General features: G+C 29.8%; 3 protein-coding genes and 1 long non-coding RNA gene across 5 annotated transcripts; 2 read left to right on the forward strand and 2 right to left on the reverse strand.

The window, feature by feature from the left end:
* The first annotated feature begins 8178 nt into the window (after nucleotides 1-8178).
* LOC109805010 (malate dehydrogenase, cytoplasmic) lies at nucleotides 8179-12234 on the forward strand. Its single transcript, XM_020366937.3, has 7 exons — nucleotides 8179-8334; nucleotides 9299-9457; nucleotides 9592-9767; nucleotides 10329-10606; nucleotides 10698-10833; nucleotides 10939-11050; nucleotides 11901-12234. The coding sequence occupies exons 1-7, from the start codon at nucleotides 8292-8294 to the stop codon at nucleotides 11993-11995; spliced, it is 999 nt and encodes a 332-aa protein (XP_020222526.1). The 5' UTR covers nucleotides 8179-8291; the 3' UTR covers nucleotides 11996-12234.
* A 144-nt stretch (nucleotides 12235-12378) lies between these two features.
* LOC114917101 (uncharacterized) lies at nucleotides 12379-16616 on the forward strand. Of its 2 annotated transcripts, XM_083059499.1 has the most exons (5): nucleotides 12379-14409; nucleotides 14494-14615; nucleotides 14685-14786; nucleotides 14860-14931; nucleotides 15007-16616. In XM_083059499.1, the coding sequence occupies exons 1-5, from the start codon at nucleotides 14016-14018 to the stop codon at nucleotides 15025-15027; spliced, it is 711 nt and encodes a 236-aa protein (XP_082915625.1). In that variant the 5' UTR covers nucleotides 12379-14015; the 3' UTR covers nucleotides 15028-16616. The 2 variants fall into 2 exon arrangements, with proteins under 2 accessions (XP_082915625.1, XP_082915624.1); XM_083059498.1 differs by having other exon boundaries at nucleotides 14494-14786.
* Nucleotides 16617-24491: 7875 nt separating this feature from the next.
* LOC145949728 (uncharacterized) lies at nucleotides 24492-39539 on the reverse strand. Its single transcript, XR_014428156.1, has 3 exons — nucleotides 39024-39539; nucleotides 36525-36621; nucleotides 24492-24737 (listed from the first exon to the last, which is right to left on the reverse strand). It is a non-coding gene; the product is annotated as an uncharacterized LOC145949728 (long non-coding RNA).
* A 14964-nt stretch (nucleotides 39540-54503) lies between these two features.
* On the reverse strand, nucleotides 54504-57335 carry LOC109804756 (transcription factor MYB14). The gene is made up of 3 exons (XM_020366597.3): nucleotides 56957-57335; nucleotides 56384-56513; nucleotides 54504-55426 (listed from the first exon to the last, which is right to left on the reverse strand). Exons 1-3 carry the CDS (start codon nucleotides 57087-57089, stop codon nucleotides 54886-54888), a joined length of 804 nt encoding a protein of 267 aa, XP_020222186.1. The 5' UTR covers nucleotides 57090-57335; the 3' UTR covers nucleotides 54504-54885.
* Nucleotides 57336-59014: the final 1679 nt, after the last annotated feature.

The raw sequence follows: 59014 nt of genomic DNA on the forward strand, positions 1-59014 counted from the left end.
ACCCCTGTTTTTTTTGTACTCAAAAACCCTCTTTAAATCTGTTTCGAATTCAAATTAATTCAAAACTCTCTCCATTTTTACTTCAAACTAAAACGAACGAAACCCCTGGTTCCCTTTTCTATCTCAAAATCTATTTCAAAACCTAACCCTAAGCCCCATTCATGGAAAGTCTTGGCAAAGAAAAGCGTGTAAAGCACATAGCCAACAGAGATTACCCTCGTCCTACTACTCAAGGTCAAGGTACATCTAAAAAGAAGAAACAAGAGTCCTCTCGTCCAGAACCTGAAGAAGAATATTCTCATTCGTGGTTCACAAGGAAGTCTCAAGAGGAAACTTTCAATGAGTCTTTTGCTTGCAAAGACATTGTGGCTCCAAAGGTACTCTACTCGTCTTGGCTTATAGAGCAAGGTTTTACATTTCCTACTCTGTTATCTTGTCAAGGAGTTAGCAAATTTGTTGGGTTAAGTGGACTGTACTACCCTGATCTTGTTAGGGTCTTTTACTCAAATTTGGGAAGAGATGAAAATGGTGCTTTGGTTTCAGAAGTTAAAGGAATAAAAGTTACTCTATCTGCTGATGTATTTTTGAAGATTGGTGGATTAACCAGAAATGGTATTAAACCTACCTTCAATGAATTAAAGATGAAAAATTTCTCAATAGATAAAGATACGTTTTTTATGAGTATGCTGAGGGATGTTTCAGCCTGGGAGGCTAATAAAGAATACAAAAGAAAAGAAAAGAGGAAAATTACATATAATGCTGGAGGTCTACGAATGGAAGATAGACTCCTACATTATGTAATTGTCTGGATTCTGGCAGCAAGGGGGAGCAATCACGCACAAATCAGTGAAGAAGATATGGCACTGCTCGCAGCTTTTAAGAACAACATTCAAGTTGATTGGGTATATGTGGTAGAAGACATAATGCTAAAGACAAGGAGGTTAATGGACTGCAAGTGTCCATATGCTGTGTTCATAAGCAAGGTATTGGTGTTCTATAAAGTTCCCTTAACTGGTGAAGCAAGAGAGGTCACCAGAGATGTTCATGATATCAAGGATAGAGCTCTGAAAATGATGAAGCTAGTGAAAACAGATGCTGGTTGGATAGCAAAGGAAGATGTTCCTACTGCTGAGACTACAGAGCCGTCTCAACCTGAAGTTCAAACTGAAGAAGAGGAAGGTGCTGAAGAGCCCAAGCCTCTTTCTACTTTTGAGCTATCTGTTCTGGCAAAGCTAGATGACATCAGAGAAACTCAGAGAAGAGATTATCAAGAGCTGAAGGCTTGTTTTGAATCTATATCTGAACGACTGGATGCGATGAACATACCCTACCCTGAAGAACTTTAGTTATGCATTACATTTTAGGCACTGCATTTTAATTTGTTCTGCATAAATACTTTGATTTATATTTCAGACTTAAAGTTTGTAATAGTTGTAGTATTTGTATGCTTCTGAACATTTTTAATGCTTATATGATGAAAGTCTTATTAAGTGCTTGTTGTTTTTGTTGCATAAGTATCATGTTATTTCTCTGTTTACTCTGTTTTTTTTGGTTTGGTTAAGCCAAACAGGGGGAGAAATTCATGAGAAACTGATTAAATGTTTATATGGTTGTTTATGTATTGTATAAGAAAGAAATGGAAATAGAACTGCATAATGCTTTGTATGGAAGTTTTTGTTCTAGACATATGCAGGTTCAAATTCAAGTTCAAATTTCAAACAAACAAGTGAAACAAAACAACATGATGATCGTGAAAGTCAACATGAAGAGTTTGGCTCATCAAAACCAAAAAGGGGGAGATTGTTGAAGATTGAAGAATCTACATCTGGAAGATGTTCCCTAGAAGTTTTAGTTTTGATGTTTTGCTCATGTTGCTTTTTATTTTAAGCCTATGTCAAAAGGATAATGTATTGTTTGTTTAAAAGATTAGGCTTGTATGTGTTTGTTTGTTATGTGTTAAAAATTAGTAATTAACATGAAGGTGAAAATATCATAATACTCATTTTTCTTATTTCATTCATTGTTGAGAACATGAAGTATTAATTTACTGAGTGTTTGAGACTTTAAATGAAAACTTGAAAACATCAGAAATTTTCTGAGTTAAGGAATAGATTACCTGAACTGGTAATAGATTACCTGACTCATGTTGAAAAACTGATTGATACTGGAATAATCGATTACCATGTGTGGTAATAGATTACCAAACTGATTCTGATGATTTCAAGAGGAAAAAGGATCGTGTTAATCGATTACCTCTTTAAAGTAATCGATTACCTCTGTTCAAAATGTGAGTTTTGTGTTATTTTGGCATCGTGTTAATCGATTACCATGTTAGGTAATAGATTAAAACAGGAGCTGAAACAATTAGTTCAGTTATTCTAACTCGTGGTAATAGATTACCATCACAGGTAATAGATTATCTCTGTTATGAATATAACTGAAATAACTGTTTCCTTGCACATGAAAATTGTCTTTAAATAAGATTAAAACTGAAGCTTTTAAAAAGAGAATTTTCACACACGGAAAGAAGAGAAATACTTACACGAACTAGAGAGATTTTTTTTAATACACATTACTGCAAAAGAGAAAAAGATTTTCTGAAAAAGAAAGAAAGAACATATCTGCTGAAAATCAACTTTTGGAAAAAGAAGTGTGCAAGATCAATTCAAGAAGATGAAGTTCATATAGAAAATTCATTCTAAACTGGTTTACATTGTTGAAGATCATATCTACACGAACAGGTGTACTCGTTTCTGATCTTTTGTTATTGTTTGAATGGTTTTAACTCTTGAGATTAGAGAATCTCTGGAAGAGTTGTGTAAAGAGAAATCTTGAGATAGGTTTTTCTCAAGTAGGATATTGTGGGATCAATATTCTTGGGTTATATGTTTCTTGTGGAGTCAAGAAATGGTTTGTTAATCTTGTAGGTGTCAAGATTTGCTTGTTAAATTCATTGATTGGATATTGCTTGTGCAGGGTGCATGTAAAGAATATCAATAGTGGATTTGACTGGATTTAGAGGTGTATCTAAATCTGAAACTGGATGTAGGCCTTTGGATGGCCGAACCAGTATATATCTTGGTGCATGATTTTCTTAACTCTTACACTCTTTACATTCTGTATAAGTTTCATGATTAATGTTGTATGAAGAAAAACATTATCTGCAGAAACTGAACTTTAAAGATTCTTGGTAATTGATAAATTCAATCTTTACATATCTTGTTATTCAAATCTTGTTGGATAAGCTGTGCATTTATAACTCTGAATTACCTTTTTTGTTTAAAGGTTTGTTTTAAATCAAGATTTGTTTGGTAAAGATTTAGAAAGCAAAGAAGAAAAGGAAAAATAACATAGAATCTATTCAACCCCCCCTTCTAGATTCTAACCGTAGGGACCAACATTATGCACTTTTATTGTAAAGTGTTTGAGCATTGTGGTGTGGATCTCACGAGTGAAAAAAAATTGTTCTATATTTGTCTAACAAGATTGGGAAAGCATCTCTTCATCACATGGGGATGAAGAATCAAGAAAATAGATGGGTTTTTAAGGGTGAAGTGCCTCAAACTCCTGATCTTATGGCTAATAAGGATGAAGTTGTTGGTGATGGGGAGATGCTAAAGAACAAGAAATAGAACGAGCTAGAGAAGTGGAATTGTAACTCAAACCATTTTCTTTGTTTGAGCAAGTATTGATTAACAAGATGGATATTATCATGGAAGTCAATAAGAAGCCCGAGTTAACATTTTTGGAATGTTTGACAAATTTGATGAACTTCAAGATGAGATCAACGAGATCAAACATCATTTGGGGATCGAGGACGATTCAGATTGAAGATCTTAGTTTAGGAATTTTTGTTTGTGTTGATGGCTTGTTCTTAGTTTAGTTTTTGGTTGATCTTTCTTATGTTATGTTTCATTTGTTGCTGCTTTGTAATAATTTTAATATTTTGGTGTTATGAACTATGTTTAAATTTGGATTAATGTACTGATTTTAAACTTTATATAACTTTGTTTGATATAATGAATGCTTTAGTTATTCTAAAAATTTTCATTGTTTACATTTTAAGTTTTACATTAAGTGTATGATGTTTACATATTGATTATATAATCTACAATGTATGGTATTTGTCTTAATTTTTGTATTATATATTATTTTTGATGATGTCCAAAAGGGGAGAGGTATGAAATTGTTTTGCAGGTTGTTATTACAAGTATTGAAGCAACAAAAGTACTATTTAGGATAAAAGTACAATTTGGTTTTAAATGGATTAACTAAAACAAGTGAAAGAAGGATTTATCATCATAAAAAAAAGGAAGTTTGTTGATCAAGCTCAAGATGAAGACATAACATATTTAGTTTTGATAATTACAAATAGTCGCTTGAAAGAGAAGAGTGAAATTGTATATTGTTGTGCTTAAGCTTTGTAACTTGTATGTTTTGTGCTTTGTAGGTAGCTTAGCTTTATATCTCTATCTAGATGATGATTAACAATGAAAAAAAAAGTTTTAAAAATGATTTGAAAAGAGAACTAGTATGAAAAATTGAGATATTAAGTATATTGCATGTGATATTATGATTGCAAAACTTCTAATATTAAAAATTAGAATGTTAATCAGGTTGATTAGGGACTAGATGTAGGTCACAAATGGATGTGACTTAACCAATATAAATTGGTTGTACATTTTTCTCGCTCTATCCCTACACTTGTATTTACATTCTTGCAAATCTGATTTAATGCTTGATGTTATGTGATATGAAACATGAACATTGCATATAAGACTAAATGAAAACGTGAATTCATTTGCATAGTCTCAACATCATATCCTATATACAGTTATATATCAATATACTTCTTTAGAAAGTTTTAGAAAATTTTTTCTAAACCAAGAAGATTCAGTAAGAAAATCTAATAACGAATTCACCCCTTTGGTTAAGCCATCTTTTCTAACAGTTAACAGTTCTGTGTCATCACACAAAGTTCTCCATCACACAAGCTTCTAGCATCGAAGAGGAAAGGAGGGAGATGTGTTCTATTCCATATGCAAGTGGAGTAGGGAGTATCATGTATGACATGTTTTATAATAGATTTGATTTGGCTTATGTTATTAGCATTGTTAGTCGATTTATGGTAAATTCGGGTTAAGCTCACTATGAGGCTTTGAAGTGGGTACTGAGGTATTTGAATGGTTCTAAAAAATCTGGTTTGAGGCATAAAAAGACAGTTTAAGATGGAAAAACTATTATAGGGTATGTTAATGCAAACTATGCAAGAAATGTGGATACCAAGAAATCTTTATTTGGGTATGTGTTCACTTTATTTGAAATTGCTATTAGTTGGAAAATAAATTTATAACCTATGGTAGCTTTGGCTACAACACAAGTAGAATACATTGCTCTTATTGAAAGAGTGAAGGAAACTTTATGGTTAAAAGGGATGATTGATGAATTGGGTATATTACAAAATTGTGTGATAGTTCATTATGATAGCCAAAATGCAATACACCTTACAAACCATCAAGTTTATCATGAGAGGACAAAACACATTGATATAAGACTTCACTTTATCATAGATGTGGTTAAATTTGGAGAAATTAAGATTGAGAAGATTGCATTTGAAAACAATCCTACTAATGTGTTTACGAAATCTCTTATGACATCCAAGTTCAAGCATTGCTTGAACTTGATCAACTTCGTTTGATGTTTGTTTTGAAGTGGGAGAGCAATACTATTGTCAAAAAGGTTCCTTTCTACAGATTTAGAGTAAAGGTGGAGAATTGTTGACTATGACTCAAAAATCTTTTGTATCATCTATATGCTTTGTAAAAGTTTTCTTGGCTTATAAGTTTAGTTTGATTCTATTCATCTAATGTGTTCAGACTATATATATAGTTTGTCTTCATTAGTTTGATAGGTTCAGTCTGTCCCATTTTATAAGACTTAGTCCTAGTTTCTTTGATCTCTCTCTCTCTCTCTCTCTCTCTATATATATATATATATATATATATATATATAGTTTGGGGATCCTTTCTAAGTGTGTGACACACATAAAGAAGTGCGAATAGCAAAGTGTTAAGTATTAGCATGGAGAGTTGGGAAAAAGATATGTAAAGAGAAATAGAGAACTGATTAGAGAAATTAAGTGATTTATGAGAAGAGCAATAACTGCTTTATTGTAAAAACTTGATCTTGTTTTTCAGATAGGAAAATTTGCTATCTCTTGTGGATGTAGGCCAAATTGTTTGAACCACATAGATCTTTTGTATTCTCTTATCTCAATCTTTTTCGTTTGTTATTGCATTTTTTTTGTGTTTACATTTTTCCGTTCTTGTTAGATTTTCTCATTCCTATTGTTCTTGTTTGTTTTCTTTTTTATTATAGAACCATTAATAGAGAAACTTGATTTAATTGGATCAAAAACTGGACATAATCTTGATGGTTGAAACAAATTGATATACATAAATTCCTCGGTTGATTCTTTGTTTTATCTATTCTTTTCTACTTATTACGCTACTATTTTATTATTCTACCAAAAAAAATGTGAATTTTTGAATCATGCTATTCGATCTCCCTTATAATATTTCTCTTTTCTCCGGATAATATATAGAAATATATACAAGAAAAATTTATTTGTGAGGTTATGAAATAGATTCTAAACTTTTTAAAAGTTAAAACTACCGTCCATGGTCCATTTATTCAATGTATGTGGCTGGCGATGCATCCCTGATACAAATTGGACGGTGACGTGGACCCCGTCTCAACGCATGCTCCGTGATCACTCAACGTTCTTAACGTCGTTAAGCATCTCGCCAGAATATCCTTCCTCTGTTTCATGTATATTCTTTTTTATGTCCAATAATAATGCTGTGGCTAATGCAATAACATAGTATGAATTATCAAAATCTTTTGTTACTGTACCAATCCTACTAAACTTTTCCTTATTTATTATTTCACAAGTCTTACTTTACTCTTCCTGTTTTAAAACAACACAGATATATTAACTCCATTTCTATTTATAAAATACAACTTATATAACAATAATTTATTCTTTTATATAAAACTCAATTTATATTATCTCATATATTAATTATACTTAAATAAAAATTTAATTATAATTTAAAAAAAAATATACACTTTAATTAGTTAAAGATTAGAAAGATGAGTATTAATTAAAAGGAAAAAATAATATGAAATATGTACTCTAATTTATTAGAAAATATATAAATATTAATTATGAAAGAGAAGAAATATAAGGATAATTTTTTAAAAAATATAAATAAAATAAAGTTATTATTATCAACTAAAATAATTACTTTTTCTTAATTTTATTAACTTAAGTAACTTAATCTTATATATTTGAACAATGTAATATTAGTTTGGACTTGTTTGTTTGACTTTTTTAAAAATTCTTTTTTTTTATACTTTTTTTAGCTGAGAGTCATAATTAAAACAATTTATAATGTTATGTAATTTGAAGAATAAAAATCCACATGAAATTCAATCAATAAAATAAAATATACTAGTTTGGACTCGTTTATTCTCATCGGATTGGATTGGTTCCACTTCTAAATTAATAAATTCACCTAAAAGAAATGCTATATTGATAATACTCATAAACCATTTTAGCTATTCTACTATAGGAAAATGAGTTTTGCATTTAATCGAGTTGACTTATTTCTATATATCAAAGTGTCAATCTAGAATTATTTAAGTTAATGGATATAAAATTGTTCTAATTTAATTAATAATTGAGTTCAAATTTTAGTGTATAATTAAGTTAAGTACTTAATTTTATTATTATTATTTATAATACTTTTATTTGATTCAAACATAATTTGATTTCTATTATTATTATAATATATATATATATATATATATATATATATATCATCTTTGAAATATAATTTGATACAGATTGAGTTTGATTTTTGAAAAAAAATAATTTTTTATAAAATTTTATTTATCTTTTCATCGAGTCAGATCGGTCTAAGTAAAGTCTTCACACATGGCACAACATAATATATGTTCTAACTTCCAAGTATTATTTGTAGTTAAATAAATTGTAAAGCCTACTTTGTATTATTTTTCTTTAACTATGTTATAGCTGGGTTTCTTTTTGCCGTTAAAGTTAAACCTACGAAAGCGGCGTCGTTTCATTGAGGTCATAGCGTGGCAACACTGTCTTCACACAAATAAATACCCAAGTCCACCTTCATTTCTTACACAGTCACTCTATCACTCTTTTTCTTCTGCGCCTCAAACAAGTTCCTTTGATTCATTCCATTTCTTCCAAAATGGCCAAAGAGCCAGTTCGCGTTCTCGTCACTGGTGCTGCAGGTATACCTCTCATAGCCATAATCTGTTCTTATCGTTCCTACTCTTTAGATTCATCACGATCGCTTGATTTTACCCTTTTGAGTTTTTGATGCGAGATCTGTGATCTGATCGTGTTTTTGAATTGGTTTGATGGTTTTAAATTCTGGGTCTGTGTCAAAATGGTGTCTTCGTTTGTGTTTGAATCTTGATCTGCTCGCTGCTCAGATCTGATCTGTGATGAACGCCGAAGATTCTTTATGTTTGTGTGTTGTGTTTGTTTTTGGTGTAGATTTGTTTACCAGTTGTTTGCTTTTTTTTTATTTTTTTTATTTTTTATGTCTAATGTAACTGTTTGCTAACTTTGGTTTTGTTATGATTATGGATAAATGGTAGTGTTTTATGTTGCATCGGGGAGTGAAAGTTGAAACTGATGTAGTCTTGGGTCATTTTCTTTTAGCTCTGTTTATCATTCGATGGCTCTTATTTGTTCTTTTTTCTGTAAATGTACGAGAAACATTTGACTATGTAACATAACTAGCATTCATTGGGGAAACTGGAAAGTTGTTTTACTATTATTGGAAGGATGGGATCCGATGCTTGTGTTGTGTGATTATTTATTTCTGTTCTTAGTAAGTGTTGTTGCAATGGTTCACTTTCATTGAACTGGAAATAAAAAGCCCTGTTCAATTTGAATTTTTCTAGTGGTGCGCTTTGTTTGTTTCATATGCAATTCCATTGGTTTTTTTTGTAACTTTTTAAAAATGGTGTTACTGTACTCCTTTTTACCCCTTTTATTTAGTTGATGTATGTATTATTATAAGTTTTTTTTATATTGATTTCATCAAACTTTACAATGTTTTCTGCGAGTGTAGTTTTATGGTGGATCGTTTGGTTGCTTCAAATTGAATACGGCCAGTATTTGGATGCATGACAATTTACTTCTCATCTTGTTATTGTGCTAACAAAATGTTTTTATCAATTGTAGGGCAAATTGGGTATGCTCTTGTCCCTATGATTGCTAGGGGAGTGATGTTGGGTCCTGACCAGCCTGTGATCCTCCACATGCTTGACATTCCCCCTGCAGCAGAGTCATTGAATGGGGTTAAAATGGAATTGGTGGATGCTGCATTCCCTCTTCTTAAAGGTTTGGCTAACCGTTGTTGAATGTTACATAACCATCATGGATAGCATTAGCAATCATAAACTTAACATGGGATTGTTTTCTGTTGCTTATATGATCAACAAGATTATTAAGTCATGTGAACCTTTTTGTTTCAGGTGTTGTTGCTACAACTGATGTGGCTGAGGCATGCACTGGGGTCAATATTGCGGTGATGGTTGGTGGATTCCCAAGAAAAGAAGGTATGGAGAGGAAAGATGTGATGTCTAAGAATGTCTCCATTTACAAGTCCCAGGCTTCTGCACTTGAAAAACACGCTGCTGCCAACTGCAAGGTAATCTCTTACATCTGAGTCTTCAGGCCTTTCTTAGTTAGCCTTTGTTTCTCCCATATTTTGTGTCAACTTTAACTCTTGTTTTTTTTGTTTTTTTTTGTTTTGTTTTGTTTTTTTTACTGATTTTGATGCTTGGGTCAAATTGCTTTTGACATGTTGGTTTACCTCTTAATTGAAAACTATTAATTTATTGGTTACTGTGATGTGGTGCTAGACATTAGACCAATAAAATATTAGTGGATATACTGAACTTATTTGTTGTTTGGAGCTGCAACCAATTTATATGTATCCCTGCAATTACGTCTAGTTATTATACTTGTTCATCAAACTTTGATCACCTTTAGTAGATGTAGATGCTAATTTTCAAATGAATTAGGCATTGTGGAAAAAGCTCCACCTAGTCCATATATATTATGTATGTAAGGTGAAGTCTTAGTGATTCCATCAGGATGGAATCTTAACTCTATTCATGAGATATGTACTGTATTTGTTTTTGAAAACTTGATTTCAGTTATATGTTTTTTTTTGGAATATTTATGAAAGACTCTGCATTATCTGCAGGTTCTGGTTGTTGCTAACCCAGCAAACACCAATGCATTGATCTTGAAGGAATTCGCTCCATCTATTCCCGAGAAGAACATTTCTTGTTTGACTAGATTGGATCACAATAGGGCACTGGGCCAAATTTCTGAAAGACTTAGTGTTCAGGTTTCTGATGTAAAGAATGTCATTATCTGGGGCAATCACTCATCAACTCAGTATCCCGATGTTAACCATGCAACTGTTGCAACCCCAGCTGGGGAGAAGCCGGTCCGCGCACTTGTAGCTGATGATGCCTGGTATGCCATGTGAATACTGTGAATTATGACTTTTAGCAAATCATATTATTTTATATTTATTGAGGCACTCTTGCAATTTTTCATTTTCAAGGTTGAATGGAGAATTCATAACTACTGTTCAACAACGTGGTGCTGCAATTATCAAAGCTAGAAAGCTTTCAAGTGCACTATCAGCTGCTAGTGCTGCTTGTGACCATATTAGAGATTGGGTTCTTGGAACTCCTCAGGTTGGTTAGGTTTTTGTTTGATTTTTATAATTCAGGTTCTGTATTTGTCTCCACTCTCCAGCTAAGCTTATTATTATTATTATTATTTTTTCATTGCAATTTTAGGGCACCTGGGTCTCAATGGGAGTATATTCTGATGGTTCTTACAATGTTCCAGCTGGATTGATCTATTCATTCCCTGTCACTTGTGCCAATGGGGAATGGAAAATAGTTCAAGGTAAGTGTTTTGTCACTTAGTGGTATATTAAATCTTTTTAAACATGAGCAGATTTTTTCTAGACCGATGACATTTAATTTATCCACATTAACAATCACCATCGTAGTAGTTAACGCCACCCATTGCTTTCATTGTAGTCGGTGATTGTTAAGAGGAGGGTTAGCAATACATATTCTAACACGCTACTTTTAAGACACTCTTCTATTAGTTAAAATTTATTGAAAATTAATACATCATGGGGAAGGCTTCTTAAATAAGAAGTGAGATCCATAATTTTGATTTTGCTTATGCTTATTTTTAAATGTTTTTTTTTATTAAACTAGTTTTAGTTAATTTATCATAATTACTCAAGATTTTTAGAAAAATAGAAAAAATAAAAAAGCTACCAACTATTCTTTTAGTGCATTTCTCATGAGCTAAGGGGCATATAGTATGCTAAAATAATTTTCATTCTAGGGAATCATGGTTCTTGGAAATATGATTCCTACCAATAGTTAATATCTGTTTGGTTAATCATAATATAAAAATAATACCTTGGAATCAAATTTTTTAACTTTATTAAATAAGAAAATAATAAAATGTAATGTTTTTATTGAGTTTATTTATTTATTTAGTTACTATGTTTCTTAGGAATATTTTTTTTAATAACAAATTAGACATGAGAAATTAACATTTTCAACTTTAGATTTCCTAGAAAGTAAAAATTGTGTACCAAACACCCTATCAAGTTAAAACTTAGAAAAAGGTTATATGATAACGGTATTTTTCCTCATCTTCAATTGCTCTCTATATAAAATTCTACATTGGTGAATGCATCTGATCTGACATAATTCCTCCAATTTTGATGCAGGACTTTCAATTGATGAGTTCTCAAGGAAAAAGTTGGACTCGACAGCAGATGAGCTTTCTGAGGAAAAGGCATTGGCTTACTCATGCCTCTCTTAGACACATTGCTTATAGGTTCCCATGTTTTGCCTATAGATTTAGCTTCAATTTTGAATAATGCTCCTTCTAGATACTATCAGTGGAGAGTCTGCTTTTCATTGGAATTTCTTGTATTGCAACATCTAATCCTTTTTAGGAGGATATTTGAGCTTACCGTTTTGGACCATGGGCCACATGTTAAATTGGACTAGTCCTAATATTATGTGCTTTAGTGCCCCATGCTTTTAGGGCTTGAACTATTTCGTGTGTTTATGATGGCTGTGTACAAGAATTTTGGTGTTTGTGGGAATGCACAAGCGTGCATACACATGCATCTATGCATTATGCCTTGTGATTGAGTGTTATGCACTTTGTATTGCGCAGCAAGGCCATCATCCATAATTTTGCACACCCTTCATGTTATATGGATTGACGGTTTAGCATTATCTTATTTTTCCTTTCTTCATATTGATTAAAGTTTAGGTTTTTAATGAAATATATATTAAGAGTTAAAGTATTTTTATTTTTGAATTTTTCTCACGAGACGAAATGTCCTAGGGTTATTTTGAGGGTAAATAATAATGGGGTATTTAAACAATGAGTCCTGAGGATACAAAGAGACCCGAAACCTTAATAAACCTAAATAAGAATAATTTTAAAAAATTAACGACATTTTATGCCAACACAAAACAGACTGTTATATAAGAATAATTAATAATAGTAAATAAAAGGATTAAAAAAGTTATAAATATAGAGACTAAAAAATTTTATTTTCAATTATAAAAATTATAAAGATTAAAAATGATTGGAAAATATAAATATAGTGACAAAATGTTTATATTAAATTATAGGATTAAAAGGTAAAGTGAAATGATAGGAATTTTAAAAAATATTTTAACTCTTATTTTAAATGTCAATTTGAAACGTATGGAGTATTTTTCAAAGAATTTTAATCAGTGTTAAAGGAAAATGTCAACACTTTTCAACTCATTGAAAAGGCAAGAGGGAGTTATAAACAAAGTTTAGATCACTTGCTGGACAGTTTGAGACGGAGTCTTTATAATTTATACTAAGGCTTTTTGACCCAAGTAATTAAAAAAAAAATAAAAATACACAAAATAAATTAAAAAAAAAACAATTTATCAAAATAGGTAATTTTTGACATGTCAGCGCTGACTGGGCATGAATGGCGCCTGGGGGTTGGGCGTTTTTTAGAAAACGCCTCCCCCCAGGCGCCATCCATGCTGAGGTGACATTGTGCAAAGAAAACGCCCAGGGGGGAGGCGCCATGCACACGTGGCACGTTTGTGTTGAAAACGCCCCACCCCCAGGCGCCATGTGTGCCTATGTGGCACGCACTGAACGCGCCTCCACCCTGGGCGCCATCCACTATCAGTTATCCCCTCCCCCCGGTAAGTGTGGGTAATTTTGTTTGCAAAACGCCTCAGGGACAGGCGCTATCAAATGACACTAAATAAGTGTATTGGGTTGCACGAGATTCATTTCCCCGGTTTCAGTTTGTGGTCCTAGTTTCTTATTTGGTGGTCCTGCAAGTAAGTAATGTATTTAAATTGTTATAAATTTATATTTAAATTTTTATAATATATTGTATGTTGTATGATTGATTATTTTGTTGAGTAGAGTGGTGTAAAAATTGAAGTATAAATTTTTTTTTAAATACGTACCCCAAACACGTAAGGTATAAAGTGGGAACGGGCCGTTCTGAGAAAGCACGTATTCAGAACGGGCCGTTCCAATTTTTAAAAACGTTGAAATGTGCTTCTCGCTAAGAACGGGCCGTTCTGAAATCAAAACGGGCCGTTCTAAAATCAGAACGGGCCGTTCTGAATGTCAGAACGGGCCGTTCCAGTGGGCAATTTTTTTTTTTAAATTAAAAAATATAAATAATTTTAATTTTTTAATTGATAATATGTAATTATTGCAATTTTAATAGTTGTGATATTATACTGAATATTTAAAATTTTAAAATTTGAGACATAATATTATTGGAAAATTTATTTTGAATTGTATTTGATTAGGAATGTCTCGTAGAGGTATTGATTACGTACCTGATAGTGATGACGAAGTAGACATTGTTCCATCAAATGAAGTATGGACAGATGAACAATTGTTGGCGTCAATGAGAAGTGCAATGGCAGCAAGACAGGCTGAAGAGGCTCGAGAACAGGAGCCATTGTCTCCGTTGTCACCCCCTACACCAAAACTTGGGGATGATGACGAAGAGACATCGAGTACACGTGACATTGGCCGTGTTATTCCTGGACCAGCTGGTTTGGTCCAAGCTACAATGAGGAACAGGGAAGCTGAAAATCCGTTGCCAACACAAGAGTTTTTGGCTGATCTTAATGGACCTGCGATGTTGGTGTTCAACTCTAACTCGTGGCGCTATGCTATGCATTATGTGAAATCTAGAGGTTTGTTTAGCATATTAAGTTTCATGTGTGTTAATTTAATGATGCAAATAATGTTAATTATATTTTGTATTTTTTTAACAATAGGTCTACCTGAAGTGACTCCATTGATTAATATCAACCACAATTTACTAAGAGTCCCAACAGTTGTTGCTTTTGTGAAGTCTATGACCCCAACTGGACAGGGAAATTATATTATTAATTTAAAGGTATGGTTAGTGAATTTGTTATACATTAAAAGAAAATGTTTTGTAATTAATTGTAAATATTTATTTCAGGACCCAATTGCAGCGATTGGTGCAAGCTTACATTACAAAGTTAAGCAACACCGACAATATGGGGAAGACATTGTTGTGGGGTGTGTGTTAATTCTGAAACAGGTAAAATTTGTTGTATAAAATGAAATTATATGTTATTTATGTGTTGAATTGAATGTGTTTGTTTTTTGTTTAGGTTGTTGTGTTTGCCCCCAGGCGTTTCCGTGATCCTTACTTCCTCAATATAACTAAAAATAATATAAAATGGGTGAGTAGTATTAGTTAAATAAAATTAATTTTGTAAGTAATATTGTTTAACAAATGTATGTTAAAATTTTTTCAGGTTATTCCGAAGGATATCTGATTTGATGAGAAAAAAGTATTTGTAATTTAGTTTTAGGTTTATTTTTAATTCGAATGGTTGTAATGTAAATTTTATTGTGGATTGTAATATTTAAATTTGGATAATATTGTTATTAAATATTCGTGAAAAAAAAAAGTTATTATTTATTAAATATTTATTGTGCACTTTAGTTATATGTATTTGTTGTTGTTGTTTTTTAATTTTGTAATGAAAAAAAAATTGTTAAATTATGCACTTCATATTATTTTATTATTTTAGGGTTTGTCCATCTACCTATAAATATAAGTGTGTGTGTGTGTGTGTTTGTTCTATAGATGTTCTGACACTTTCTCTTCAACTTAAGATAGACATATTGTAGTAGTGAGTTCGAAGAATGGGTTCAGCAACAGTGTTTGCTCTTGTGTTTCAAAATGTTCAGATATTTCAAACTCAGTACGGTCTTGATTATGCCATACAAATGCCATCTAGTGGGAGAGTTATCAAAGTTAACGAAGACATGACACTTGTTGATTTGTTGAATGAGGTACATAGGAGGTTGATCAAAGGGGATAACAAATGCATAAGTCAAGTTCATTATCGTTGTCCAGTTAGATATGAAGATGGAGGAAAGCAATATACTCCATATCCTTTAACCTGTGATGAAGATGTGGCATTCATGTTTCACAAATTTGCAGAAGACCCGAATGAATTACTACTGAATTTGTTTGTTACTTTAGAAGATCTTGAGCCTCCACAATTGCAGATGTGGAACATGGTCAATTCATTTGAAAGACAGCTAAACTTCATGTAGGTTACCGTATAAGTGTGGAGTCAATGTTTTGTTGTTTGTAGCGTTGTTTATTTTGTAAACAGTCAGTGTTTACTTTGTTAACTTCATGTTATTGTTGTCGTTGTTGTTAAACAATAGTTAAGTGTTTGTTGAAGTTTAAAAGTATTGTCTTAATTTGAATGTAGTAGTAAAGTGTTGAAGTATTAATAATATTTACGTTTGTGATTAACAAATGTGATAATATATTGGTTACAATGAAAAATAAAATTTGAAAATGTAAAGTATAAAGTAGGTTAAATGAACGGCCGTGATCGCACCGACAGAATCAACGGTCTAGATCATGTATTTTTAAAATCTGTAACTGTTCATGGGTCAGATGTGTTGTCTCCTAGTAGCAGGGGAAACGGACGGCCATGATCGCACCGACAGATTAAACGGTGTAGATCATATCGATTTGTAAGCTGTCACTGTTCATCGGTCAGATGTGTTGTCTCCTAGTAGCAGGGGAAACGAACAGCCCTGATCGCACCGACAGAATCAACGGTGTAGATCATCTGAAATTTAAATCGATCAGTGTTCATTGGTCATAGTTGTTGTCTCCTAGTAACAGGAGAAACGAACGGCCCTGATCGCACCGACAGAATCAACGGTGTAGATCATCTTGAATTTAAATACGTAACTGTTCATCGGTCAGATGTGTTGTCTCCTTGTAGCAGGGGAAACGAACGGCCCAGATCGCACCGACATAATCAACGGTGTAGATCATCTCGAAAGTAAATTCGTCACTGTTCATGGGTCAGATGTGTTGTCTCCTAGTAGTAGGGGAAATGAACGGCCGTGATCGCACCGACAAAATTAACGGTCTAGATCATGTATTTTTTTAAATCTGTAACTGTTCATGGGTCAGATGTGTTGTCTCCTAGTAGCAGGGGAAACGGACGGCCATGATCGCACCGACAGATTAAACGGTGTAGATCATATCGATTTGTAAGCCGTCACTGTTCATCGGTCAGATGTGTTGTCTCCTAGTAGCAGGGGAAACGAACAGCCCTGATCGCACCGACAGAATCAACGGTGTAGATCATCTGAAATTTAAATCGATCAGTGTTCATTGGTCAGAGTTGTTGTCTCCTAGTAACAGGAGAAACGAACGGCCCTGATCGCACCGAAAAAATCAACGGTGTAGATCATCTTGAATTTAAATACGTAACTGTTCATCGGTCAGATGTGTTGTCTCCTTGTAGCAGGGGAAACGAACGGCCCAGATCGCACCGACAGAATCAACGGTGTAGATCATCTCGAAAGTAAATTCGTCACTGTTCATGGGTCAGATGTGTTGTCTCCTAGTAGCAGGGGAAATGAACGGCCGTGATCGCATCGACAGAATTAACGGTGTAGATCATATCGATTTGTAATCCGTCACTGTTCACCTGTCAGATGTGTTGTCTCCTTGTAGCAGGGGAAACGAACGGCCCAGATCGCACCCACAGAATCAACGGTGTAGATCATGTATTTGTAGACAAATGCACTGTTCATGGGTCTATAAATATACGAATGCCATTGAAAATATTTCACCATCCAACTTTTTTGGCTTTAGTTTGTTTTGTTATGTGATTTGTTGCATAGCTGCTGTGTTTGTTATTTAGTATCTGTTAAATTTCGTTTAAATCATGTCTTTCATTTGTGTAGTGTATTACAATGGTACAATTAACCAAACTGCTGAGGGTTGTTCATTTGTGGGTAGTCATAAAACAATACGTATTAGTCGTGGTATTGATGTTGAATATTTAAAGAAAAAAAAATCATGCAAAGTTACATCTTAATGCTAATCAAATTATCTCCAACATACAATGTAGATATTTATGTTGTCTTGATCCTGTATCATATGAAAGTGTTGATGTATGTGATGATGAAGATCTTGAGTGTATGTTTGATAGCTTTGAGAGCCAATATAAAATGAATATGATTGAATTGTATGTTCATGTAGATGTCGTTGTGTCATCTTCAATTCATGTTAATGAAACTCAGGCAACCACTAGTCATCATGAATTTGAACAAACAACATCTTATCCGGTAACTAACATCCCTAATTTACAACCCAGAAATGTTCCAATGTCACCACCAATCAATCATCCTGACTCACACATTGATTTTAAGACAAACTTGAGTGACGATGATATCAATCTGGGACAAGGTGATGAAGCCGACAAATTGAATTCATCTAATACAGAGGATGAACAAGATGTCAATGCAAACAACAATGTCAGCGTGCAATCACCATTTGAAGTTGAACCTCCCCAGCCAACTGAATCAGGTTTATTTCAAGTTGTATTAGTTTGATAAATAATATGGATATTGACTTAACATTTTTTTCCCATGTAGGACCTTCAAATAATCCATTTTGGACAGGAACTCCACATTACAGTTATATTGACTGGAATCATCCAGATCAAGAGAGTTGGTATCGTGGTTTAGATGTCCCTAATTCTTGGAGAGTTGGCGACGAGCTATATATCGGCCTTCGTTTTCACACAAAAAATGATGTACAGATGGCTGTTAAACATTATTCTATGAATGCACATCAAATTTTTGTTGTTGTTGAGTCTGGCTAAAGGGTTTTCTCTGTCAAATGCCCTAATAACAATGAAGGTTGTCCTTGGAAACTAAGGGCAATTATGTCTAGTAAATTGAACAACAAATGAGTCATCAAGAAATGGGGCGGGACACACACATGTATTAACCCCATGCTATCTCAAGATCACAACAAATTGGACTCTGAGTTCATATGTTGTTGTATATTAGGTTAGTGCATATTGAACTATGGAGTTAAAACTTATCATATGACTTTTTCTAACATGGTTACCATATATTTGTAGGTATGGTTAGGGAAGATGCTTCCATTTCGATTTCTCTAATTCAAGAAAGAATTAGTGGACAATTCAACTATAAGGTGTCGTATCGGAAGGCATGGAAAGCCAAACAAAAGGCAATTGAGAGGGTTTATGGTGACTGGAGTGACTCATATGATCTTCTACCAAGGTGGTTGGATAGGATGGTTGAATGTTGTCCTGGGTCTGTGTATAAACTTGAAACCACTGAGTACGTGTCAAACAATATAGTGGATCCAAATTTCCATCAATTTCGTAGAGTCTTTTGGACATTTAAACCAGCATGTGATGCCTTCAACTACACTAAACCCATTATACAAATAGATGGGACATTTTTGTATGGAAAGTACCGAGGCACACTACTAATCGCTACGACACAAGATGGAAATGCTCGTGTGTTACCACTTGCATTTGCAATAGTAGAAGGAGAAACACTAAGCGATTGGTCATGGTTTTTGTCTAACATTCGTCGGTATGTTACGAGAAAACAAGGTATTTGTTTAATAAGTGATCGACACCAAAGCATAAAGTCAGCAGTGGCAAATGCCCAAGGGTGGCAACCACCTCAAGCATATCATGTATATAGCATTCGACACATCGCTAGCAACTTCAACCACCGATTCAAGAATACTAAACTTAAAGAAGAATTGATTAACATAGGTACTAAACACTTTATTGTTATTTATATGGTGTAATGTTTACTATAATTTTATAAATATTAATACATAAACTTCTTATATGGCAGGGTACACAACCAACAAGCATAGATTTGAAAGAAGGTTGGAAAGGTTCCGTGAGGTCAGCCCTGAAATTTGTCGTTGGATTGATGGCATTTCCCTTGAAAAATGGGCAATCGCACACGACGAAGAAGGACGTCGATATGGACACATGACAACAAATTTTTCCGAGGCAGTCAACAAAGTCCTTAAGGGTGCACGAAACTTGCCTATAACTGCGCTAGTTAAATGCACGTATGCTAGGTTGGTGGAGTATTTTATTCAAAGGTTAGGTCAGGCAAACGCTGACCTTACTCTGGGTAAACGTTACTGTCAGAAGTTAATGGATGCTATGGAAACAAATCAACAAGAAGCAACCTCTCATTTCGTTCGCAGGTATGATTATGAGTCTACAAGATTTGAAGTTGAAGAAATCTTCAATGCAGTCACACAACGAGGTGGGAAGGTTTTCAATGTTTTTCTAAATGAAAGAAAATGTGAGTGTGGTGCTTTTCAGGCGTATAGATATCCATGTTCACATGCAATAGCAGCCTGTGCACACGTTCGTATAGATCCATTAACTTTTGTTGATGCCGCATACACTAACGAATACATCAAAGCGGCATATTCAGGTCAATGGTTCCCACTTGGAAGTGAAGAAAATATTCAACCTACTAATGGACCTCGTATAGTTCCAGATGAGACAATGATACGTACAAAGGGACACCCAAAATCCACGCGCATTAGAAATGAAATGGATTGGACTGAATCCCAAAGGAGGCAACGATGTGGACATTGTAGGCGTGAAGGGCATAATAGAACCAATTGCCCTGTGCTGGTTGAAGATGTATTCAATAACGCATAACAAGTTTGTATGTTGCAGTGTATTTAAAGAATAAAATTCCTCCATAGTTATATCATATGTCAATTCTAGTTTAATTAAATTGTTCAGTTATACAATAAAATAATTACAACAAAGTTTACAGTAACTATTAAAACAAATACAAATTACTTCTTCAACGTATTCTCGTCTTTCTGGAGCGTGTAACCAGCGTGGTCCAGTGGCATATCAACTGTCAAAAAAATTTAATATTAGTAAAGTTAACATTTAGGTAAATAAATAAATATCAAACAATGAATTAAGTTTAAGTACTAACAACTTATTATTCAAATTACCTATTCATTTCTCCTCATGTGCTGCTCACGGGGACTTAGGATACATTGCCGTTGTCTATGGCGAGCACCACGATCTGGGTTCCTCCGAACTAACTCATCACCATCTCCCTCAGGACTTCCAGCTTCCGCTGCTAATGCTGTATTCAAATCATGCCCTAAACCTGGATGATGGGAAGACGAACCCCCACCATAATATAATTAAAATTTTCTATTTATATTTTTTTCTTACTTTAAAATAATTAAAATTCAAAACATACCTGATAAACGTCTAAATAAAACTTCTGTGAGCAAATGTGAGCAACACACGTATTCTAAAAGCGCCGGAACCTCAAGCGTTTTTGCACAAATATTATCAGCACCCCCACCATCTCCCATGAGCATCATTTAAACCAGTGTTTTAAAACCCGGACCGACCCGACCGGTCGGACTGGTTGGACCGAGAACCGGTGGTCCAGCCGGTCCGAATTTGAAATTGGATCGGTTATGCAGTCGACCCTTTTCAAACCGGATTGAACCGGTCAATTTTCTGGTTAAACCGGTGAACCGGTGGGTCAAACCGGTTCAACCACTTTTTTTTATAAATTTTTTAAGGGACCATAAATCACAAAAATAATAATGAAAATTGAATCTCTTAATGAAAAAGCAATGAGTCTTATTAAATATAACAATGACTACTTGTTCTAATATATTTGTTTGCAATATATACAACTTAAATAACTTTTATAGTATATTATTAATTTTAAATTATATATTTAATAATGCAATATTTATGTAAATATTACATATATTATTTTCTGATATTAATTGCAAGCATATTATATATGTACATATTATTTATATTTTTAATTTGTATTAATATACCGTTTAACATGTAATTTTTTTATGTATTTTTTTACAAAATAAAAATAAAAATAATTTTAAATAAGATAGAAAAATTAAAATTTAAAATAAGATATGAATTTATTAAAATTTATAAGTATAAAATATATTTAATATGAATACTTTTTAATAAAAATAAATAAAAATCGAGTCATGCGGTTCAACTAGTGACCCACCGGTTCAACCTTTGACCCACTGACCCAGTACCTTAACCGGTTCGATGACTGGTCCGGTTTTTAAAACTATGATTTAAAAAAATGAGGGAAGGAGGAACAGTGCACAAATGGCGCCTGGGGGGAGGCGCGTTCAGTGCATGCCACATAGGCACACATGGCGCCTGGGGGTGGGGCGTTTTCAACACAAACGTGCCGCGTGTGCATGACGCCTCCCCCCTGGGCGTTTTCTTTGCACAATGCCACCTCAGCATGGATGGCGCCTGGGGGGAGGCGTTTTCTAAAAAACACCCAACCCCCAGGCGCCATCCATGCCCAGTCAACGCTGACATGTCCAAAACTACCTATTTTGATAAATTGTTTTTTTTTAAATTTATTTTGTGTATTTTTTTTTTAATTACTTGGGTCAAAAAGCCTTATACTAATAACGGTTTGACTTTTGATTATATAAGAAAAGATGCTTTGTTGGGAGAGGTTATCCATGGGTGTTTTCCTCACTTTCAAAGGGATTAGTTTTCAGTTGTTGGTTGCGACTTGGGAGATATCGTTAGTCTGTATTTTCGAAGAGAAAACTTTATTTCGGTACTGAAATTATGTCTTGTCATATTATTTTTTGAAACTAAAAAAATTAATTGTAAGAATCTTTTAATTGTATGTCTATGTTATTTTCTTCCTTTACATTTTCTTAACAGAAAACAGAGTAAGATTTTTATTTCTTTTTCTTATTTTTATCTTAAATAAATTGGAATTAATCTGCCCAATTTTATTGAGTTCTTAAAGTATATATATATATATATATATATATATATATATATATATATAATATTAAACAATAGCAACAAGATATGACAGTAGTTATAAAAAATGATAAAAGCTATAGTTATTAATTCATTACAACTTGTCTCACGTTTGAAAGTATCATAATGGATTAACTCGTTTAGGAATTAAAACAACCTATAACAATAAAAATAAATACAATAAAAGTTTAAATATGCTTTTTAGGTAAATTTCTTTTCAATTTTTTAAATAAAAAATCAAATTTTAGTTTTTATAATTAGAAAAAATTATATTTCAATATTCGTGTCCAAACATCATTAGAGTATATTTGGATAAAAAATTTAAATAGAGTAATTCATTTTTTTTAAGAATTTCAAATGATTTGGGGTGAAATGCTTTAATAGGATGAAGAATTTATAAATAATTTGAAATCTAAACATTTGTAAAATTTCTTAAAATACTAAAATTTCAAATTCTCTTAAAAAAGTAAAAATTTAAAAATTTTCAAATTCTTTTCAAAAAGGTCAACATAAAGAATATTAATTTTTTTCAATTATTTAATATTCAAAAATATTTTTTAAATTTGTAAATATTATCTAATATTAATTTTTAAAACTCAAATATTTAAAAATTGGCTAATATTTATTTTTATAAAATTTAAACTTAAAATTTCAACACACACAAACACACAAATATATAAATCAATTTTATTTATGGTGGAAATCAAATTATCATATGAAAACTAAGAATTTAAAATTTAATAAATTTGAATTAACTTATCTAAATAAAACATTAAAAAAATGATAAAAATTAAAATCAAAATAATTCAAATTTTAAAAATTTTAAATTTCTTGAATTTCTAAAATTTTTCATTCAAACAAACTATTAATAAACTTGTAACTTTATTAATGGTTGTTTAAGTGGTTTTATTTAAATTTTAATAAGAATTAAATTTATTGTACAAATTGATAACTTAAATAAGATTGTGTTAGTGATGTTTTGTGGGTTGAGCTAGTTTTAAGAGAAGGTGGACAAGCTAGTAATGGGTTAAGTTAGTGGGAAAGGTGACACACCCATAACTAGGGATGGCAACAGGGCGGGGCGGGTACGGGTTTTATGATACCCGTCCCCGTCCCCGTGAGCCAAACTCATCCCTGTCCCCGTCCCCATCCCCGTCCCCGTCGGGTATCGGGTATACCCGTACCCGTACCCATCAAATTTTTTATTTTTTATTTTTTTTAAAAATATAATATTTTTAAATTATTTTTTAATTATATTATAATTATAATTAGGTTATTTCTTTTTCTCATATTATAATAAATAATCACACATAAAAAAATATTAAAATTCTTTAATAAAATTAAATTGAAAGTGGGTATTAAATTAAAAATGGGAACGGGGACGGGTACGGGTACGGGTACAGGGCGGGTAAGTACATACCCGTACCCGTACCCGTACCCGTACCCGTACCCATACCCGATTTAATATATCGAGTTTTACCCGTACCCGTACCCGTACCCGGTCAAACCGGGTATTCCCCGTCAAAGTCGGGATGGATTCAGGTATTACCCGCGGGTACGAATATATTTGCCATCCCTACCCATAACCCTTCCCAAAGCCTCACAAGTTAGATTTCTCACCAAAACGCTTTTTTTTTTTTTCTTCAAGGCAATCCTTTCTCTTATAACTTCTAAGAGAACGAGTACTAGTTCTTCCATAAAGGCTATATTCTTTTTCCCTTCTCAAGATCCTTTCTTTTTTAATTCCTTCTTGATGTAAGCTCTTTCAATTCATCATCTTATACCTTTTCTCAAGTTTGTGACTCAATATAGGGATCATTAATATTAAAACCTCATATGTAGGGGCAGAGCCAAAAAAAATTAGCTTGAGGCCGATATATATATATATATATATATATATATATATATATATATATATATATATATATATATATATATTTATACTTATATATGTAGATATTCTAATATCATAAACAATATATTATCATTTATATATTTTTTTTATCTCTTTTCTTTTCTTTTTTTCTAAGTATAAACTAACATGATAGTTTTCATTTATTAACCTACAATATATATATTTTAATAAGTTTTCGGGTCCAAAAAAATATTTTAAAATAATGTTGATACATTTTTAAAAAATGGGAAGAACTATGGCCTCTCTAGGTCTCTCTTTTCCTCTGCCCTTGCTGATATGAGTTAGCTTGGGATTTGGTGTTTATGATTCCATAGAATGGTTGTTGGTGAAGTAAACCCAAACCTCCTTCTCTTTGGCCAAAAAGTATTTCTTCCTTCTCTCCTTTTACCCAAAGAACCTGTTAGGTTAAAAAAGAATATCTCACACTTCCTAGGTTTTAAGTTTAATGATAATAAATATAGATATTTTTCTAAGAAAAAAGTTTTTGAGATCAACCATTAAGACAAATAGTATAAGACGATTGGTTATCTAGATAATAAGTCTACAAACAAAGCATTTCATCTGTAATAAAAATGATTTGTAATTATATCATTTATGATATCTGATAATAGAAACATATATATTTGTCTACATGATTCCTTAATAGATCGAATGGAAAAAAGCTTCTTCGATACTCACAATTCATTAATGGAACAAAAGACATATTTTGCATAAAAAACTATTATATCCCTTAAAGCACGAAAAACTTCAAAAGAAGATACTTTAGACTGGCACACGCATGGTTCCTCTCTTTCGATTCCTAAAAGGTGATAAGTAGCTTCATAAATCAGATAAGAAGTGACAAATTGGTGAAATGCATTTATTGCAAACATTTAATATACTCACAAACACTTCTCTTTACATTGAATGAAGATGAAGACAGATAGACAGAGCAAGTTTGTGAGAGATGCTCAAAGATTTGCAATGATCATCTTCATGAAACACCTATGTAACATCCCAAAATTTATACAATGGTTATTATTATATTTATGAAAATTATTTTTCTATAGTTATTAATTAATAAAAATGGGTCTTTTATGTAGAATATTTTACAGATTTTAATACTTGATTATTATTATGTATTTTAAATATTTATGGGAATTATTAAAGGAATTTTTATAATAATAAAATAATATTTTGGTATTTTGATGGCTCAGAACGGGTCGTTCCCAAAAGTGGAACGGGTCGTTCCAAGTTTTCAAAGAGAGTTGTGTTTGTTGGCCCGGAACGGGCTGTTTCAAAAGTGGAACGGGCCGTTCCAAATTTGTAAAAAAGCCTATTTGGGTTTCTTCAGAACGGGCCGTTCCCAAAGTGAAACGGGCTGTTCCCAAAGTGAAACGGGCCGTTCCAAAGTAAGAAAAATGCCTAAAAAGTTAAGCTGGAAACGGGCCGTTCTGCTTATAGTCAATATGTGTTAAAAGGAACCCCAGAACGGGCCGTTCTGATTTTAGAACGGGTCATTCTGCTTTTTGGAAACGGGCCGTTCTGATTTTAGAACGGGCCGTTCCAGTTGAAAATTTTACATATATTCGAAGGCTCCGGAATGGGCCGTTTCGAATTCAGTACGGGTCGTTCCGGGTACGCCAGGATGCCTATAAATAGGAGGCAAGGGGTGAAAAAAAATTATAACTGAGTGAGAAGTGAAAATCTTAGAGAGAGAGAGAGAGAGAAAGAAAGACAAAGAAAGAGAGGAAAAGAAAGAGGGAATCCAGAGGGAGAGGTTCTGCTCAAATTTTAGCTCCTTCTTATCCAGGTAAGGGGGAGGAGAACCTTATCTCTTTAAGATTTTATATACTATTATGTATATTTATTTCTGTTATTTTTTATGTATATTTTTTTAGTAGGGTGTCCCTAACCTCATTTATTTGCTTAACCTATGATTATTTTTATCCATAATAATTATTAAGGTGTTCATATTTTATATTGTTTAATTATTTTATAATGATTGTCATATTTATTTATATCATTGGTACTCTTAATATATTCTTTTTACGTAAATATATTTATTGTAAATATATATTTATAATCAACTATGATATAGTTGTGATATTTTGGACTCGTCTTGTTGTTATTTCTTCACGTATTTATGAAGATAAATATTGTTCTATGGCCATAGAAGATAAAGTTTGAATTATTTGTAGCTGGAGGTTTGACCTTGAGGATTTAAATGAGTAAGGAATGAAGGTGAAATATCCTATTGTTGGTTGGTATTATGATGATGCTCATTTATCCTGACTAGTCACTACAAGTATAATTCAAATTTTATTGTATCATGAAAATTTAATATATGATCTGTATATATATTTATGTATATATATATATGTGTTTAATATTGATTATAAATAATTCTGTGTATTCTTTTGAATTATTGTATTTATTGGATATTGTTCTTACTCCTCTCTTTTCTTTGTTTTTAAAATTTAATATATTATAACATAGATGGATCTACCGACCATACCAAGTCCTTTTACAGTTGTTATTACTGCTGTCCTACTTGGAAGAAATTGGAATATGAAGGCTATTTGGTGGATCTGTTATAATTTTATTTGCCAACCATATTATTTCAATTGTAATTTTTTTCCACTATTAATGTAAATATTGTAATAGAAGCGGAAGAAAGAAATAATGTGTAAAATAGCATGTTATTCTCAATAATTTAGAACGATATGTCATGTATTAAATTTACAAAATAATTTTTTTTCTTTATCTTTATCCTCATTAAAATAAATATATATATTGTTAATAATTGCAAAAATATTATATAAGAAAATATATAATTATTATTATATAAATTGTGCGTTACATTAAGGCGTTACATTAAGTGGTATCAGAGCAGGTCGATTTAATTGGCCGTGAGTTATGAGTTTACTATGTTTGTTTGGTAGACGAAGTCTATAGTTGCAGTGATTGAATCCAAGGAGGATGTATGTTGAGAATTAGAGTTTTAAATATTCTTGATAAAAGGCTAAAGTGTACGTCTTTGTTATTATTATTTTTTTTATATGATTTGGAAGTTATAAATTGTTCTAACTAGGAGGCGCTGCCACCTTTACTGGAATTAATTTATATTTCCTTTATTACTTTTAAATCTTATTATATGATTTATTAAATTTGATGCTTACATATTGATTTTCTATGGGTTAGGTCGTATGGGGATTTTATTTTAGTTTCTAAGTTCTCTGTGCTAAATATGTAAGTTGTTTGGTTTAGGATTGTAGGAAGAAGCTTAAATAATGGTTTGGAAGTATTTTAAGGTATTTTTGGGACTTTAGACTTTGGTGCACTTTTTTGCTTATCTATGCAGGAAATGTCTTAGCTGCAGTTTTATTGAGCCAGTACAAGTATTATATTGACAGAGTATTATATTGATAGAGTTGGATTTTATGATTTTTATAAAAGTTGTAGTCTTGGATGTTAACTTGTCAAGGGCACCAAAATCAGGTACAATGGAGATCTGAACTTCCGTTATGAATATTTTAGTGAGCAAAGATCTAGCTATTAGCGCCGACTATATCTATTATAATTTTTGAAATTTTTAGTTAAGTATATGATCATTTTAGAATTTCAAGTCTTCATAAGAGTGATAGCTTATCCTGTTAGCTTTCTTTTGGTGATAGGTTTGAGATCATTTAGTGATAGCCTGTGTAATTCTCTATATATCATTTTCTTTGATAGTTGTTAAAGGGATATATATATGTTATCATGATGTTTGTGAGTTATTAAGAAATCGGTTTTATTCTGATATTCTGAGGTGTTGTCTTGTGGATCAAAAGTTTCTTTAAGGTTGTATGATGTTATGTGGTAAAGGTTGTTCATGTACATGCTATACGGAGTAAACGGTAATTGATTCATACATGCTTAAGGATGGTATATATGAAGGTTTAAAGTAGGTATTCTAATATGATTTGATATGCATGTATGTTGATATGTGGATAGATGATCTTAGGAATCGATTAATGAATATTGGTGTGTTTAGTGAGATTAACCTTATGATGTGATATCATCATATTAGAATTAAGGGTGAAAATATATTCAAGATAGCCTTACACCAAGCTATTTAAGTATGAATTTCTATTGTATGAAGTGAATTTTCTAGGTTTTGTAATTTCTAGTGAAGATATAATGTAGATCTATCTATGGTAGAAGTTGTGTTTAAGTGGGAGATACCTAAGTCAATTAGTGAGGTTAAGAGTTTTCTTGCATTAACTTATTAATATAAGAGATTTATTGAGGAAATTTCTAAGATAGCAATACTTTAGTCTGGATTAACCAAGAAGAGAGAGTTTCCTTTATGGAATAGTAAGTGTGAAAGTAGTTTTCAAACTCTTAAGGAAAGATTGACTAGTGTTAAGATTATCGGACTCTAGTAAGTCTTATGTGTTATATAGTGATGCTTCGAAGACGAGTTTGAGTGGATTGTTGATGCAAGAAAGAAAGGTAGTAGCTTATATTTCTAGGTATCTAGGTATGGAAAATTCATGAGAAAAAAATTACCTTACCCATAATCTTGAATTAAAAATTGTAATATTTACACTTAAGATTTTGTAGACATTACTGATATGATTCTAAGTTTGAGATATTTAGTGATCATAAGAATCTTATATATCTGTTTGATCCAAAAGAGTTGAATATGAGACAGAAGAGATAGTTGAAAACTGTTAAGGATTAAGATTTTAATCTTAGTTGTTATTTGGAAAGAGCCAATGTGGTGGTCGATACTTTGAAACCTCTATATATATCTCCCCTTATGGTTAAAGGGATGTATCTTTTAGCTCACATTAGAAATTTAAGTTTGACTTGTGAAATTGATCCTTGTAGTGTGAAACTAGGTATGACTCGAGTAAAGAATGGACTATTGAAGGAAATTAGAGAAACATAATTAGTTGATTCATTTTGATGGCAAAACATGAGACCATAAGACAAGGTAGTAGATATGAGTTTGCCTTGGGTATAGATAAGGTGGTAAGACTTAGAGATTGATTATACGTACCTAGTAAACTTATGCTTAAGTACTTGATCCTTGGAGAGGGTCATAAAAATTAAAGTAATATGGTGACAAATGCCTTAAGTAGAATGATCATTCATCTATCATTTTCGAAAATGTAATGGTTGATTGAGGAGATTAGAAACTTAAGCGTGATGTGTAAGTTCACCTTTAGGAGCATTGAATTGAGTATGTTGAAAGGACTAATAGATTAATGGATGTGATTAGAGGACCTAAGAGTTAAATATTTTTTTTAGTGAGCCAAGTGGAAAAGATTGGTAGAGGTATAGATAATCCTTTACGCTTGGTAGTTGATGGTGTTTTGAAGTTCAAAGATATAATTTATGTGCCTAGTAATCTCGAATTAAGGAAGATGATCTTAGAGGAAGGACATAAAAGTACTTTTAGTATTCATTTAGGAGATATTAAAATGTATCAGAGTGGCGCAGCGGAAGCGTCGCCTAAGGAGAAAAGAGAAGTAGAGGAATTTGTATACTAGTATATAGTATGCCAAAAGTCTAAGGTGGAACACTAGAGTCTTTTAATATTTTTACAGTCTTTAGATGTCCTAATTTGGAAATAAGATTATGTATCTATAACCTTAGTTGTAGTTATATCTGATATGCTTAAGAAATTTGATCTTATTTGGATTATAATGGATAGGTTCGTTAAGTTACTCACCTTGTACTTATTAACACTAGACATTTGTTGGAGAGATTGATAGAGTTGTACATTAACAAGGTAGTGAGGTTACATGAAAATTTGAAAGCAAGATGCGAGGAGCATACCCATTTTTATTTTCAAGAAAATTTCGGGGACGAAATTTCTAAAAGAAGGGGAGAATTGTAACATCTCAAAATTTATATAATGGTTATTATTATATTTATGAAAATTATTTTTCTATAGTTATTAATTAATAAAAATGGGTCTTTTATGTAGAATATTTTACAGATTTTAATACTTGATTATTATGTATTTTAAATATTTATGGAAATTATTAAAAGAATTTTTATAATAATAAAATAATATTTTGGTATTTTGATGGCTCAGAACGGGCCGTTCCAAATTTTCAAAGAGAGTTGTGTTTGTTGGCCCGGAACGGGCTGTTTCAAAAGTGGAACGGGCCGTTCCAAATTTGTAAAAAGGCCTATTTGGGTTTCTCCAGAACGGGCCGTTCCCAAAGTGAAACAGGCCGTTCCAGAGTAAGAAAAATGCCTAAAAAGTTAAGCTGGAAACGACCCGTTCTGCTTATAGTCAATATGTGTTAAAAGGAACCCCAGAACGGGTCGTTCTGATTTTAGAACGGGCCGTTCCAGTTGAAAATTTTACATATATTCGAAGGCTCCGAAACGGGCCGTTCCGGGTACGCCAGGATGCCTATAAATAGGAGGCAGGGGGTGAAAAAAAATTATAACTGAGTGAGAAGTGAAAATCTTAGAGAGAGAGAGAGAGAGAGAGAAAGAAAGAAAGAAAGAGAGGAAAAGAAAGAGGGAATCTAGAGGGAGAGGTTCTGCTCAAGTTTTAGCTCCTGCTTATCTAGGTAAGGGGGAGGAGAACCTTATCTCTTTAAGATTTTATATACTATTATGTATATTTATTTATGTTATTTTTTATGTATATTTTTTTAGTGGGGTGTCCCTAACCTCATTTATTTGCTTAACCTATGATTATTTTTATTCATAATAATTATTAAGGTATTCATATTTTATATTGTTTAATTATTTTATAATGATTGTCATATTTATTTATATCATTGATAATCTTAATATATTCTTTTTACGTAAATATATTTATTGTAAATATATTTATAATCAACTATGATATAGTTGTGATATTTTGGACTCGTCTTGTTGTTATTTCTTCACGTGTTCATGAAGATAAATATTGTTCTATGGCCATAGAAGATAAAGTTTGAATTATTTGTAGCTGGAGGTTTGACCTTGGAGATTTAAATGAGTAAGGAATGAAGGTGAAATATCCTATTGTTGGTTAAAGTGAAATATCCTTTTGTTGGTTGGTATTATGATGATGCTCATTTATCCTAACTAGTCACTACAAGTATAATTCAAAATTTATTGTATCATAAAAATTTAATATATGATCTGTATATATATTTATGTATATATATATATGTTTAATATTGATTATAAATAATTCTGTGTATTCTTTTGAATTATTGTATTTATTGGATATTGTTCTTACTCCTCTCTTTTCTTTGTTTTTAAAATTTAATATATTATAACATAGATGGATCTACCGGCCATACCAGGTCCTTTTACAGTTGTTATTACTGCTGTCCTACTTGGAAGAAATTGGAATATGGAGGCTATTTGATGGATCTGTTATAATTTTATTTGCCAACCATATTATTTCAATTGTAATTTTTTTTCCACTATTAATGTAAATATTGTAATAGAAGTGGAAGAAAGAAATAATGTGTAAAATAGCACGTTATTCTCAATAATTTAGAACGATATGTCATGTATTAAATTTACAAAATAATTTTTTTTCTTTATCTTTATCTTCATTAAAATAAATTTATATATTGTTAATAATATAATTACGAAAATATTATATAAGAAAATATGTAATTATTATTATATAAATTGTGCGTTACAACCTATATAAAAGAGCTCGGAGATTTGACAAAAAGAAAAAAAAAAGATACATTTCATTGTAAAAATATATTATTTCTTTTTGTAAGAAACCTTGTACTTAATTGATTGTATCACATATTGATAGTAAAATGAAATAATATTGTCATTTATTCAGTTTTAACTTTGTGTTATTGCTTTGAGCCTATAAAGACTTATTTGTGAAAGAATACTTGGTTATTTGAAGCTTGGAGAGACTGTGTTAAAAGAATACTCGGCAATTTGAAATCTGGAGAGATTTTGTGTTGAAAAAAAAATACTTGGGTAGTTAATTGAAGAGACAAGTCAAAGAACATTTAAGTTGAGCTAGAAGTGACTTGTGAAAGAATACTTGTATCTTTATGAAAGATAGTGAAACTTGATTGGATAGATCAAGAATTGGACGTAGTTTCAGTAGTTGTGACGAACCAATATAAAAATATTGTATTTTTCTTACTTTACTCTTTGTCTATACTTTTAAGATCTTGCTACTACTTTGCTATCTAAAAAAATATTGAGTTTTTGATTGACACTATTTCAATCTTTTTTTAGTGTCTCTTCTCTATAGTCTAAGATGGTAAGAAGTAAAGGGAACTCATTTAATTGTATGTTTCTGTTGACATTGGTATGAACTAAAATATTATAGTTTTGTTGAGATGTTGAAGTAGAACCATCATGGAGTTTGTAAACCATAAGTTGTACGTGTTGTTTTTAATGAATTTTAATTGTATAAGTTGTATGACAGTGTGTTGTTTTCCAATATTTGGTGGATTGTGATGTTGTAATTGTATCATTTTAGTTGAAAAATGGTTCAAAATGAAAAAAAGCAGGATGCTCTGTCTTTGAATATTTTAAAAATTAGAAGCTTGGAGGAGATATTATAAGTCTTCTTGTACAGATGTTCTATCATTTTTGTTGAGCATGAGTTCTAGTCGCTGTATGAAAATGGGATAAGGAAACAAGGGTGCTCTTTGGTAGATTTCCACTGACCAACATTAGATTTGCTAAGTAAAGAATGTCTTTGCTTAGCAAGGATTTGAATTCATGGAGGTTCATGGAGCAAAGATACCTCTCATTGAGTGAACCTTGACCAGGAAATAATTGAGCTTTCTACCTTAAATTCGCTTAGCGAGTTTCACCTCGCAAAGCCATACTTCTCTGTTATGACCTTTATTTTGAATTCTAAAGTTTATTAAAAAGGTTCATCTTCCTTTGTTGATTAAATAATTGAGATGGTTGACCAAAGATGTTGACGTTAGAATGGAAGTCAACTATTGGGATTTTTTTAAAATGTAATAGGCTACTTGATGGATCTCTTGTTAATGGATTGAATTATGTGGTTTTTGTTGAGATGAAATACTCTATTTTATTTGATGAATTATGTATTGATATGAATTGTTTCTGTTCATACATAATGCATAATTATTGTTGCATATAAGTAAGCACGTAAGTTGTGGTTGCTCGGTTGAGCCTCAACTTAGTGCAAGAAGATTTTGATGCTTACTAACATTGAATAAACTAATAAGGTGGCAATTTCTACATGAGGCTACTCTCATTGCAAACCTACTCGTGGTAACCCACCATCCACAATCTCCTACTTTCAACAAAAGCATAAGTCTTCCAATGGATCAGCCATAGGACTTTCCCAATGGTTGAAGATGAGTACTATGTTAAAGGGTGTGTCTATGTTGATTGCTTAAATCACTAAAAAAAATATTATTTAGTGGGGGTTATTTTACGGGGGTTTTAAAAACCTCCTCAAATTAACATGATTTGCGGCGTTTCATATTAGATGATTGTATGGACCTCCATATTTGAATTTGTTCACCAAAAATAAAACAAAAGTTATGCATGGCTGAAGCATTCTTACAATAAATCACAACTCACATCATATCACAATTTGTTACATACTTGCCAAGTCCTAGACTTGATCTTAAACACAAGTTGCTAAATCTCTTACTCAATCTTATCAAATGGTTAAGGTCTATGCTTAGAATTTTACAAATGGCTAGGCATAACTTAGATTTCTCAAAACACATTATTAATGATACACAACCTTCTCATACAACCACTTCTACCAATCATTACCCCAAGTTTTCTAAAAATAATAAAAATATTTTAAGTTAATTTAATGCGTTTTATGAAATAATGTAGGGTCTTTTAAAATAATGATGTGTTCTTTTAAATATATAAATTTTTTTGTTGAAAATAATCAAAATGTTTTAAGGAAAGGTTTGTGAGAATTATTTTGTTATATATATATATATATATATATATATATTGTTTGGAGAAAATATGATATATATATTGTTTGGAGAAAATATGGGTTAAGTTATATCATTTTAGGTAATCTATTTTATTTTATTTTATTTTATAATTGTTTTATTTAATTAAATGAAGGAAATTGATTTTAAAAAGGGGAAGTTTTGAAAATAGGGAGAGTCACTTTGCACTTCTCGCTTCTTTTTCTCTTTGAACCCAAGAGCTCAAGGAGGAGAACAGGTTGTAGGAGCACATCTCGAAGATTCCATTTATCATCAAACATCTATCACTACTAGAAAAGTGTCATTTTTTTTGCGAATTTTCCTATAAAAAATTATTCGCAGAATTTTTTTGCAAATTTTCTTGTAATAATAATTTCATAAATTTTTTTTATGAATTTATTTCCAAAAAATAATTTATAGATATTTCTTATAAATTTTTTTATGAAAAATAATCTACGATAAATTTTTGTAAATTTTCCTACAATTTTAATGATCATAGAAATTTTTTTCCATGGTAAAAATTTACAAAAAATATTGTAAGAATTTTATTTTGTTTCTTGCATATTTTCTTGTAAAAATAAAAACCAAGTAATGTTTACTAAATGGTAGAAAAATTTTGCAGGTAGTTTTTCTTGCAGATTTTCCTACCAATTTTAATCCACAGGAAAAATAAAAAAAATGTTTAAATTTATAAGTTTAATAATTAAAATATTTTTAATTAAAAAATGTTATTTTACTAAATTATTTATAAATATATCATTATAATTAATTTCAATTAAATTAAATTAAATATATAAAATTTTATAAATATGATAAATTAATGATAATGTGTTTTAATTTAATGTTAATTTATAAAATTTTAAAATTAAAAGTATTTACTTAATAAAATATTATATTACTAACTTATTTATAAATATTTCATAAAAGTTAATTTTAATTTAAGATATTAATAAATTAAATATATAAATTAATGATGATGAGTTTTAAATTAATGATAGTTTTAAAAATAAAATTATTTAATAAAAAAATATTTTTTTAAAAATATTGAATATTTTAAGAGTTAAAATAATTTATAATAATATAATTGTGTTGTTCAATATAATGATTTAATTATTTTTCTAAAGATATGATCTAATTAATATTTTTAAAAAACTTCAAGTCCCACATCAATTGAAAATAAAATAATTAAAGAATATATAAATTAGGGTAACACTTACCTTACAAGTTGATTTGCATGGTTGAATGTTAGGCCTATAATCTACAATATTAGAATTTAAAAGGTTATGTATCACACGTTGGAGGCATGGAAGCAAAATAACAAATGTTTCGGATTAATTCATTGTGAGCATTTGAAAGTTGAAGAATTAGTGATAGAATTTGTAGTAATTTTTTTTTGATTTTTTTCGTTAGAAATTTTCTTGCATAATTTCTTGGAAAAAAATTCGCAGGAAACTTTCCTGCAAATTTTTTTGCAGGAAACTTTTCTACGAATTTTTTTCGCAAGAAAATTTTTTGCGAATTTTAAAATTTGCAACATATTATCTACAAAGGTATTACTTACAGATAAAATTTTGCAGAAAAATTCGTAAGAATAATATTTGTTGTGAATTTTAATACAAAATTCGTATGAAAAGTCGTATATAATAAAAAAAAATTTAGTAGTGGAAATTATAACTAAATGCATCAAAAGGATTGTAAAAATGATAAGTAGTGTTGTCAAAATAAATATGTGCCTCTCTAGTCTCTATAAAGGATATTAGTTTCTAACCTGAATTGTATCAGATGTTCAATTTTGGAAGTGATCAATATTATTATTTATTTCTATTCAGAATATTCTACTAATTATAGTTCAATTGCCAGTGATTAATATTCTACTAATTCTATTTCCACAACAAAAATATTTAGTACTTTTGTCCTTTTATTATACTTTAGACTTAGATGTTTGCTAGTTGTATATTTCATGTGCAATAACTGCTAAGTTTACCACACAAGACACACAAATAATATAGACACTAATGATATTTTAGGGCAAAATAAAAACCTCAACTAATGGTAAAAAACCAGTAGGAAGAATACAAGATGCTGCAATTTAGATAACTAACAATTGCTTTCCAATTTTTCCCTTATGAGCTTTTACACATAAAAGCTCAAAACATTGGGCACAACAATTTGTAGTGACTTTAGTTTGTGCCATTATGCATTTTTTTTTTCAAAAAAATGTTAGTTGGGGAGAAGGAAAGAATAGGAGGCAGTGAGACACAAACCTTCACAAACCATTGTGCAGGAAATGTTGTAACTTGTGTGTGCATGATAACATTCATAAATAGTTACTTCTCTCTCATCACGATCACTTCTATTATCCTAATACATGAAAAGAAGTAGCATAAGCACACAGGTTACTAATTATATGGTTCACGTTTGATACATTATTATAGTAAAGATTCTTAAACAATCAATCAATTAGAAATCATACTAGCAATGATTTTTTAAGAATAATTACAAAATTTAACAATTTTCAATTATATCATAGTCTATGATTGAGTGACCATATAAAATTATTTAAAAATATTCCAATTAGGTTCTTAATTTTATTGCAAATATATGGATGCACATAACATATATCTTTGTCTCACCGTGCCCTCAATCTCCACTTCGTTCCTACCAGAGTCTGAAGACTCCTTTTTCACATTCTTCATCAGATGATTCATTTTCATTTAGCATAGGACAGTTGCCATTGTCTTTGATATGGTTGGATTGGAAACATTTTTTCAAGGGTTTGGTTGATATAATAATATGATTTTTCAGTGATTTGGTGAAGGGAATTCTGTTAAACAATCTATCTTAAAGCTATGTTTACGTAATGATGTTTCTACTTCTATTTTTTCTTTTCTTCTTTTGCAGCTGTCTGCATCTTTTACAGCAATAGATAACTACCTCACCCCATTCACTAGTCAAAATGGAGAGGAGGAAGATGAAAGTAAGTTTGACTTGGCATTAATTTCTAATCATCTGTCGAATTCTAATAGAAGATTAAGTATTGGTATATATTAGCATTTCGTTTTAGAGTTTATTTTGACTATAGTGACCCAAAAAGAAAGTTTTCTTTTTATCAATCTATATTAATGTAAAACAAAGCATGCTTATTTGAGTTTTTTTTTTCTCTCCTATGGAATCAATGTAGGACTCTTACCAACCTTGTCTCAGCTATCAAATGTCTAGAGTCCATATAGAAATATAGTTTTTTTGCATCTCAGTACCCAGTTATAATAAGTCATAACTATAGAAGACCATCTTACAAAAGATCTTTGAGCTAAATTTGCATGATTAGGCATGGCCTTTCCTCTTTGAGATAATACTATTATATATAACAAGCAATTAAATTAAAAAAAAATGAAAAGAGAAACCACATAAATCTCAACTTCATGATGTGAGGCTTCATTTCAGCAACAAATAAAGAGATTCAGTTTCTTTTGCAATATCTAAATTCAGAATCATGTGATTTAAAACTTAAAAGGGAAAAGAAAGGAAAAGTACATATACTTGCCTTATGTGAGCCAAAGAAAAGAGTCACATTATGGCTTTGTTTGGATTTGAAGATGGAAAAGGGGGAGTGGAAAAGGAAAGATTTGAAGAGAAAGTGAGTGGAAAGTGAGGTTGTTTGGATTAAAGGAAAGTGAGTGGAAAGTGTAGAGAAAGTTTGTGAAAGTTTGTGAGTAAATTGATTGATGTGATAGATAAAAATAAATTTTTTAATTGATAATTGTGTAAGATTACTATTTTACCCTTAAGTTAAAAAAGTTTATAATTATTATAATTAAAAAATAAATATATAAATTTTAATTTAAAAAATTATAAAATATTAAAAATAATTTAATTTAAATATTTACTTTAAATTTAATGATAGATAAAAATTAAAAATTTAATAAATAAATATGATTTATATTTTTACCCTTAGATTAAAATGAGTATAATATTATTTATTATAAATAATAATAATTACAATAAAATTATATTAATAAGTGTAAAAAAATAATAAATAATGATAAGAATAAAAATAAATATTAAAAAAATAATAAGAATCATAATAAATAATAATGATGCTAATTATAATAAATAATATTAATATTAATAAAAATAAAAAATATTATTATTTTAATTTTATAAACAGGTATTATTTTTTTTTATATTTTCATATTAATATTTAAATAATAGAATTTTCTTAATATAAAAAAATTGTATAATATAAATAAACAAACTTTAATATATATAAAAGTGAAAAAATAAAAATATTAATATTTAATTTATATATATAAATTATATATTAAATATTAAATATATATATATTAAATATTTAAAAAATATATATAAATTAAATATTAAATATTAAATATATATATATATATATTAAATATTTAATATATATATATATATAATATTAATATTTAATATATATATTATATATTAAATATTAATATTTTATATATATATATACGATTATGTTATATGTTATACATATAACATAATCGATTATGCTGTGTATATATACACAGCATAATCGATTATGCTGTATATATATATAGCATAATCGATTATGTGGTCAAGCATAATCGATTATGCAAGACTACATAATCGATTATGGCCTTGCATAATCGATTATGTAGCCTTGCATAATCGATTATGCTTCCTTTGTATATGCTTCCTCTACTGCATGGCACACTACGCATGCATGCGAAGGGGCATTTTCGAGTTTTTATAAATCTTACGTGGCTTTCTTCTGTTTTCTTCGTTTTTGTGCGAGGACGAGAATCACGCTTCCCCCCCCTTTTCTTCGCCTTTTCGTCGTCGCAAATCACCGGAAACGAACAACAAGTTTCTTCGCCTTTCTTTGCTCGTGAACATAAATCCATAGAAACAAACACTACCTATGAGTTTCTCCCTAAGTGGTAACAATATCAAGTAGCAGATACTACTAGGTACCATAAAGAATGGGTTATGGGCCTGTTTTTTCTTCTAAGTTTTCTACCTAATGCAAAACATCCATATTACGAAGATATTCACTAACTACAAATCCAACATAATTGAAATAGCAAATGATAACTGATCTTCACATATTGCATTAAAAACTATATTTTTAAGTGTTATCTATAATAAATAAAAGTTTAAAATTACAACAATAAATGCATCAAGAAACAGAAAAATTACAATTATCTATCAGTTTTCTCTTTTTATATTCATCTTATTTATTATTTGTTTATCTCTCTCATTTGTTTACTTTACACATCATTATCATGATATTTATTATTTTCTTTTTCTACATTTTCTATTTTCTTCCTATCCCTTTTATCTTTTTACCACCTCACTTTGGATGAATTTTTGGAATAAAACTTAAATTTTCAATAGAATTAATCTTTTTGACACCAACTTTACAGTAGAACTAATTTTAAAAAAGCTAATATAATTATTTTTTCATGATAATTTTTCAAATTATTTATAATTAAGATTAGAGGTAGTATTTTATAAAAAGTTAGAAGATAAATTCGTGATAAGCAACAAAAATATGGAAACACAGTTTTAATCATTGCTTTAATATCAATAAATACTAATTTAATGTAATTAAATTCATTAAATTGATTCAAAATAATATCAATTTAATATTAGTAGGTAAAATTAGTATTTAATTTAAAAGCATTTTTATTCTTTATTTTAATATAATTAAATACTAATGTATTTATTATAGGAGAAAGTGAATTTATTTTAAAAATAATTTAATGATCTTAATCACGATGGATGTGATTTGCCTTCTACTAGATTTTCTTTATTTGTTACATGATTCTTGGCTTAATCCCTTCATGTCTTCTTATAACTCTTTCTTTTTTTTTCAATAACACTCTTAGTCAATCATAAATGATAGATAGACTTTGAGATGCGGACCTAATTAAAATATCTTTATTCTAAAGTCATGTCTGATATGTCAAACTTTTATTTATATATATATATATATATATATATATATATATATATATAAATTATTATATATTTAATGATATGAAAACAAAGGAAAAAAATAACTATTTTTAAAATCAATAATATTTGTAACTATATATATTAAATTCAATATTATTTTGAAACTAATTTAATGAATTTAATCACATTAAATTATAATTCAATGATATTAAACCAATAATTAACACTACAAAAAAATAGGTAATTACCGGTGGTTTTATTTTTGCGATTTCCATAAACTACAAAAAAATGTTACATTTGTGGCAAGGATGGTAATTACTACAAAAATAATTTTTAAAATCGCATTTAGAAAATAAAAAATCGAAAGCTTGCAACTACCCCAAACAAACCTAAATTAGTAAAGTGAATTGATTTTTAAAGTCCAAATCATATTTTATGTAAAAAAAAATTTTGGATTTATTGTAAACTGCACTAGCTTATCAACTAAAACTAATTTTTGCATTAGTATATGATTTAAAACTAATTCTTATTTGGCTTTAAACCGTGTAGCTTGCTTGATTTTCTGGCATTGGTTACAGGAGATTGTTCATAAACCAATTGACTTGTTCACCCAATATAGCTTGCTGGATTTTTTGGATCATCCTTGGAATGCTAAGGATAAATAGATTCTGGTCTCTGCTTTGATGCATGTCATTTGGTTGATTTGGCTTTTGACGTAATCATATACGTTTCAAGAGCCGTGACTTAAATTTTCAAAAATCTTTGTCATTGATTATCTCGGCCGTTGGTATATCTAGCTTGCTTACCACACAAGTTGTATCTCACATTCATGGAGTGATGTTTGTATCATTATAAAAAAAATTTTAGCCAATATTAAATATCCTAAACAATTAGTTATAAAATAAATCGACTGGCATTCTCAAACTTGTGGTTTTGTTAAGTGTGAATGCTAATGGAGGAGCTAGGAGTTTGCTAGGATGAGTTGCTGATCGGGGTATTTTCCGTAATCATAGTGATGCTTTTTTTGGCGGGTTCTTAGTTTTTCCCATCTTGGCGGGTTTTTAGTTTTTCTTGGCATTAAAGATGCTTTATTTGCATAATTAATATCAATTATGATGGCAATTGAATATGTATGATGAGATAATCTTTGGTTAGAAAGTGATTCCAAGCTAGCCTTAGCAACTTTAGTAGATGTCTAGATTATTCCTTGATCCCTATGTTGAAGGTGGAAGAGTTATTTGAGTATTTGTTCACACATGAGATTTTTTTCTTCTCACATCTATAGGAAAAAAAATACTTGTGCAGATAAACTGGTTATGGTCTACAATATAAGGAGGCAGTAGATTATTTAGCAAAATTTAAGTATGAGGATTTAAACAAGGTTTTTAAAAATTACATGAACTAAAAAAATTAATTTTAAATTTGAGAGATTAAAAATAAATTTATCTCAAATTTAAAGGACTAAAAACATATTTAACTTAAAATTATTCATTTTATCTTAAAAGATAATGAATAAAAACTATATTCTAATATAAGAATGAAAACGTCTTTGTAATTATATGTTATTTTCTTTTTTTACATTATTTTTATTTGAATAAATAGAAAAAAAAATATTTGTTTTTAAAGAGTCTTATTCTCTAGAGGTGGATGTTTTATCCTTTACCCTCTAGTTCGTTTAGATTGTTGATTTAACATCTTTTTTTTTTTTTTTTCATTTCCCCCTTTTGTCCTACAATAAATTTTGAGTGATTTTTGACCGATTGACAAGTTTGTGGGAGTTGACTATTGATTTAGAAACATTAAATGAATTTTTCAGGAGAGAATGGGTCGATTCAATGTGAATAATTAATTAGTGTCACAAATGACCACCTCTAATGCATATTTGTGATCTTTGTGCAATCTGTAGATTGTGCGCTCTTGCTGGGTAAGAGAAGTCTTGCTCAACAAGACACTGCACTAAGCTCAATGAATGCACAGTAAGCAATATTAGCCAAAATTAATTTCGGTGTATGATAAAATATAACCTGGTTAAATGGGGAAAAACTCTTGCTCAACGAGAATGTTTCATTCCTTAAAGTTACATATTTTTCAAGTAGAGCAAGTGGACATCCTCTGAGATGGATCTTGGAGTCACTCGTAGGAAACGATGTTTGAGTCTAATACCTCCCATTGTATGGGTGTTTGTTTTAGTTTTAGTTTTTTTTAATTTTTTTTATTGTGTATGTTGTATAGAAACATGGGTGTAAAGAGAATGTAATAGATTTAAGTTTTATGTTTTCTTCTTGTACTATGATGTTTTTATATTCAAAATTTTCCATGTATTAAAAGTATAGGCTTAGTACCCCTCTAGGGTGTTACAAGATGTGAGGACTCTTGCACATTTAAAATTACATCTAAAAGCAAATGTTGCAACTGTAGCTCAAATGCTCAATTGACAAGCAATGTAGTGCAATACTTTTGGCTAAAGACCTTGCCATAGTAGAGATATATATGAGTGATATTCCATGTGTTACGTTATATAAGCAAGTTTTATGTTGGTTGTTAATAACACAACTCTTCTCTTTTATTCAGGCTTACGATCAATTATGAGACCATAAATAGAAAATGTATGGTTTAACGATAATGTAAAAACTTTTTACACCTTAATACATACATTATTTTATATATTTTGGTTCAATGATACATAATTATTTACTCTTATTTGTACATTTGTATTAAATTGTACAACAATAAATTTTCATTATAATTATAAAAAATGCTGATAAATATATAATGTTTTGTAGAGTATAATTTTTATGTATTTGTTTGTATAAAAAACATTATACTATTAATCAAACTATGATCATTGTTAATATTAATTATTATAAAAGATAGCAAACTTACCTTATATGGAAATTTTTTATTGAATGACATAAAAATTCTTTTATATATATTTTGCGTTCATGCACTATTTAATATTTATTGTATCACTACAAGAAAATTGACTTGTAGTGATAGACAAAAAATTGTCATTAAAAGTTAAAAATTTGTAAGTAAATTTATATTTTACATTAAGCAATAATCAATCTATCTATCTATTATGTGAGTTGTATAACAATTGTAAGTAAATGTATATTATACACACACGAACCATCCTTGCATGACCTCTTAGACTCTGTTGATTTAAACTAGGAAAACTCGAGATTATACTATCAGGAATATTGAAGCTTGAGTATAGCTTTAACACAATATCAACTTGCAAATACATGCCTAATATAGGGGACAAATATGAAGCAACTCAATTCATATATACTATTTTCTCAAAAACACATTTAAAAGAGAACCTTTTCTTTTTAAAAGGAAAATGCCCAATACTAATGATAGAATGACCGAGGACAAAGCTTATACTAATGTTTACCTAAGGGAAAGTTGAAATAGGTAAAGGTGTATATAGTCTATGAGACATTATTTCAGACTTTTCTTGTAAAAAGGATATACATCTAGAGTAAAATCTTTGGACATCTTTTCTCATATGGGACTAAAAGAATCTTTCTCTTAAAATAGTCAAAGTTGTGTCGACTCCGAAATGCCCCCATGAACCCATCTTCATGGTTCTCTTTTGTTAAAAGTTTTTTTGATTTTTGATGGATCCTTGGGGTACAAAAAGTTTTACCTCTTTAAACAAATAGAAAGGTAGAATCTATCTTTGGCCATATGACCACAGTCAGTAGAAAATGTTTTGAAGTATGGGTTTTGACCATGTAATTCCTTTATGTCATTAAATCCCAAAATTTTAGCTCCAAGGGAACAAAATAATGCATGCCTTCTAGATAAAACATCAACAACCACATTATATTTCCCTTTTTTATATTTGATGACAAAAGGGAATTGTTCAAGAAATTCGGCATAACGTTCCTTATCATAGGTGGGGTAGTTGAGAGTGACACCATGAAATTTTTCACTAAAATATGCAATAGGGTGCCCACCCTACAACAACATAGAAAAATGGTGCATTGGAGAGTTTGTCTTTTAAGGCTTAGAAAGCCTTCTCTTATTTTTCACTCTAGAAAAACGGTACATTCTTCATCACCAACTCATTAAGAGGTAAAGCAAGTATGGATAAGTCTTGTACAAACCTCTTATAGAAATTTGCTAGACCAAGTATGCAATAGGCCTTGATTTTATTAGGATCCACACATAGACCCCATTTGCTCTTACAAATCCTAAGGAAACTACACTATTTAAACAAAAGGTACATTTTTCTATATTTCCAAAAAGATGATTACTCCTAAGAATTGAAAAAACTTGCCTTAAGTGTCCTAGATGATCATTTAGAATCCTACTATAAACTAAAATATCATTAAAGTAAACTATAACAAAGTTACCTAGGAAATCCCTAAATAACACGATTCATGAGATGCATGAAAGTGCCAGGTGCATTACTAAGTCCAAAGGCCATAACAAGTCACTCATACAATCCAAATTTGGTCTTGAAAGTGATTTTTCATTCATCTCCTTCTTTAATCTTGATGATAACAATTTTTAAGATCAACCTTGGAAAATATAATTGCACCATGAAGCTTGTCTAGCATGTCATCCAACCTAGGGATTGGGTGCCTATACTTAATAGTGATGTTGTTGATAACCTTACAATCACAACACATTATTCATTTTCCATGATTTTTAGGGACCAACAACACGGGAACAATACAAGGACTAAAAATATTTTGAATCCAACTCTTCTCCAACAATTCATGAACTTGAGATTCTATTTCTTTTATTTTTTGGGCGTTAGTCCTATAAGTTGGCCTATCAAGTAGGCTTACTCTAGGAACTAGATCTATTTGATGTTTTATTCCTCTTAGAGGTTCAAGTCCCTTATAACCTTCTAGAGGAAATAAGCTACCAAATTCTTTTAAAAGATTTTGAATCCCTTGAGATAGAATCTCAACCTCACTCTTTGTGGTAGTGTAAACTAGTGTCCCTTTGCATAAGATAAGGTAAATAGGTTATTCAAGATGGAAAGCTCTTTTTATATCACTTTTTGTTGCAAAATAATTCTCCTTCTTGAAAACATCTTTTAAGGGAACATTATCCTCCACAACCTTCTCTTTCCCCTTTTCACTCTTTTGGTTTTTTCTTTTTACTTTATTTTTTTCTTCAGTATTCTTGAGTTGCATTTGCAGTTGATTCTCAAGCACTTGTGAAGGTGAAATAGGATGCAACACAAGCTTCTTATCCATATGTGTGAGGGTTATCTTGTTGATAAGGCCATTATGAATAGCTTTCTTATCAAATTGTCATAACCTTCCCAACAAATTATGGCTAGCTTCCATACATACTACATCACATAAAACATCACCTTTATAGTTTCCTATGGAAAGCGTCACCATTATTTTTTGGTCAACTAACATTTCCCCTTTGTCATTTATCCATTGAAGCCTATAATGCTTTGGGTGGAGAATGATAATAAGTGCTAACGTATTAACCAATCATGCACTACAAACATTGCAACAAGAATCACTACCAACAATGAGAGAACAAGTTTTATCTAAAACTCTACACCAATATAAGTTCTCTCTTTGTGATTAGTTGAGTTCACAAGGTTGACTTCCAAGAAGCCTTCTAACCATCAAGAGATCATCACTACATGGATAAGTTTCCTCTTCATTAGAATACTCCCCTCTTATTCTTCATTGCCATTGAGGTGGGGGAAAAAGATGTAGTCTCCTTTTGACTACTATAGTGATTTTATGTCCCTTAAGACCATATTCTTCTTGGTAAGGCATTGAGAGACAATGTGACCTCTCCCAAAACACTTGAAACATTTTATGATACTAGTCTTAAAACTAGTGTTGGGGGTTTCTTTATCCTGAGAAGATTTTCCTTTATATATATCTTCTTTCCTTAGATAGTTCGCTCTTAGAGTAATCTTGGAGGAGTTCCCTTCCTTCTTGTGATCCTTATTAAAATATGAAGAAGATGAGGATTCCTTCTTAAGAGAAGACACCCTTTTAATTCTTTACTCAACCTTTATGCACAATTAGACAAAGTCATTAAGATTCCTATATGGCAAGAGCTCAACTTTATCTCTAATTTCTATGCCCAACCACTAAGGAACCTAGCTATGGTGACTTTCTTTTCGTCCCTTATACCCACCTTCATGATGTATAACTCCATGTTTTTCTATACTCTTCTACGTTTTTTTATGGAGTTTTTGGAATGTATCCATAAGCTCCCTTCTATAATAGGAGGGTATGTGTTTCTTTCTCATGGCACTCTTTAAGCCATTCTAATATTTCACATTAGGATTGTGGATCCTTCTCTCTCTCTAGGGAAGTCCACACCAATACATAGTATACCCTTGGAAGCTAAGGGTTGCTAGAACCTTTCTCTCTTCACTCACTTTGCGGCAAGAAAAACATTGTTCCACTTTCATTTTCCAATCCAAATGAGGCTCTTCACTCAAATTGGAAGTTTTGAGTAGGTACTTAAAATCTATCAAAACCACTTTTAAGCAAAATATCTTTACAAGACAAGAATAAAAACACTAAAATCGAAAGCAAAATAAAGCAACAAGTCTTCAAAATCCTTCAATTCTTCTCTTATCCAATGAACAAACTCATTAGTATAAGAGACTTCTAGTGTTTTCTCTACTCTCAAAGGTGTTTGGTTTTCAAGCTCTCCCAAAAGATAGCCTTAACCAAGGAGGAAATCCTCTTAAGCCTTTATCAACATTCCAAGATGCTATAGGAAATTTGCACACCAAAACAATACTAGAGGAAACTTTAGAAGACAAAAAATAAAAGTGCAATTTAAATAAGCTACACACAAGAAGGAGTAGGCATGACAAACTCAAAGAATAACAAGAATATAGACAAACAAAAATTAAGGCATAATTTGGAAGCTAGAACATCAAAATAATAATCCTAGGATTAGTTCTAAAATTGGATTACACATATAAGAAAGACTCAAATTCACTTCCAAATTAAATGCAAATTTAAATGAAATCAAATGTGACAAATATTTTTGAAATGTTTTTCACAAAAAGCTCCACATATATATTTTTTTATCACAAACATTTTTATCCTTTTTCCTGTATTTTTCTCTTTTATTTCTTGTTTTTTTACACTTTTGTTTTTCTTTCTTTTGGAGCTATTTTGTGACTATTTTTCTTTTGTCCTAGTGTTTGTATTTATGTCACAAAATGTTCCAAGACAAGAAACTCAAAAATTGCCAAAAAAAAAATAGAAGTAGACAAATTCAGAAAATGACTCAAAAATTGGTGAACAATGTTGCTACTACTTTATATATATATATATATATATATATATATATATATATATATATATATATATATATATATTATTAGACCTTTGATTTTCAAACTTTTTGAACTTCAAAAAGAGAGTTCAAATATGATTTTATTGCAACCTCAAGAGTTTATTTTTATTTTTTTACCAAAATTTGAAATCCAATTGAGTCACAAAAAAATCATGGAAACAAGAAATAGTGAAAACTACAAGACTTATGAAAACCTAATTAACTCTAATAGGAACATGTTAATGATCTAATAATATGCATGAACTCAAAGATTATAAGCTTGAAGGACATCATAAAGTTTCATCCAACACAATATAACATGTATATTGCAAGATTCAAAATAAAAAGGATTACTAGAAGTAATGACAAAACAAGGACTACACAAGACTTTTAAGACATAAATATATGCATAGATTTCAATAGGTTTAGTTCATAGAAACTAGAACTAAAAAGATTTTGAACCAAAATTTTTTAAGACATTTTGGATCTATCATATATCATGCAAAGAAAATATATCTAAGCAACAAACACTACTCAAGACATGTAAAAATGACTAAAAAACACAAATTTAGGTTCCAAAGCTCATGATACCAAATATGATTAAACTAGTGGAGGAGATGATGGTTGTTTCTCTTCAACTAGATCCAATATGCTCCCAATCTTCATCTATGGGACTCCAAAGCTCAAAGAAATTCAAAAATGGTGGAGAAGAAAGGAATGGAAGCATGCCACTTCAAGTGAAGATAATCAAGAAGGTGAGAAACTTGCTATAAGAAAGAATCCCTTGATAGAAGTTCATAAGGAGGGGTTTTCTTCAAGATAGAGAACTAAGACTTTTGAAAGAGAAATCTTAATATTATTTCTCACAAATGATCAATAGTACACGGCCAGGGGAGGGAACATGTATATATAGGATTTGGTAGCTTGTGGTGCATGTTAATATAACCTATAGGTTAAATATATCCCAAGTTAGGTTAACTCGAATTTAAGACTACTAATCCTAGTTACAATTTTAAATTCCAAAATTCCCTCTTAAAAATATGATTATCCTAGATCTAGAAGAGCCGATAAAAGCTTGTCACATGGAGTGATAAGAAAAGTGTGACTTATATCAACATCCTAGATCTAAAAGAGTCAATGGAGGCTCGCCACATAGCAATGCCAAAGGTGTGAATGTTATATGACATGTTGACAACTTGAATGGCTTATGAGACATCTTCTCTCCTCAATGAAATGGACATCCATTCCACTTGTCTTATACAAGTGGACGATCATCCAATTGGACCATGCGTCCAAGTTGATGCTCATGGGCCATTCAAGTGCAATAAGTCAATATCTCTTTTTCTAGTTACACTTTCCCTTAAATACTAACTACACCCCTAAAAATACTAATTACAAGAAAATAAATTTCTACATTAATTGATCCAAAAATATAGGGCCAAAATAAGGAAAAGTATTTACAAGAAAAAATATACATAAAGAGAAATTGGACCAAGTAATTAACCTATAGCTCGAAAGGAACTTAGGTCTTCTATCTTCATCACGAGCTCATTCCTCTTGGATTCTCCTTAGCATTGTCCTTGTAATAGGACCTTTGGAAGGTCATATGTCATCAGACTAGATCATCATCTAGCCAAATAGGGGATTTGTTAAGAAATTTATTTTTGCTGAGTGAATTCCACCATGGACAAGAGAATTCGCTCACTCAATTTTCATCACTTAGAAAATTTATATGACCATCAACCACGGGCCAAAGTTCACTAAGTCAAAACTTTTGGCTAAGCAAGCCCCAAACTCTAGAAATCAAAATGAAATTTCACTAAGAAAAATCTACTTCCCTAGGTTAAGTAAAAAGGCTTACCAAAAGGCCAAAATTGGTTGAGTGAGGTCTCATTATGCAAATCTCGCAAGCACACCTAGAGGCTAAAACTTGCTTAGCCAACAGATTTCGTTGAGAGAAATAACAAGGTCCTAAAATCATAAGAGACCTTGACTTAGAAAAATAGTGGTCCATTCAACCAAAATTCACGTTGTTCATCCATTTCACTAAGCTAGACCAATCTCCCTAAGCAAAAACTCATTTTTTTTTCCATTTGCCCTTCATCCTATGAAGGTTCACTAGGCGAGAAAGCCAAAAACACTTCATATGCAACGATATCCAAAGGTCTAAACCACTGAATTTATTAAAACATCCATCAAACAACACATGCAACCATATATGGCACAACCCCCCTCCCCCCCCCGCCCCCATGCAGGACCCAAAACCACAAACAAGGAGGAATCCTCAAAATCTCAACATCAAGCCATCAATTTGTCTAAAAACAACATCATATATAATAACACATGCAACCATGATCAAGAATCTCTTGCCTCGATCAAGATCCCTAAGGCTAGAAATTGAAGAAGAGAATAACTTTTGCAATATCCTTGCTCTAATATCTTTCTTTCGCTACCATGAACCTAAGTGCCTATTTGGATTTCCGTTTGAGAAGCTTCAAACGCAATCCCAATTTCCGAAGCACGAAACGGATAAGTAAGTTTGAGGCATCTTTAGACAAACATACGTTAACGTTTAGATGAACGTTTATACAAATACACTCTAAATCTCTAGCTTGAAAAAGATTTGGAGCCTAAGGAACGATCACTATTAAAAAAATTGCATTTAGTGACCACCAAAATCGGTCGCTAAATTGCTAAATTCGGTCGCTATTTGCCTTAGCGACCGAATTTAAGTAGTCGCAAAAACCCTAGTCGCAAAGCTATATAGCGACAAAAAAATTTTCAATCGCTATTTAGTGACCAAAAATTTTGGTTTAACGACCGAAAATTTCAAAAATTTCGGTCGCAAAATGGTTGCAATGATTTTGATCGCTGATGTGTAGGGAACCAAATTAGTGACCAAATAAATCGGTCACTAAATCGGTTGCTAAAGATTTATTTTTTATTTTATTAAATTTTATAGACGTTGCAAATTCGGTCGCTACAAAATACTCATATTTAGCCTCTCAAGGATTCTATTTCACAATACTTCACTTTTCAGCATGTTTTGTCCTTAATTACACAATTTTTGGAAAACTTCCCAGAAGGTCACCCATCCTTATATTACTCCAAGTCAAGCACGCTTAACTGTGGAGTTCTGATGAGATAAGCTACAGAAAGGCATATGTATATTGTTAGTATATGTAGTACAAATTAATTTTTTTAAGTCATCCTCAAATATACAATCTCATACTTATACTATCTTTGGATCCCTCTCATTTCGGTGTATCCAACCATTATAAAAATATAATAATATATTTAATAATTATATTACCAATAATAATAATTATATTATATTTAATTAATCTTTATTTATATATACTTACTTTTATAATTAACAATCTACTTATTTCCATTTAAAATTAATATTATGATACAATTTAAATTATCTATTATAAATTTAAAAGTTTAAATAATAATTTTTATATTTTAAAATGAGAAGGGTTATAATAACACTGGTATAACTTTTACTAAGTATTACATTGTTCAATAACTTTATATTAAATGTGAATTTTGTAAATCCAACCGTTAAATTGAAAGTTCATATCACTTTATATGTTTATATCAAGTTTTGTTAAAATTGAACAACAACTTGAAGGTAATCAAAGTGCTCATATTTTAATATATTTTGAAATGTATATGTTACGTCAATTTTATTTTACAAGAATGAAGTATCAAATCATCTTGAATTCATATAAAATTTTGTATATATGATCTAAGAGTAAAAAACTTTCAATCTAACGGTTGAATTTATAAAATTCACATTTAATATAAAGTTATTAAGCGATGTAATACTTAGTAAAAGTTACACCTGTGTTATTATAACACTTCTCTTTTAAAATATTATTTTTATAAATTAAATTTTAACATTTTAAATAAATTATTAATTAAATTAGTATATTTATTCATCTTAAATCTAAGATATAAAATTCAAAAAATGTATTTATCCTTGTTTTATTTTCTAATTATCAACCATTAATAAAATACTAATTTAAAATCTTATCAAGTTATATCATAATATTTTCATATCAAGTTTAAAACCAGATATTAGTTATAAAATATGTTAATTTGTGTTGGAATTTTATTTCAACATGAAACTTTAAAATAAATGTGAAAGAATAAAAAAAACTCCGTTAAAACAGTCACATATTCTATTTGATAGAGAAAAAAGCAAGGAAACACATTGTAATGTATTAAAAACTGATCAAAAAGAACCAGCGAGTGGTTTGCCCAATTAGTTAAGGGGAAAGACTTAAGATTTTCTCCACGTAAGTATGTGTGTGGATTCGAGCTCTATTGTCAGCAATTTTAGCCTTTTTAAACAAAGGAGGTGTATATATCATAAGTTAAATCTATGAACATCTATGAGTAAATTAAAATCAAAGAATAATAATTTTTCTAAATTACTAAAAAATATTTCATTTTATAATTGTTTCACAAATTCTTACTAATTTTTGTATAAGTCAATTGCTTTTAAACAATGAAACTAGCACGATTATATCAATTGAATTCAATGATTAAGCCTAACTTTTAAAATAACAATTGAAATAAAATAAGATTCATGAAAATAATTTCAAAATATATTAGGTAAATAATATATATATATATATATATATATATATATATATATATATAATAAAATTAAAGACAAGGATTAAAATAATCAATGGAGTTAATGTAATATTTATTTATAAATATTTAAATAAATTATAAGTAGCAAGGTATTATTTAATTGATGTTTAAAATAAAATATTTTATAATATCTAAATGAATTGATTTTTAAGATAAACTATTATATACATATTTAATTAATATAATTTTAAAATATATATGTATAATTAGATATATTTTAAATAAATATTTTTATATTAAAAAGTAATTTATCATTAAACAAAATAAAAATATTTCAAAATATGGTTGTTGTTGAATCAGTTTTCCATGGTGGGATCATATTCATATATAATAATAGAATCATATCTCCTCAAAGAAGCATATCTACCTCAAAGTAGTACGAGTATAATCGAAGATAGATGGCATAACATATTTTAAGTAATTGATCTCATGTGTTATTAGTGTATATATTTATATATATAATTTATTTTATAATTTTTATTTATTAAACTGATGGAACATTAATTATATTTTATCAATTTTAGATTTGTTTGATAAATTTTTATTAATCCTTATATAAGCCAATTATTTTTAATTTAATGGAACTAACGTGTTTATATCAATTGAACTAGATGTTTAAGTCAATTTTGAAAATAATAATGAAAATAAAATAAGATTTATGAAAAGAAGTTTATTTATCTTAACAAAATTGGAAAGCACAATAAATTATGTATTTTCATATTATCTAATAATGTAATAAAATATTAAGTATGGTAAAAGAGAAATGAATTTCTCAAAAGAAAGATAAATAAATTTTCTAGATAAATTATTATTTAAATTAGTCTAATGTTTTTAAAAAGATTCAATTAAAAAGATTATTATTTAATTTTCTTTTATAGCATTATGTTTCTCATTTTTTAATACATCATGATATATTAATTATCTATTTTAAATTATATAATTTGTATTATTTTAAAAACAAATTAATTTTATTGGGAGGGTACTGATTTTTATTTCTTATCATTAATATTGTTATCATTATAAAAATAATATTATATATTTTTATATTTGCTTTCATTTAAAAGAAATATATTTCTAAATTTTTTAAAAAAATTTACATTTAGCGATCGATTTTAATTTGGTCGCTAAAATTATTATAAATAGTACTATTTTTTTTAGCGATCGATTTTAATTTAATCACTAAAATTAATATAAATAATAATATTTTTTTTTATTTTTTTAGCAACCAATTTTAATTTGGTCGCTAAAATTATTATAAATAATAATATTTTTGTTTTTTTAGCGACCGATTTTAATTTAGTCGCTAAAATTATTATAAATAATAATATTTTTTATTTTTTTGGCGACCGATTTTAATTTAGTCGCTAAAATTATTATAAATAATTATATTTTTATTTTTTTAGCAGTCAATTTTAATTTGGTCGCTAAAATTATTATAAATAATAATATTTTTTATTTTTTTAGCGACCGAAACCGTTTCATCGCTATTTTAATTAATTATTATTATTTTAGCGACCGATTATTTGCCACTAAAAAATTTGGTTGCTAAATAAAATTTGCAACCAAATCAGATTCGGTCGCTAATTATGTCACTATTAGTGACGGAAAAAAAATGGTCGCTAATTTTAGTGGCTAAATTAACTTTTTTTTTTGTAGTGGATGAGAAAAAGAAAATAAGTTTTGATCTCTTAAAATCTTTGTTTCTAATTTTTATGAAAATGAAACTTATGAGATTTCACTGTTCGTTTTCCTATATAAACATCAATAGTTACTTTTCTAACTCTAACATTTCTTAAGCTATAATCTTATAACATCTTTAGGGTTATCCCATCACTAACCCTTACACCCACAACCAAGCCATATTATAAGCATATAAAGTAAATAATACATGGACAAAACATTCATATAGGAAAACATTCATAGGTAATTGTATTTGAATTTTATCTATGTTAAATATTTATTTATAGGTAGAAGTAATATTTGGTTTACTTATAGTCATATTTATGTAAAAACTATATATATGTGTATAACTTTTCTTATACTGTATTAATTAAACAAATAATTTTTGCACAATGCCTTAGAGAAAGGTACGGAAAATAAAGCCAATCGTGATTTATAAAACCTCGCGGGTGAGAAAATTTACTTTTCAAAGCAGCCAAATAACTTGCAAGATGCAATTACAACAGGTACAACTACGTGGACCGATTCAAATTTAGCAACCCATTTGAACTCAGTGATTCTTTCGAGGAAAAAACCAAACAAAACGGACAAGCAGAAAGAAAATAAGCAATAAAACACTCGAGGCATAAAAAAAATTGAATACTTCATTACATAATTAATTTATTGCTATTACAATTTGAATAACACTATAACCTAATGATACATTTTTCTAACATAAAAAAATGTTAAACGAACATGCATTATTGCACAATATACATAAAACAAAGTCAGTGTTTTTCCCTTTTGGATTCCTCAGATTAGCTGGCATTTTTTTTTACCTTTTTTATATGCATTTATTACACTATAATATAATCACTTTTACCCTTTACCAATGTATAGCTAGTTTCTTTTGTCACTGAATGACTCTGGCTCTTGGCGTGCCCTTTAATTCATAATTATTTATTTATTTTTGAAATGTTTGCTATCTTCCAAATTTAATAATACCCTTAATGTGTTTTCCTGAAAAATTCAGAACTCTGGCAATTCTATTGACTCCCCCGATCTTATGAACAAGTCATACCAGAAATCCATGCCATCATCAAAGTTTGAGCCATTATAATCATAACTGTGTTGGATGGTTTCCACTGAATTAATTTGATTTTGAGGAGGTACTAATTCTAATTCATTTGAAATTGTCCAAGAATTTGATGGCATGGTGGAGGTTTCATCATCCACCACTGTTGCCTCTGACCAAAAGCTTTCATCAATAATTGGAGGCATGGTCTCCACAGACTCTATGTCTTCACTCTTGATGATGTTAATGTTGTTGTCCATCGTCATCGTGCTCTTATTAGTTCCTTCGCTGAATGATGAAAAATCACTGGAAGATGTGCATGCTGATGATGATGTTGTTAGTGTGCTGGAATTGGAATTGGATCGTTTCATTCTTGGCTTGGAAACTCTTTTGGTATCTGATGAATTCAATAGTCTCTTCTTCAAGTTAGTGTGCCACACATTTTTTATTTCATTGTCGGTTCTTCCAGGTAGTTTTGCTGCTATTGCTGACCACCTGAAAACAAGGGTCAAGAAATTTATTATGAATGTTATGAGATATATTTGCACAAAAATCGCGTTTGGTTTAGTGATTAAAGTGAGTCAGAAAATAACAAAGTTGGATACTGCATTGATTGTAGGATTGCATGGACAGTAAATCTCATCACTCATATGCACTCATTGGTATATATGTTCGTCTAGCATATATTATAGTTGCATGTACTCTAAACCGCCATATATAATAATAATGAGAATCTTGCTACCCCACCCACATGTTGTACGTATTGGAAATTAAAATGGACTTAATTTATAACAGTTTAGTAATATATATATATATATATATATATATATATATATATATATATATATATATATATTTGTTGACAACTAAATTAAAAAAAAATGATAAAAGTCCATTACTGGATCAATCAATCCAAGATTTTCCAGCATGATTTATGGCTTTTGTCTGCTATTCATATATCATGAATGGACCCAGTTCCTTTAAAATTTTATTATTAACACTTAATGCCACTTGCACCCACCACTTAAATTTTGTTTACTTTTCAGAGAAATTGAGAAGAAGAAAAAACATGTTTGTGGAATTAGGATGTGAGACAAGACTTGAGTTGGATTTTCATTTAATATATTTTTAGAAAGGGACTAGAAGTTTTAACAAAAATAAGTTTTTAATCAAAATAAAAGAAATAACGAAACGTGTAAAAATATCTTAAAATTTCACCATAAAGTAAAAGATCCTAATTCCAGTGGTAAAAAGAAATTGAAAATCCAAACCCAGTTTCCAGAACAGAACCGCACATAACAATTTCAGGCAAATTTTTTAAAACGGTCATCAAATAATATCCTATTATTTGATGTGTTACTAAATAATCATTATTATTCTTATTAAAACTTTCGACTATGAAGATAAGACAAAGTATGAATGTGAAGAAGAAATCAAAGAATATAATAATACCTGTTGCCCAGCAACTGGTGCATCTTAATGATAATTTCCTCTTCTTCACTCGAGAAATTTCCTCTCTTGATATCAGGCCTTAAATAGTTAATCCACCTTAGTCTGCAGCTCTTTCCACACCTCAATAGCCCTGAGGAACAATACCAAAAGCACCCAGAAATAAAATCAATAAACACAACATCATAACACACCAAATCATCAAAAACAAAAAAGTGGAATATGCAAATTACGAAAACCTTATACAAATATGAATTTAAAACAAGCTCAAAGTCTACAAAACCTAATTATGAGCCAAGAATGATCTCTAATTTACATATTCTATTTTGTTCCTATCTCTAATCCATCACATAGTTATATTTTTTCAATACATCTCACTCACACATTCAGGTTTATTAGATTTAGTGTGTGAATAAAGGACACCATATTAAAATTATAAATTTGAACCTAACTTGTCTATATAATTTTAGTTTATGCTGTGATAATTATTTTTTACTTATATACTTTATTTTTGTCTTATCAATAGTCTATTTATTATAATTAGATGTGTTTTTTGGTTCTTGAGAAATTAAGTACCTGCAAGTTTTGGGAGGGCACGCCAGTTGCCATGGCCATATTTTTGGATGTATGACATGAGGATTTGATCTTCCTCTGGGGTCCAAGGACCCTTCTTCAATCCCATCTTTTGACAACAAGGAGCCCTAACCATCTTCAAAATTGTGTAATGTTTTGCTTTGTGTACGTTCTCACTTTGTGTAGCTCGAGCTCTCTTTGAATGGGATTGTTCAACTTTGTGTCACAATATGCTGCTATTTATACATCCTCGGATATTCCGCACGCCACTATGATGAGCAAGAATGGTCCAAGACAGGAATTAATAAGACGTTTTCATATTCAACACATTGAGGCTTTAGCAGCTTCCGGGAAATGGAGTAGGACCACTCTCTTTCTCTCTCTCTCTAGGAAAAATGGAATTAATTTGTAATAATTTTGCTATTTAAGTGAGGAGAGAATTTAAAGATCTCATTGGTGTCAAGGATAAGAAACAGTGGGTTATATTGCAGGTCTATATGATTGATTGTATGTGACGTTTTTTTGTGCGGATTCATTTCACCCTTTGTTTTAAACTAAAAGTCCAATACGTACGGTGTAAGGCTAATTACATTGTCAATTAATCAATTAATTAGAAATTAATTAATCATTAAAATTCTTTTTAAAATGATATTTAAAATATTTATTATAAGAATTAATAAATTTATTATACACAACAATTTTTTATATTATAATATGACTTTTTATATTATATATATATATATATATGATTATTCTTTCTTTTAAATTAGATTAAATGTGTTCTTATATCATACTATTTTTTTTTTCTCTTTTTGTTTTTAAAATTACACTCTCGTCTACTGAGAAATTAATAAATTTGATACTTAATTATTATTTATATTTTCGTCTGTGTAATATACAAGTTAAATATTTATTATATATATCAAAATTTTAAAATAAATTATTATATAAATAAGTATTATATTTAAATATTGTATAAATAAATATTTTAAATATATAAATTATATTTTAAATATAATAAATAATTTTTAATGTAACACATGATTATTTTTATTTATTGATAATTTATTTTTTAAATATTAAAATTTAATTCATAAATAATTATAATAAATAAATATTAAATTAGATATAAAATTGAAAGGATTTCTAAAATCTCTCATATCAAAGAAAAACTTCCAAAAAATATTCTGACGCAAAATAATCGTTCCTACTTTATATATAGAGATTAATATTTTAACGTAACAAAATCTTAAATCTGGTGACATTTTGGAAATTAATAATCACAAATATTAATTTTATTTTAGTTATAAAATAATCGATGTAGAAACTCATTTATGCATTTCAACATCGATTAAAAGTACACACCATAAAAAATATTATTACATTAGTTGATAGTTAAATTATATTTTAAATCTTTCTATATATTTTTAAAGTTTTATTTAATTTTATTATTTTTGAAAGAATTAATTTAATCTTTTAATTTTGTAAAAATGCTTAATATTGTCTTTTTGTTTAAATACATATTAACCGTGTTAATGAAATTAAATGAAAAAAAAATTGATTTTTTTTTTGAAAATTTAAAAATTAAATTGAATATTTTAAAAATAGTAGGACCAAATTGAACATTTTAAAAATAGTAAAATTAAATTAAAGAAAAATTTATCTAACATATTTTTGTTTAAATAAATTTGAATTTTCTTTTACTTATTAAGATAATGAATGATAATTAACTGAGTACTTGAAATTAAAAAAAAAAATCGCAAAATAAATGAGTAATCTAATAAAAAAGATTAGTAAAAAGATAAAAGAAATTTAACTTTATCAAGATAAAAAATGTTAGATAAATTTTTGTTCAATTTAATCCATCTATTTAAGAAATGTTCAATTTGATCTCACTATTTTTAAATAATTCAATTTATTCATTTAATTTTTAAATAATATTTAATATTATCATTTTGTCAAATTTTATTAATAGATAGAAAGATATATAATATTAATCAATTAAAAAAAATTAGAGAAAGAAATTAAATTATTTAAAAAGAATGTGACTAAATTAAATCT

Source organism: Cajanus cajan, chromosome 7 (assembly GCF_000230855.2).
Source record: "Cajanus cajan strain Asha chromosome 7, NIPB_CcT2T_4, whole genome shotgun sequence".
Lineage (NCBI taxonomy): Eukaryota > Viridiplantae > Streptophyta > Magnoliopsida > Fabales > Fabaceae > Cajanus > Cajanus cajan.

Excerpts from the sequence above, each read along its gene's own strand:
- LOC114917101 (XM_083059498.1), top strand. The coding sequence starts at position 14,016 with ATGTCTCGTAGAGGTATTGATTACGTACCTGATAGTGATGACGAAGTA. Across the intron at positions 14,410-14,493 it reads GCATTATGTGAAATCTAGAG|GTCTACCTGAAGTGACTCCA; the intron begins GTTTGTTTAGCA and ends TTTTAACAATAG. Across the intron at positions 14,787-14,859 it reads GTGTGTTAATTCTGAAACAG|GTTGTTGTGTTTGCCCCCAG; the intron begins GTAAAATTTGTT and ends TTTTTTGTTTAG.
- LOC109804756 (XM_020366597.3), bottom strand. The coding sequence starts at position 57,089 with ATGGTTAGGGCTCCTTGTTGTCAAAAGATGGGATTGAAGAAGGGTCCT. Across the intron at positions 56,514-56,956 it reads TGCCCTCCCAAAACTTGCAG|GGCTATTGAGGTGTGGAAAG; the intron begins GTACTTAATTTC and ends ATTGTTCCTCAG. Across the intron at positions 55,427-56,383 it reads CACCAGTTGCTGGGCAACAG|GTGGTCAGCAATAGCAGCAA; the intron begins GTATTATTATAT and ends CCTTGTTTTCAG.
- LOC109805010 (XM_020366937.3), top strand. The coding sequence starts at position 8,292 with ATGGCCAAAGAGCCAGTTCGCGTTCTCGTCACTGGTGCTGCAG. Across the intron at positions 9,458-9,591 it reads TGCATTCCCTCTTCTTAAAG|GTGTTGTTGCTACAACTGAT; the intron begins GTTTGGCTAACC and ends TTTTTGTTTCAG. Across the intron at positions 9,768-10,328 it reads ACGCTGCTGCCAACTGCAAG|GTTCTGGTTGTTGCTAACCC; the intron begins GTAATCTCTTAC and ends CATTATCTGCAG.